General features: G+C 39.3%; 4 protein-coding genes across 6 annotated transcripts; all 4 read left to right on the top strand.

Annotated features, from left to right (window-relative positions):
- The first annotated feature begins 24,327 nt into the window (after nucleotides 1–24,327).
- Nucleotides 24,328–39,846, top strand: LOC107803009 (F-box protein FBW2). Its single transcript, XM_016626605.2, has 2 exons — nucleotides 24,328–24,756; nucleotides 38,999–39,846. The coding sequence occupies exons 1-2, from the start codon at nucleotides 24,401–24,403 to the stop codon at nucleotides 39,552–39,554; spliced, it is 912 nt and encodes a 303-aa protein (XP_016482091.1). The 5' UTR covers nucleotides 24,328–24,400; the 3' UTR covers nucleotides 39,555–39,846.
- Nucleotides 26,525–38,886, top strand: LOC107803010 (uncharacterized). Of its 3 annotated transcripts, none has more exons than XM_075237966.1 (4): nucleotides 26,525–28,781; nucleotides 28,863–28,992; nucleotides 29,071–29,741; nucleotides 29,816–38,886. In XM_075237966.1, exon 4 carries the CDS (start codon nucleotides 30,012–30,014, stop codon nucleotides 30,681–30,683), a length of 672 nt encoding a protein of 223 aa, XP_075094067.1. In that variant the 5' UTR covers nucleotides 26,525–28,781; nucleotides 28,863–28,992; nucleotides 29,071–29,741; nucleotides 29,816–30,011; the 3' UTR covers nucleotides 30,684–38,886. The 3 variants fall into 2 exon arrangements, with proteins under 3 accessions (XP_075094067.1, XP_016482092.1, XP_075094066.1); XM_075237965.1 differs by having other exon boundaries at nucleotides 29,071–38,886.
- A 12,175-nt stretch (nucleotides 39,847–52,021) lies between the features above and the next one.
- On the top strand, nucleotides 52,022–54,942 carry LOC107803011 (protein IQ-DOMAIN 11). The gene is made up of 5 exons (XM_016626608.2): nucleotides 52,022–52,768; nucleotides 53,134–53,496; nucleotides 53,610–53,825; nucleotides 54,044–54,175; nucleotides 54,267–54,942. The coding sequence occupies exons 1-5, from the start codon at nucleotides 52,694–52,696 to the stop codon at nucleotides 54,864–54,866; spliced, it is 1,386 nt and encodes a 461-aa protein (XP_016482094.2). The 5' UTR covers nucleotides 52,022–52,693; the 3' UTR covers nucleotides 54,867–54,942.
- Nucleotides 54,943–57,311: 2,369 nt separating this feature from the next.
- Nucleotides 57,312–59,081, top strand: LOC107803012 (geranylgeranyl diphosphate reductase, chloroplastic-like). Its single transcript, XM_016626609.2, has one exon. It carries the CDS (start codon nucleotides 57,598–57,600, stop codon nucleotides 58,957–58,959), a length of 1,362 nt encoding a protein of 453 aa, XP_016482095.1. The 5' UTR covers nucleotides 57,312–57,597; the 3' UTR covers nucleotides 58,960–59,081.
- Nucleotides 59,082–72,089: the final 13,008 nt, after the last annotated feature.

The following is a 72,089-nucleotide window of genomic DNA, read 5'->3' as shown; positions in this document are numbered from 1 at the left end:
CCAAATTTCAACCTCAAAGTACTAATCAGATGATGAAATCATTGATATATTCATGTATATTAACCAAATTCGAGTAAGAATCACTTACCCCGATGAATTGCTTGAAAATCCCACGAAACATCGCCACAAACCGAGCTCCCTAGGTCCAAAATGTAAAATAATGCCCCAAACCTCATTTATATAGTGCACCCTCTAAACTCCCACTATGTGGTCCGCAAAATTCGAAGCGCGGCCGCGCCTCTCAGGTCCTGCGGTCGCGAAAAAAAATGGTGCGGCCGCACTTTTTGGTGGCTTCACTGCCAGGCTTTAGTATTTTGACCATAACTTTCTGTACATATGTCCAAATGATGAATTCTTTATCTTTCTGGAAACTAGACATTAAGGGCTACAACATTCATTTTTGAATCATCTCAAAATTTCTTGTAGATCAAAAGATATAGGCTTCCAAAGTCGGACCAGCGGATCTGCAGAACTTTTCCCCGGAGTGCGGTCGCGGCAGAATTATGCGGTCCGCGAAATTTTGCTGAGGTCCGCGAAATTCTAAGCACCAGAACCATACCTGAGTCCCGAAAATGCCCGGACTCGCTCAAAACTCACCCCGAAACACACTTGAGGCCTCCGGAACCTCAACCAAAGGTACCATCAAGTCCTAAAATACCATACAAACTCAATCGAGCTCTCGAATCACATCAAACAATTAAAAAAAAAAGATAAATCGCACACTAATTCAAGATTAATGGACTTGAAACCTCAAACTTCCACAACCGATGTCGAAACCTATCAAACCTCATCCGAATAAACTCGAATTTTGCACATACGTCACAAATGACACTACGAATCTAATCCAACTCCCGCAATTCCATTCCGACTCCGATGTCAAATTTTTCACTGCCGACCGGAAATCACCAAATTTTCAATTTCGCCAATTCAAGCCTAATTATACCACGGACCTTCAAATTACATTTCGGACACGCTCCTAAATCCAAAATCACCTAACGGAGCTCGAACCATAAAAATCCCAATATGAGATCGTTTACTCAGAAGTCAATATCCGGTTGTCTTTTCTAACTTCACCTTCTAAATAAGAGACTAAGTGTCTCATTCTACTCTGAAACTACTATGAACCCGAACCTACCAACCCGATACAACACAACACAGCTGAAAAACACATAAAGAAGCAAAAATGGGGGAATTGGGGCTATAACTCTCGGAACGACCGGCCAGGTCATTACAGAGTGCTAGAATCTAATGGAATTTCACCATTTACCGAAACTGCAAGAAGTCGAACCGGGCAGAAAACCTTTTCAACAGATGCCCATAGAATCCCATATTTACGATTCTCACCCAAACTTGACTGAATTTTCTCATTGTAAAGTTCATATGGCTTTGCTTGTACTAAAGGATCTACTTTGTAAATATCAGTTACTCCCCTAAAACGATAAAGACATAACAAATATGAAAAATACAATAACAAAATAATTATTAATAACATCTAAATCTTATAAAAATACAATAAACAAATAGCAAAACTTATTTTGGAAGATGACCTTTTCTCTTGTTTTCTTTTAAATATGTTTCAAATTTTTTCTCCACCTTTCTGATTACTTTTCAATAATGCCAGCAACATTTACGAACATATTTCAAACTCCAATTAACACCTTTACTTGTATCCTTATATGCAGATTTTAAATGACAACTGACATTACGGATTCTTTTTCCTCTACCAAGAAGTTCTTCTACTACATATGCATTTTGTCCAAACTGTGGTACTTGTCCTCCTACAACTTCTTTTCCTTTATAGGAGCCAAAATTTACTTTTTCATTTTCAGCTTCTACCTCCTTTGTATTTTTTATTTCAGATTTCAAAGTGGGCTGCAGATCAGAATGATCATCCAAGTGAGCAACAGGCTTAACAATTTTAAGAGGAGAAACATAAACTCCCTCATCCACACTTGAATATAAAACAATCTTTTTATCAGAATCATTTTTCTCCATATCAGCAGCAACAGAGTGTTCAGCAGGGTCATGATCAACAGAAGCACTGATATTGGTAGTAGCATGATTCGCTGCATTATCACTTGATTGACTTGACTGAGTTAAAAGATTAAAATTAGGGCACGAATCCACAGATTTCCTCTTTCTTTTTCTATTATACGACAATGTTTGCTTCTGCAAAAAAACGAAAAAGAAATGCAGAGATTAAGGTCCATTATAACATTTTACAACTGTTAAATAAAACAATAAAACTGCTCACACTAACCTGATGAATCTTTTCAATAATTTGATGAACAGTAAGAGGTGTTTTTTCTATCAAAACCCTTTCATTTCCTTGCAACTTACCTTCACTTTCTTGCATGCATATATCAGAAATAGTTGCTAGACCAGTAGAATCAGGTTGCCTTTCCTTTGGTGTGGATGGTGTGTTCAAGTTTGATATAGAAATATGTTATTCCTCTTCAGGTGAATCCAAAATTATATTCCCATGTTTAATATCGCGCAAAATAGCATCAACATATATACCTCCTGTTACAACATCTGTTCCACTTCCTGAGAGAGTGTAAGTACGTTATTTTGCAAAATATTTGACTGGACTGAGGTGTAAAAAGTGCATATGTCCCATCATTTATTTTTCTAATAATAACATCAATATTTGTACCAGTTATAAGATCGGTTTCATCTGGACTACAGTCTGCTCTTTCTTCATCACAAAAAGGATCTTTCACTATATCCGCACCAGTTGGTGCAGCTTGATCAGTACATTTGATATTTTGTCCATCGTGGACTGATTCAATATACATGGCTGATAGCATTGATGACGCAGCTCCGCTATTTCGCTTATTATCTTGACTGCACTGTGGTGTTAAAATTGGATATGTCCCATCAGCTATTTTTTCCATGATAGCAGCAACATCCGTACCAGTTGACCGAACTTGATCAGGTGCACTACATTCTACTCTTTCTTCATTACAAGGACTTTTCACTGAATTTCCATCACCTACTGCATGTTCATTAGTAGTTTCTTCATCACAAGAACCTTTCACTAAACGTCCAACAACTACTGCAGCTTCATCAGTACCTTTATTATTTTGTCCTCCATGGACTGATTCAATATCCATGACTGATGGAATTAACGATGCAGCTGCGGTATTTTGTAAAATATCTTCATTGCACTGTGGTGAAACATCATATGTCCCGTCAGCTATTTTTTCAATGATAGCATCAACATCGGTACCAGTTGAAAGAACTGGTTCAACTGCAGTACAGTCTGCTCTTTCTTCATCACAAGAAGGACTTCTCAGTAAATCTCCACCAGTTGTTGCACCTTCATCGCCACCTTCTTTATTTTGTCCTCCATGAACTGAATCAATATCCATGATTGATGCCATTAAGGATGCAGGTGTGCTGTATTGAAAAACATCTTGACTGCACTATGGTGTAAAAAGTAGATATGTGTCACGACCCTAAATCCACTAGTCGTGATGGCACCTAACCCAACACGCTAGGTAAGCCAACTAATAACCATCCAATTTCAATAATATTAATAAGACAATTGAACAAAAGGAATTATCTTAATCTTATACATTTTTCCCAAGAACTGGTAGTACAAATCATGAGCTTCTAAGAATAAAATTTACAAAGCGGAAATGAAATAAATACATAGTCTGTTTGAATAGTACATAAATAGAGTTTTACAGATCTAAAGCTACCACGAACAAGAGGCAGCTATAGCTGGGACGCAAGTACATCTTTAATCCATCTCCCATCGAACACAGCAACATCAGCAGCCAACATCTGCACGTAAGGTGCAGAAGTATAGTATGAGTACAACCGACCCCATGTACTCAATAAGTAACAAACCTAGCCTTAGGTTGAAAGTAGTAACGAGCTTGTACCAAGGTCGGGTCCCAACTTCAACAACCAACAATAGTTTATAACAACACAAAACAAGTAATACCAGAAGTAACTCAACAATCAAATACTCAACAAAAACATGATTTCTGAAAATAGTTCTGCCTTTCAAGTACTTCAATGAAAACCCAAATTGTTTACCAAAGTTACCAGAAATATGAATAAGTTTGAAAACAATAATTTTCCCAACTTTCCATAATAAATAAGATGTTTCATTTTCTTTTCAGATAACTAGTGTAAAATAAATGCATCACTATGCCCATCTGTCAATATGTGTGAGAAATCATGAATGACGTGATACCGTACAGTATGAGAAAAAATATATCTCTATGCTTGTATGTCATGTATGCATGTCAATGCAATGTATCTTAGAGATAAACTCATGTACTCACACTCTCAGAGTACTCAATCTCACTGTCTCGCATTCTCTCTCACTATGCTCAAGGCTCAGCACACTCGATCACTCAGTGTTATACAATATCTGTTGCGGCGTGCATCCCAATCCATATATGACCATAAGGCCTATTGCGGCGTGCAACCCGATCCACATATATATAGTCGACTGCGCTCACTGGGGGTGTGCAGACTCCGGAGTGGATCCTTCAGCCCAAGCGCTATATTGTTATGGGGTGCAGCCCGATCCAATATTGTTGCACCGTGCAACCCGATTCAATATTATTGCGGCGTGCAACCCGATCCAATAATATATATATATATATATATATATATATATATATATATATATATATATATATATATATAGCCCAAGGGCTCGTTGCGGTGTGCAACCCGATCTATATAAAATATAATCAATATAATATGCTGCGACGTGCAGCCCGATCCCAAAATGTCACTCTCACTCAGGCCCTCGGCCTCACTCAGTCATCAATCTCTCCAGTCTCACTCACGGGCTCACAATGTCATGAAACTAGCCCGACAACAATAATAAGATGTGTCAATAAATAATATTTGAGACTGAGATATGGTATGAATGCATGAATATGACTAAGTATGAAATATCAATGAAATCAGAGAGATGACAGTAAGAAACGACCACTATGGGTCCAAATAATATCGGCATAAAGCCTAAACATGATATCTATCATGATTGACAGCTCAATTACTTTATCACATGGTGAAAACACGGATATCAATAAAATAGGGCCACTATTCAGTGCCATGGAAACAACAGAGTCCCAATTCACATGGTGCACGCCCACACGTCCATCATCTAACATGTGTGTCACCTCAACACAAATCACATAACACGTATTTCGGGATTTCATACCCTCAGCACTAAGATTAGAAGAGTTACTTACCTCGAACAAGCCAATTCCAACATCGAGCAAGCCAAGTGATGCTCCAAAATGCCATCCTACGTGTTCTGACCTCCGAATGGCTCAAAAACTAACCAAAAACAATTCAAATACATCAAACAATGCTAAAGGAACCAATCCCGATCGAAAGGATAAATCTTGAATCAAAAGCCCAAAATCGGCCAAAAGCCCATCTCGGGCCCGCACCTCGGAACCCGACAAAATTTATAAAATCTAACCAACCCATTCAATTATGAGTCCAACCATACTAGTTTCACTCAAATCCGACTCCAATTCGATGTTCAAATCTCAAAAATTCATATTATGAAACTTTAGGCCAAAACCCCCAATTTCCCCTATAAAATTTACAATCCAATTACCAAAAATGAAGGTAGATTCATGATATAAGATCAAAAATGAGTAGAGAACACTTACCCCAATCCACAAGATGAAAATTGCTCCAAGAATCGCCTCAATCCGAGCTTGGAAATGTTAAAATGAAGCCAAAATCGCGAACCCTTGTATTTATCATTCTTCCCAGCACTTTCGCACCTGCGACACATTAGTCGCTTCTGCGGCGTCGCATTTGCGACCAAAAACATGCTTCTGTGGAGAAGCCCTAGAGGTCTGCCTTCATACCTGCGGTAAAATACCCACATCTGCGCACTCACAAGTGCGCGCCTACTTGTCGCTTCTGCGCTTCCAATCTGCTTCTGCGCTCAATTCACCGCATATGCGCCTTCACAGATGCGAAGAAATCTCCACTTCTGCGGAACTCTGCTCCCGGCAATATTTACACTCTTGCAACCCCTTCGTCGCTTCTCCGACCCTCGCACCTGCGCAAACCAGCTGCAGGTGCGGTTACACCAGAACCAACAATAGCAACATTGAAGAAAATGATCTGAAATCAATCTGAAACACGCCTGAGCCCCTCGGTACCCCACCCGAATATACCAACAAGTCTAATAACATAACACGAACCTACTCGAGGCCTCAAATCATGCATAACAACATTGAAATAATGAATCACACCTCAAATCGAAATCTATGAACTTTGAAAATCTGGAACAATCTCCTAATTCATTCCTTTCACCTTCATCATTCAACAAGCCATGATGATATTTCTGTTTACTTCCTTCATTGAAATTTAGAATGAATTTTAAAACTATATCAAGCTTCTCATTAATAACCTGTAACAATGAATAAATAATATTAACATACAATATTTTATTATACCAACAAAATCAACACTAAAAAAAAGCACCAAACTAGTTAATTACCTTAACAGACTTATCAACATGTGCCTTCATATTTTTTCTGTAACGACCCGGCTGGTCGTTTTGAGAATTTAAGTCTCGTTCGGCAGCATAAGGCCCTGAGCAGCTTCGTATTATGTGTATTGACTTGCGCGCATGGTTGAATTCAATTTATCGGGTGATTCGGAGTGATTTGGGACACGTAGCCCCTAAAACGGAAGCTTAAGTCTTAGGATTTTTATCGTAGTCGAAACTGTATGAAGAGGACTCTGGAATGGAGTTCTGTCGGTTTCGTTAGCTCCGTTGGGTGATTTTGGACTCAATAGCGTGTCCGGACTGTGAATTTGAGGTCTGTAGCTGATTTAGGCTTGAAATGGCGAAAATTAAATTTTTTGAGATTTTTTTACCAGAAGTGGACTTTTTTATATCGGGGTCGAAATGTGATTCCGATAGTTGAAACAGCTCAGTTATGTTATTTGGGACTTGCCTGCAAAATTTAACGTCATTCCGGGTTGATTTGATAGGTTTCGGCGCGAGTTTTAGAAGTTGGAAGTTTTGAAAGTTCATAAGTTCGATTCGTGGTGCGATTTGTATTTTTGGCATTGTTTGATGTGATTTGAGACCCCGAGCGAGTTCTTGTTAGATTATGAAACTTGTTGGTATGTTTAGACGGGGTCCCTAGGGCCTCGGGTGAGTTTCAGATGGGCTACAGGATATTTCCTTCTATTTCTAAACTATTGTTTTCTATCATCTAGATTCCTTAATCGCGTTGCGTCCCTTACTTCGTGTTCGCGAAGAGTAATTTTGTAGGAGGGAATATTTCTTTTTCGCATTCGCGAGCTTCTGTTCACGATCGCGTAAGTCTGCCCTTCTCTTCTTCGCGTTCGCAGCTCCACCTTTGCGTTCGCGTAGTAGAAACTAGGAGGTGGGAGCTGGTGATCATTTCCTCTACACATTGGCACTATTCTCTCCGCGAACGCGTAAGTGTGCTTCCCCTCCTTCGCGTTCGTGTGTCGTTTCACACGCTCGCGTATACCAGTTCCTAGGCCATTATTTTCTTTCTTCGCGATCGCACATGCTTGTTCGTGATCACACAGCACCAATTCCGTGCAGTAGCCATTTCCTCTTCGCGATCACAGCTCCTCTTCCGCGATTGCGATGCATAAACACCTGGGCAGAATAAATAGTACTCTATTCCGAGGGTTTTGCCATTTTCACCATTTTGGAGTTATAGAGCTCGGTTTTGAGCGATTCCTTATGGGATTTGAGTCTTCTATGCTAATTGTAGTCCGTGTATGTAAGGTGACGAGTACGTGCCCAGACTTATTTGTGGAAAATTGGCCTTTTAGGGTTCTTAGGTCCTTGTATTCACTGATTATGTATTTGTGATGTTATGAATACGTCTCTTAATTATTAGTTTCACCTCTACCTGCTTTAATTAAAATTAATTGCTTCATGATCCGCCTTTGATGCGTATTTGAGTCATTTGTGCCTTAACTGAAATTGTTATCTCTTCTACTGCCATGTTATTTTTTCCTAATTGCTTATCTTTATTTGAAGTTATAATTATCTCTTTTATAATTGTTCATCCTTAATTGAGGCTATGTTGAAATTGTTGTATCTCTTTCTTAATTGCCAAACTTAAAAGAAGTTAGATATCCTATATTTTAGTTGACTTGTCCTTATTTGGAATTATTCGTCTTGTGTTAGCTCCCTCGTTGTCGAACTGTACATTGTGGACCGTTGTTACATAATATTTTCTTTCTTGTTGAGTTGTTCTTATTAGGACTAGCATTCTCTATTGTTGCTACTCATTGTGAATTAGTTCCTCCGTTTTCTTGAGTTCTAGAATTTCTGAGTTGACTTATCTGTCGTACCATTGTATTATTGTCATTGTTGTTGTTTTATCTATTGTGGTGATGCACGAGTTTCTGTCGTGCGGTTATTACTATTGTGATGCATGAGTAAGTAAGGCAAGTCCATGCCCTGGGAAGTCCATCCCGAATATCGATGATCATCTACGCTCACTGGGGGTGTGTACAGACTCCGGAGGGGCTCCTTCAGCCCAAGCGTAATACAAAGCCAATATGGCCTACTACAGGCGGGCAGTCCCGATACTTATAATATCAAAGAATATAAGGCCTGCTGGAGGCAGGCAACCCTGATCCATAAAATAGTAAAGCCAATAAGGCCTGCTGCAGGTGAGCAGCCCCGATCTATAAAATAGTAAAGCCAATAAGGCCTGCTGCAGGCGGGCAGCCCCGATCCATAAAATAGTAAAGTCAATAAGGCTTGTTGCAGGCGGGTAGCCCCGATCCAGAATAATAATAATGTATAAACCTATTTTGTCCTGCTGCGTTACGCAGCTTAATCCCATAAATATCCTCACAATGGACAATTATTACTGAGTGTGAAACGTATATTTTTGAAAAATTAATTCAACAACAACACGACCCCATGGGTCTCAAAATATTGGCACGTAGCCAAAACATGATCTTTAATAGGAGCCTCGGCTCAATTTCTCAAACACGTGCGGCATATTCAGATAATAACACGATTCCTTAACTTACAACTGCACAGGATTTATTCAAGACACAATTTATATAGTGCACGTCCACATGTTCGTCACCTATCATGAGTGTCACCTCCAAACAATTTATATCGTACCAAATTCGGGAATTCATACCCTCAGAACCAAGTTTAGAAGTGTTACTTATCTCAAACCGTATAAATTCTTTACTCTGGTATGCCTTTGCCTCGTGAATTGGCCTCCATACGCCTCGAATCTAGCAACAAATAATTCGTTTCAGTCAATAAAAATGATAGGAATTAATTCCATAAGAAAATATAAATTTTCCATCAAAATTCGAAATTTCACCAAAAAATCGCCCCGTAGGGCCCATGTCTCGGAACCCGACAAAAGTTACAAAATCTGGAAGCCCATTCAACCACGAGTCTAACCATACTAACTTTACCAAAATCCGACCTCAACTCGACCTCCAAATCTTCAAATCTTATTTTCAAATCCCTAAGTTCAAACCCCCGATTTACACCTCAAAAACATGTAATATAGTCAGATTATTCGATGATAATTCAATATTATGGAATAGAAATGATCACAAGTGACTTACCTCAAGTTTACCTTGAATTCTCTCTCAAAATCGCCCCAAAAACCGTGTTTGAAGGTCCAAAAATGGCAAAACTCGGAACCCCTCTGTTTTTAACATTCTGTCCAGGATTTTCGCACCCGCGGTGATTTATTCGCGCCTACGGTCTTTGCATCCGTGATAATTTCTTCGCGCCTGCGGTCTACGCACCCGCGATGATTTCTTCGCGCATGTGGTCTTCGCACCCGCGATGATTTCTTCGCGCCTACGGTCTTCGCACCCGCGGCAAAACTTTTTGCACCCGCGGTGCATGGCCAGCCCATGCATTTTCCGCTTCCGCGACTAATTCCTCGCATCCGTGAGCTCGCACCTGCGGCCCTTTTTTGCGCAGGTGCAATCACACCAGCAGCCCAACTGCTTCAGCTCCTCCTCCAAATCAAAATTCGATCCGTTAAGCATCCGAAACTCACCCGAGGCCCTCGGGACCCCGTCCAAACATACCAACAAGTTCCATAACATAACACGGACCTACTCAAGGCTTCAAATCATATCAAACAACATCAAAACAATGAGTCGCACCTCAAATCAAAATCTATGAACTTTGAACTTTCAAATTCTATATCTTATGCCGAAACATCTCAAATCAATCCGGAATGACTTCAAATTTTGCACACAAGTCATAAATGATATAACAAAGCTATTCAAATTTCCAGAATCAGATTTCGACCTCGATATCAAAAAGTCAACTCCCGGGTCAAACTTTCCAAAATTAAATTTTCGGCATTTCAAGCCTAATTCCACTACAGACCTCCAAATAATTTTCCGAACATGCTCCTAAGTTCGAAATCACCATACGGAGCTATTTGAATTATCAAAATTAAATTCCGAAGTCGTTTACTCATAAGTCAATATCCGATCAACTATTTCAAATTAAGCTTCCAACATGAAAATTCATCCTTCCAAGATAACTCTGAAATACCTTAAAACCAAAACCGATAATTCACACAAGTCATAATCCTCCTAGGAAGTTATTCAAGACTTCAAATAGTTGAAAGGAGCGTAAATGCTCAAAACGACCGGTCGGGTCGTTACAATCTCCCCTACTTAAACATATGTTCGTCCTTGAACGTGCCAGGAGTTATTTCCAAGCCACCACATCACTATTCCATCTTACCACGCACGTACCCGGGGGTGATCTCAAGTCACCCTATTCTATATAGGCCTGACCACACAACATAACTTAAAATCATTAATTAACCCTTAGCCCAAAAACCATGGAGCCAAATTTCTAACATCCAAAATTCTTTTCAATACCCGAATCTCACATCTACACACTGTATAAGTATGAACAAGCTGTATTCAGCCATAACCATAGTCCCAGATATAATCACTTTCTATGCCTACCTTCAATATTATCCTCCCAATATACCGGAATCCAACCTGATAGTATCCATTCTAGGTCCAATGACCTTATATTATTAAACACAACTATCCTATTGACATGCCACACCAATACAACTCAATCCACAACTACACAAACTTAGTACCCAAAAATGGAAAATGTCTCAAAGTAGAGAACCGTATTGTAAGTTCAATAAACACTACCACAACTGTAATGATATAATCTCATTATATATTGTACAACCGATATACACAAGTTTAATAACAGTAACCAGCTCTTTTAGAGCTCACATTAACATCACTCGCACAGACAACTCACGTGCTATCATATCAATATCGGAACCTGCACGGATAACTCACGTGCCAAAAATATCAGTATATGGATCCGCATTGACAACTCACGTGCCAATAACGTAATCCGTTAGGCATGGTCACAGGCCTCCAGTCCAAGCATATCATAGAGGAGCAATCAAATAAGTACACATGTATGTGATAAATGAAATAAGATTCACATGCTCCTGAACTGGTATAAATAACACGCCATAGCGTAAGCATGTGCAAAGTCGGGTGTCACACTTCAAATTGGCAAGTTAACGCAAAAATAGTAACTACCCCATCTATTCAGGGGAATTACCCTCTTTGAAACCTCAAATGTAGCCCAGATAGTTCTCAACAAAAGTACGAACACGAGAAACGTTATAACTTTATGCCTAGGCATATCATAGCCTAAGCATTCTTTCGAGTATGAGTACTAGCCCCGATGCCCGCACATTGGCTCAAACCTCACATATATGCACACTTATAGCGCGTAGCTATCATAAATAATTACCGCAACTAGTGCCTCCAATGAGTTAAAATAAAATACTCACCTCAAACAAGCCGCAACCTGAAATAATATACTTTTGAGAACTCCCAGTCTCTAAATTCATCAAACACATGAATCACCGTAACAAATCCCAACTCCAGCACTATAATGACTAACATGTCTTCCTTTCACGATCTTCCCATGAGGAATACTTTCATAATTCTTTCGTGCCACATAGAAATAATTTAAATATTAGCAGTCTATAACCCGGGTGGGTACTGCAATATCGATGAACATCCATAAGTCAAAATACAATGCGCCTTCTGAAATGCGCACCCTTCTCAGGGATCCTAGGGCAGTTATAACATTCCTCTAAATATTTGAAACTGACCATTATGTCCAAAATTCGTGATCTTTCTTTCAAGAATGAACTGGCACCTTATGAGTGTGAATCTAAATCCCGCACAATACACCATGTCTAAAGGCACAAGAATTTCATTATCAACTCTGAGTCACCGGCAAATTACATACCCGGTTAGTTAGAAACCTTTCTCTCGCATCCTTCCATGAGGAAATCACAATATACAACATGTTTCCCACACCAGTAGAAAATATCTGATTCAAACCATCAAGAACACTTTGAAATCCATCTGCACATAACTAAGCTATTAGAACTAAATTCCTCTAACTCGACCAAACAATGTAGGTCACCAAAACCCAAGAATATTGCCACCAAAACATCTGTAGAGTCTCACCACATCATAATTACCCTTATAAATACCACAACCGAAACACCCACTCTGAAAATACCTTATTTGAATCTAAGGCCGTTTTGTTCACCTTCCTGATACCGAAATATAAAATCTCTAATGATATACAAAAATGGCACAAGTCTCGACACCATCCAACTTAAATCTCATATTTTAGCCATAAACAAATCCTCCAAAAATTCTCAATTATTACATATTAATCTTGAATCCATTGGATCTTTCTCAGGAGTCATCCACTCTCCTCAAATATCAATTGCACCGCCCAAAAGGGCAAAGACACATGCCTCATTAGCACAACAACACCTAAAGAAGTACCCCAGTCTTAACACCACCAATCAAATTCATACTCCGTGCGCACTACATCTTTCACAAATAACAACTCACTCATTCCATGATTTTCATATATTCATAAGTGCAATATAACTTATATCCAGGAATTTCCTTATTCGAGTCACTCTCTATCTCAACCTCTGTAAGTCATAACTAACCCATAAGTATGCCTCAGACTAAAACTAAATTTTAAACATATAACCATGAATTGAATTGTCAATAGCAGACTCTCACACTTGGCTCAAAGCCATAGAACAAAACACTTGATAATTCATAATACCCATACTTATTACTGCCATAATACTGCAGTCAGTTCAACGAAAATTCTTCTCAAGCTTATGCAACACCCACCATAAACTACCTCAATCATCCGCTAAGTTCACATTTATTCTCACGACAATCAAGTCAACTTTCTCAACTAGATTCAAATTCAACTCTCAACACATACGCCCCGCTGGCAGAAAACAAACTCTCTATTCACATCGTAAGGAACACACCTACATAGATTACTCTGCATGAGATAACCCACCTGCTTAGTCTCAAATTGGCATCTTGTTATACCCTTTCGCAACCACAATTACTACGCAATCACTTAATATTTCTGAGTACAAACTTCATTGACAAGACATGAGAATTTAATTTGTCCCACAATTTAACTGAAAGATCCTTCAGAACTCTGTACATCACATCAAAACAAAAATCAAGCACTTAATGGCCCTTTTTTACATTTTAAGGAAATACTTCTCGTGACATTCAAATCGTTTTAACATATTCCGAAGTCACATCATTCTCATCATAAAGTCATTCCACCGCTCATCGAGCCACAAATTCCACTCTTAGGGACATTATCGGACATATGAGTCCAAATGTACATGTTACAACTGAAGCTACCGAGCCTAAGCTGCGGTCTAAACCTGGCCTCAAGTCCTCCAGACTGGCCCATAACCAAAACACAGAATACACATCTTAAACCTCATTCATAGAATCACAAACCGGCGATGCACAACTTATACCGAGCGCACATATGCGCATACGAAATGCGTGGAAGGAATTCAAAGAGTTATGTTTCAAGTCGAATCAATTCCACACGATAGAATACAAGAAAGTGAAATTTCCTAAGGTTTCAGCAGCCTCTCGAAGATAAGTACAGAAGTCTCCGTACCGATCCGCAAGACTCTACAAAACCTGCTCATGACTCGTGAGACCTATGTAACCTAGGCTCTGATACTAACTTATCACGACCCAAAATCTCACATGTCATGATGGCACCTATCTCAATACTAGGCAAGCCAAATATCTCAATAAACCACCATATCTTTTAAATTTGAAAACATAATTAAATTCAGCGGAAGAAATCTCAAATTTCAAATCTAACACTCCCAAAATCCGGTGTCACTGAGTACATGAGCATCTAAATAAATACAAAGTCTGACTGATAAACATCACTATCTGAAGTATAGAACAGTACAATAACTAAACAGGAAGGGAATCAAGTCTGCGGTCATCAAGCAACTACCTTGATACTCTCCAACAGAAATAACTCAGAATTCTAGCCGTTGTCGTATCCGGAAGCACCTGGATCTGCACACGAGGTGCAGAGTATAGTATGAGTACAACTAACTCAATAAGTAACAAGACTAACTTCTGGGCTAAAAGAAATGATGAGCTCTGCAGGTACAATCCAGTAAAAAATAATGGTACAGAAATGTAGGCATGCTTTCAAGTTCAACATTTAAACTCAATACAAGTGAAATAGATCAATAATTCATGATATGAGGCATATGACATCTCAGTAAAAAGACCTCTTGTAAATACTGGTCATAAATTATTCGGTAACTTGGTACTATTTATGGACAATCCAGTCCAGGGGTGTTCCAACCCGTATATAAATACACATCGACTGACAGTCAGTCACTCAGTACCGTATAAGGCCAATCCAGCCCTGGGATAATTTATCCCCCAAATATGAATAATACGATCAAGATCCATGTCCAGGTAAACTCATTACAATACAAATAAGTAAGGCAAGTCCATGTCCTCGGAAAATCTATCCCATATATATAGTCCATGCCCTGGGAAAATCCATCCCATATATATATATATAAGCAGTAAGTAAGGCAAGTCCATGCCCTAGGAAGTCCATCCCGAATATCGATGATCATCTACGCTCACTGGGGGTGTGTACCTACTGCAGGCGGGCAGTCCCGATCCGTATAATAATAAAGCCTATATGGCTGGTGCAGGCGGACAGCCCCAATCCATAAAATAGTAAAGCCTATAAGTCCTGCTGCAGGCGGGCAACCCCGATCCATAAAATAGTAAAGCCTATAAGGCGTGCTACAGGTGAGCAGCCCCGATCCATAAAATAGTAAAGCCAATAAGGCCTGCTGCAGGCGGGCAGCCCCGATCCATAAAATAGTAAAGCCAATAAGTCCTGCTGCAGGAGGGCAGCCCCGACCCAGAACAATAATAATGTATAAAGCCATTCTGGCCTGCTGCGTTACGCAGCTTAATCCCATAAATATCCTCACAATGGCATATTATTACTGAGTGTGAAATGTATATTTTTGAAAAATTAATTCAACAACAACACGACCCCATGGGTCTCAAAATATTGGCACGTAGCCAAAACACGATCTTTAATAGGAGCCTCAGCTCAATTTCTCTAACACGTATGGCATATTTAGATAATAACATGATTCTTTAACTTACAACGGCACAGGATTTATTCAAGACACAATTTATATGGTGCACGTCCACATATTCGTCACCTATCGTGAGTGCCACCTCCAAACAATTTATATCGTACCAAATTCGGGGATTCATACCCTCAGAACCAAGTTTAGAAGTGTTACATACCTCAAACCGTGTAAATTCATTACTCTGGTATGCCTTTGCCTCATTAATTGGCCTCCAAACGCCTCGAATCTAGCCACAAATAATTCGTTTCAGTCAATATAAATGATAGGAATTAATTTCATAAGAAAATACAAATTTTCCATCAAAATCCAAAATTTCACCCAAATATTGCCCGTGGGGCCCATGTCTCGGAACCCGATAAAAGTTACAAAATCCGGAAGCCCATTCAACCACGAGTCTAACCATACTAATTTTACCAAAATCGGACCTCAACTCGACCTCCAAATCTTCAAATTTTATTTTCAAATCCCTAAGTTCAAACCACTGATTTACACCTCAAAAATATGTAATCTAGTCGGATTATTCGATGATAATTCAATATTATGGAGTAGAAATGATCACAAGTGACTTACCTCAAGTTTACCTTGAATTCTCTCTCAAAATCGCCCCAAAAACCGTGTTTGAAGGTCCAAAAATGGCAAAACTCCGAACCCCTCTGTTTTTAACATTCTGTCCAGGATTTTCGCACCCGCGGTGATTTATTCGCGCTTACGGTCTTTGCATCCGCGATAATTTCTTCGCGCCTACGGTCTACGCACCCGCGATATTTCTTCGCGCATGTGGTCTTCGCACCCGCGATGATTTCTTCGCGCCTGCAGTCTTCGCACCCGCGGCAAAAGTTTTTGCACCCGCGGTGCCTGGCCAGCCCATATATTTTTCGCTTCCGCGACTAATTCCTCGCATTCGAGAGCTCGCACCTACGGCCCTTTTTCGCGCAGATGCGATCACACCAGCAGCCCAACTGCTTCAGCTCCTCCTCCAAATCCAAATTCGATCTGTTAAGCATCTGAAACTCACGTGAGGCCCTCGGGACCCTGTCCGAACATACCAACAAGTTCCATAACATAACACGGACCTACTCAAGGCCTCAAATCATATCAAACAACATCAAAATAATGAGTCACACCTCAAATCAAAATCTATGAATTTTGAACTTTCAAATTCTATATCTTGTGCCGAAACATCTCAAATAAATCCGGAATGACTTCAAATTTTGCACACAAGTCATAAATGATATAACGAAGCTATTCAAATTTCCAGAATCAGATTTCGACCTCGATATCAAAAAGTCAACCCCCTAGTCAAACTTTCCAAAATTAAATTTTCGGCATTTCAAGCCTAATTCCACTACGGACCTCTAAATAATTTTTCGGACACGCTCCTAAGTTTGAAATCACCATACGGAGCTATTGGAATCATCAAAATTAAATTCCGAGGTCGTTTACTCATAAGTAAATATCCGGTCAACTATTTCAACTTAAGCTTCCAACATGAAAATTCATCCTTCCAAGATAACTCTGAAATACCTTAAAACCAAAACTGATAATTCACACAAGTCATAATACCTCGTAGGAGGTTATTCAATACTTCAAATACTTGAAAGGAGCATAAATGCTCAAAACGACCGGTCGGGTCATTACAGTTATGGAACTTATTGGTATATTGAGACGGGGTCCCGGGGGCCTCGGGTGAGTTTCGGATGGGCTACGGGCCATTCCCTTCTATTTATGAATTGTTGTTTTTTGTCATCTGGTTTCCTTAATAGCGTTCGTGTCCCTTCCTTCGCGTTCGCGAAGAGTAATTTTGGAGGAGGGAATATTTCTTCTTCGCGTTCGCGAGCTTGTATCCGCGATCGCGTAAGTCTTCCTTTCTCTTCTTCACATTCGCAGCTCCACCTTTGCGTTTGCGTAGTAGAAACTAGGAGCTGGGAGCTGGTGATCATTTCCTCTACACGTTCGCAGTGTTCTATCCGCGAACGCGTAAGTGTGCTTTCCCCTCCTTCGCGTTCGCGTGCCGTTTCACGCATTCGCGTAGACCAGTTTCTGGGCCATTATTTTCCTTCTTCGCGATCGCACATGCTTGTTCGTGATCGCACAATACCAATTCCGGGTAGTTGCCATTTCCTCTTCACGATCACAGCTCCTCTTCCGCGATCGCGATGCATAAACACTTGGGCAGAATAAATAGTACTCTATTCCGAGGGTTTTGCCATTTTCACCATTTTGGAGTTCTAGAGCTCGGTTTTGAGCGATTCCTTGTGGGTTTTTCAAGCAAATCGATTGGGTAAGTGTTCTTCACCTAGAATTTATTATATTCCATGATTTTCTCTTTATTTTGTATTTTGTGTAAGGGAAAATGGTGATTTTTGAAGAAAATTTTCAAAATGAAAAATCATGATTTGAGGGACGAATTGGCATCGGAAATTGATAATTTTAGTATGGTTGAACTCGTACCAGAATGGGTGTTTGGGTTTTGTAAAATTTGTCGGGTTCCGAGGTGCGGGCTCGGGGGTCGACTTTTTGACCGATTTTTAGATTTTGATAAAGATTGAGGCTTTATGGTCCGGAATAATTTCTTATGAGTTTTATTTTTGCTTTGAAGTTATTTTTGTTAGATTTGGGCCGTCCGGAGGTCATTTCGCCCGAGAAGTTCCTTTTTGAGTATCGGTCTGTCTTCTTTGAGGTAACTATCTTGCCTAACTTCGTGTGGGGGAACTACCCCTTAGTATTTGAGTCTTCTATGCTAATTGTAGTCCGTGTATGCGAGGTGACAAGTACGTGCCCGAACTTATTTGTGGAAAATTGGCCTTTTGGTTCTTAGGTCCTTGTATTCACTGATTATGCAGTTGTGATGTTATGAATACGTCTCTTAATTACCAGTTTCACCTCTACCTGCTTTAATTAAAATTAATTGCTTCATGATCCGCCCTTGATGCTTATTTGAGTCATCTGTACCTTAACTGAAATTGTTATCTCTCCTACTGTCATGTTATTTTTTTTCCTAACTGCTTATCTTTATTTGAAGTTATAATTATCTTTTTTATAATTATTCATCCTTAATTTAGGCTATGATTATCTTTCTGCTGCTTATCCCTAGTTGAAATTATTGTATCTCTTTCTTAATTGCCAACCTTAAAAGAAGTTAGATATCCTATATTTTAGTTGATTTGTCCTTATTTGGAATTATTCGTCTTGTGATAGCTCCCTCATTGTCGAACTATACATTGTGGACCGTTGTTACATAATATTTCCTTTCTTGTTGAGTTGTTCTTATTATGACTAACATTCTCTATTGTTGCTACTCATTGTGAATTAGTTCCTCCGTTTCCTCGAGTTCTGGAATTTCTGAGCTGACTTATCTGTTACCATTGTATTATTGTCATTGTTGATGTTGTATTTATTGTGGTGATGTACGTGGTTTCTGCCGTGCGATTGTTGTTATTGTGATGCACGAAGTTTCTGCCGTGCGGTTGTGGTTATTGTGATGCATGAGGTTTCTGCCGTGCGGTTGTTGTTATGGGGTTGCACGAGGTTTCTGACGTGCTATTGATACTATTGATATTTGCACATGCAGTGTAACAAGGTGGGATATATATATATTTGTGAGTTGCGCATGTGGCGAGATAAGGTGGAAACATTGTTATACACGTGTCGCGAAAGACAAGGCGGGCACTTAATTTATTATTACACACGTGGCGAGACAAGTTGGGCTGTGTCAGGGATTGATTTATGATAATTTGTGGCCTGGGGGCATTCTTGTTATTGATATTTATGAAGTGGTACACCTACCTGTGTGAGCTTTATCTTATAAAAGTTGTGAGAAAAATATTCTACGTGTTGTCCGTTCTTTTTTTTCCTTATGCTTATTTGCTGGTATGGACTATGTTAGGACACTTGCACAAACATACAAGAAGTTAAGCACTCTTATCGGATAAGAGGTGTTCTTGATATTGTTGAGCATATATGCTCACCCTTGTTTACTTGCCTTCTATGTAAGAATGAATATATTGGCACGTGAGTCGCCAGTGCGGTTTTGAGGTGTTATGAGGGCACAGGATGCCAAGTGTTAGGGTTCTGGTATTGAAACCCGTGAGTTATGATTTTTGTCCGAGGTTCGGCACCTCGTGGAGTTTGTTGACTAAAACCTGATGTAAATGTGGTTGTAGTTGCTGAGTTATTACTTGTCTTTGCTGTATTTGTGATTCCGGATTTATGTTGTGTTCCATTCACTTTTCTGTGTCATTTTTATGGTATTTCACTGATACTTGTTGTTTCCTTTCTTATTGCCATTACTGTATTGAGAGCCATATTGCATAGTCTTTATGTAGATATCATATTTTTGTTGTTTATATACTTATACTTATTCAGTTTATTAAACCAGTGGGTGTCTTGACTCTTCCTCGTCACTACTCCACCGAGGTCAGGCTTGATACTTACTGGGCACCGCGGTGGTGTGCTCATTCTATACTTCTGTGCATTTTTGTGCAGACCTAGGTATTTGTTCGATAGTAGTTGTGCGGGTCGTTGCTGTGGAGACTCAAGGTAAACCTGCTACTGCGTTCGCAGGTTTCAGAGTCACCCTTCAAGTTTATTTGCACTGTTTATTCTTATTTCTGGACAGTTGTATTTAGAAGTTTTCTAGCAAATACTTTATAGAGCTTATGACTTGTACTACCGGTTTTGGGAATTATAAATTTTAAGACATTTCTATTTCAAATTGTTAGATGTTATTTAAATAATGTTGTTGTTTCAATTAATGTTAGGCTTACCTAGTCCCTAAGACTAGGTGCCATCACGATACCCAACGGAGGAAAAATTGGGTCGTGACATTTTCGAGTAGCTTTAATATTTTTCTTCATCTTTTTCTAAAAATTAACCTAATCTGCACGTATAATGTCTTTAACTTTGGCTAATACTCTTTGAAAAGAAAAAAAAATAAAAGTTTTAGTTTCTCTGCTAAGAATTTCGGCATCATAACACACGAACATTCTTATCGAGTGTAAAAACAATTCAAGAAGGCTAGTATATAATTTTGTATTGTAAGTTATTAAAATTGAAAAATATGGCGAAATGAAATATATTATACTTTTCCAGTATCATATACTAGTAGAGTATATTATGGTTATCCAGTATATTATACTAATCTAGTATATTATACTGATCGAGTATATTATGTTGATACTCATCCAGTATAATATACTGATAGAGTATATTATACTAATCCAGTATATTATACAGATTGAGTATATTATAGTAATCCATTATATTATACTAATGAGGTATATTGTATGAATATATTAAACTCATAAAGTATATTAAAATGATTGAGTATTATAATCATCCAATATACTAGTCTAGTATAATATATACTAATCGAGTATATTGTACTTACACAGTATATTATACTAATCCAGTATATTATACTGATCGAGTATATTATACTCATCCAGTATATTATACTTATGCAGTATACATATTATACTAATCGAGTATATTATGCTCATCCAGTATACTATACTAATCTAGTATATTATACTCATATAGTATATCTCTCATAGAGTATAATACTGATCTAATAAATTAAACTGATCGAGTATATTTCACTTTTCAGTAGAAAAAACTGAAAAATAATGCTTCCGAGAACAGACTACCAGAATAATATACAACAATCAAAATTTGAAATGCAAGTTATCAGAACCAAAATTTAGTATACGATAGTAGAAATTAATTAAAAGCAAGACTAAATAAAATCAAAGAAACAATAACTTACATTCACAATGTCGCTAACATTAACTTTTAATGAATGTTGGAGAAGATATGATGAATTCACCTTGAAAACCTTAAACTTCTATTAAATAAATAAAAAGATAAATAATTAGATTAAAACAAAATATATGAGCAAAGAAATATGATAAAAAGTCAAATACTATTAACTTATATTTGCATTTGTAAAGAAATCATTATAAAGTGTATCATATTTTGGACATACAATGCTTGAGTAAGACAACATCCTAATTGGCCCCCGATCCTCATATTTTGAAAATTAACAAAAATCATTAAACACTTCCATTATCCATACATTGAATAAAAATGGGAATCCAAGCGCCGTATAAGATGGGATCCTACCAATTGGTTTCTTTTTTACTGACTCAGTTGTTAGAAGATGAGACAAATTATCAATAAACTCATCAAAACAGAAACTGCCCCCTGGAAAAGAAACATAAAGCTCTTCGTCGTCTATGATTTTCATAGAACGATCACTTATATTTTGACCTTCAAATTTACTCAATAGAACGGCTTCTAATAGATAAATTTGAGCAAGCTTTACTGCATCTTCATCGCAGACCTCGACATCAACACATACATCATCTGTTGTACCATCACGCAATCAAGACCGCTTTTGCATAAATTTATACAAAGTCTCTACCTTTAAACCCTTTTTCACTTTAGAGAAAATTCGTTCTTTCAAACGGTTCACTCTAGCGTCAACGAAACTATAATCGGATGCCTCAATCTTAAGTCCGGTAATAGTGTGGAAATTATCTTCTGTAAATGCTACATCATGCCCAAAAACTTTAAAAACCATTTTGCTTTTATCTTTGTAGAAAAGTTGAGATAGCAACATACAATGAGTCAACTTCCCAGAGTGACTCACTTCATTCAACTCTAAAAACTTCCCAAATATTCTTCAACACATCCATTTGAGTTTCGGACAAAAAGGATGAAATAATTTATTTAAAATTTCGATCGCATTTCCAATAACAATCAGCAGGAAACCACTTCTTAAAGTCATAAAATCTTCTCCTAAAATTAAAATGCAACACATATAAGCAATATTTCATATAATTTTTAAGATAAAAACTTGAACATTTCAGGAATACGTACCTTTAATATACTACTTGAAGATTCCATTTCTATAAAATCATGAAAACAAAGAATATTACAAATTAGATTAGTAAACACGATCAGAATCCAGTATATAAAACAGAACTAAAGTATAAACAGAACTCATTATATATAAAGTACTGGACAACAAAGCCTACAGATGGCAGTCTTCCAGTATAATATACTGGATCAAATTAATTAGAAGCAATGAAACTCCAGAAACAAATACTGGGGTATAAAGAAGAAACATAATCAAAGAACATAATAAAAAAAAAAAGACAAATAATCATTCAAAAAAAGTGATCACAAATAAAACAAAACTCTAGTCTAAACAGAATTCATCCAGTATAACATACTGGACAACAAGCTTACAGACGATAGACTTCCCGTAAAATATACTGGAATCAAACAAAACTCAAGTATATTATAATAATCATCCGGTATAACATATTAGAGGACAGATATTCAGATGACAGATTTCACGTATAATATACTGGACAAAATTTATTACAAAACTCCATAAACAAAAAACATAATCAAAAACCATCCAATATAAAATACTGGGAAACAAGCCTTCAGAAGACAGATTTCCCGTATAATATACTACACCAAATTTATTACAAAAATAAAACTCCATAAATAAATACTGGTCTAGCATTAAAAAATATAATATACCAGAACTAAATTTATTACAAAAAAATCAAATTTTTAAATATGAAGTCCAGCACATTGTTCTGGATTTCAAGTTTTAACAAGAACTCGAGAAATCTATAATGCAATTGAAGCAAAAAAATACTTGAAAATTAACCCTAATATACAGAGACTAGAAAAATATTTGAACAACTTATCAAAATAAATTACGCAACGATTCAACATTACAATATAAAACTAATAACAGAGTGACAAAATTATCAGAAATAAGACGAACTATTGAACAGAGAAAAAAATCGTAAATGTTAAAATACCACAAATATTTAAACGCTAACAGTACGGAAATCAAACTTAAAACTAATGAAACAACAATAACAACAAAAATTCAAACATATTGTTGTAAAAACAACACTCACCCAGATAATTTTGAAGAAAAATGGACCTAACCCAGACTAAATTCGAAGAAAATACTCTCACGAACGCGAAATCCGTACACTGCTGTAAAAAGAAAGAGAAGAGCGATAAAAAATAAAAAGTAACTAAACAGGATGTTAAAAAGTTCAAGGGCAATTATGTCATTTACTAATATTTTAAGTTAAAATGGCTAGAAATCGATTACATTAGCGATGGTGGCTATTTTTAGATAGCGAGCCGTAAAAATGGCTAGGCCATGCCATTTTGACCCATATATAACTTCAATTTGTAAAATAATACAAAATCATATAGAATCTATACAAATATCTGTTATGCAGAAGTTTACACTGGAATCACAACTGTATTAATTAGTAACACAAAATTGTATTTGTAACTCAAAAATTTATATTAAAAACCAAACCATGTTGAAAAATACATGATTTTACGTGATTAAAAAGTATGATATAGTATATAACTATGATAACATTGATAAGACTTACTTGCGTCTGGTTATATGTGTCTTTCATACATATATTTACCATTTAACAATAGTTGTGTAATATGTATTCTTTTCATTTTAATTTTTAACTGTCAATTACATTATTTAATTTGATATAAATACAGCTTTTACCATTATAACTACTATGTACTTGAGTACTGAAATTCTAGACGAAGCAGCAATTTAGTACTACAAAATTACACATGTTTATCAGCCGTAAGATTAGTTACTATCTAAGGTTGTCTTGACACGTGTCACTCATCTAAACCCTCTCTCTGTCGTCCAGCAAAACACAAAGCCCCCGAAAACGGAAAACGGAAAACGCAAAGAGCTTACGTTTCTTCGCTTCTCACATCACATGGAAGGTGAGAGCAGCAAAAGGGCATGCGTTAAAGTCGAAAACGACGTCGTTGGAGGGAGGTGGGATGAGTTAAACCCCGAGATATTAGCTTCGATATTCGTAAGGATTGTTCCGGCGGAGGTGATGGTGAGGACGGTAGCATTAGTTTGCCGGAGTTGGATGGAGGCGGTGGCAGGGCCGTACTGCTGGGCGGAGATTGACTTGGAAAACTGGTGCCGGAAATGCTGCATTGCTAACAATTTCCACCTCATTGACCCTCTCGTACGGAAAATTATTCGCCGGAGCAGATTCACTTTCCGGCGACTCTCCACTTACCGTCTCGGCAATGTTGGCTTCTCCTTCGCTGCTAACTGGTATTGTTCTTCTTGCTGTTTTGTCTAGAGATTCTTTAAGGTATGGTTCATGGGTTTTGGGAAAAGGTCCAAATTTACCCCTTAATTTTAAGCTCCGTTTTACTTTGGGGTATTCATGCAATTTCCGTTAGCAATTTTTTCCCTTAAATTTAACGACCTCCAGTATAGAAATGGCCCCATATATAACAGAGAACATATAAAGATTCCTCCTTTTTTGTGGTTTAGCTCGAAAGCTTTCTAGTCCAGCTGTGCCGTTAGATTATTCCAACAATATGTGTTCTAGATGAAACATTGTGCTTTTATTTCCAATTTCATTTTAAAGGATAAAGAAAACAAAACATGAAAATGACATTTTTTTTTTGATATTTCAACTGTCAAGAATGAGATAAAATAGCTCAACACCGATAGAACTACTATAAAACTCTCTTGTGAAGATTTTCATAGGTTAGGGTAACTATAAGCCATCCAATCATGTTATAAGTGTTGTTTAGTCAATTTGGACTCACAAGAGAGTTTGGTTCAAGAAAAGTATGGGGAGATGGCACTCTGGTGCACAAATTCAGGTGTTGGAGTCTGGAAGTGCATAAGGCATCATTGGACAGACCTTTCTAAAATGGTAGGGGGGGGGGGAAATTAAATTTTGGCATGAATATTGGACACACTCTAAAGAGTAGATATATCTATGTTGTGCTCCAAAATGGACACACTCTAAAGAGTAGATATATCTATGTTGTGCTCCAAAATGTTGCCGCACCTTTTCGGATCCTCCAAAAATACACTACTTTTGGAGGATCCGACACGTTCCCAGAGATATTTTTGGAGAGTCGAGCAACATAGCTATAAATAAAGAAGCCGTTATTCTGCGATGTAAATCTGGTAATGGATGGAATTTAAGCTTTAATTGCTTTGATTTGGAAATTGGAAGCGTTGCGAAACTGTTGAAGGAAGTGGAACAGGGTTAAAAAGCTCACACCCGATGGGGAGGACTCTTTTGCTTGGTAGTACGCTGGGAAAGGTGTCTTTTTTGTCGGGTCACCCAGAGGCGGCCCAACACTTCCTTTAGGCCCCAAATATTTAAGGGCCCCAAAATTACTAGTATTTCTCTATATATAGTAGTATATTATTTATATAATTATCTTTTATTATTGATAAATTTATTTTTTTATTGTCATATTAATTTTTAATAACTCGATTTCTTCCTCTAATTAATATAACTAAAATAGTTTTCTGTCAATCTTATTTTACTTTTTTACTTAATTATATTTCTCTATTCATTAGTTGGTCATGTAACTATATCTAATAATCTAACTTATTATTTATTTTCCTTATATAAATTATACTTTCTCTGTCCCAATTTATATGAAAGTGTTTGCCTGGACATGGATTTTATGAAATAAAGGAAGGCTTTTGAAACTTGTAATCTTAAATAAATCATAGAAGTTTTTGGGCTAGAAATCATCTCATTAATGGTAAAAAGAAAAATCTAAAGTTGAATTGTTACCAAATATAGAAAGGGACTTACTAAAAAAAGGAATCATTTATGTTTTCTGGTTCTCCTATTTCACCTGTGATGCAATCAACGTTAAATTCATTTCATTTTCTGTATTTTATAAAACTAAGTTCTCATTTTTTTAATTCCACATCCTCACTTGTCTAACTTTTTTAAAAACGAATTTTGCTTTAGGTCTCCGATGAGGTTAGACCGCCCCTGATAGATAGTAAACCATATTTTAAGGCCTCTTATTAAGATTTTGCTTTAGGCCTCCGATGAGGTTGGGCCGCCCCTGGGGTCATGCTTTCAAAAAGTATCTAAAGGGGTTTCCGGCTTTCAACAGTGTCCATGGAAGATTATATGGGGCTCAAAAGCTCCATGCAAGGCGTCATTGTTTTTGCTGGGTCATAGCTCATGATGCTTGTTAATGCATTCGAATCTGCAAAGAAGAGGTTTTCAAATTTGCAGCATCTGTTTTTTCTTCGAACAGGAAGCTGAAGACTCCATGCATTTATTTTACGTTGCTCAATTACAGGGAAGCTTTGGGATATATTTTTGCTGTTTCTTTTGAGTGAAATGGGTAATGCCTGGCACTGTTAGAGCTGTTCTTTATGTAATAACTGAGGAATCTAGGAAAACGATCCTTGCTTTTGCATATGCTGGGTCAGTTGGACAGAAAGGAATCGAAAATGTTGAGGGGAAAGCCGCCAATGTACATATGATGAAATATAGAATCCCTGTTAGTTGTGAAGATGATATGCTAGACTTGACAAATGTTTACCCGAAAAACGGATAGAGTTGAATTTGTACGTAGTTCTGAGGATACGTGGTGCAACTCAATATAAATCGCAAGGATAAATGAAAATATCAAGTATGGGTTGCGAAAAATGCAAAAATAGACAAGGTTGTTAAGAAGATGAATTTTAGGACTAAACAAGTGGAATCAAATTAAAAAGCTTGAAAGAACAACTCTTCACTATAGGAGAATATGATGCTTGAATTACAATGTTAGCAAAAACTTGCCTCTACAGAAATGATAACCATCCCATTTATAGTAGAGGGACCTTACTTTAGATATAAAAAAAATACGTAGTGGGAAACTCATGATAAATCAGTTTTCCCACAATTCCTGACAAGATTCTCTCCTCTAGTGGGATTGCAACGGCTCTTGTCTATGAGCTCGATATTGACTCGAGTTTTTCGGTCTTGACTCGAGCTTTCGATCATGGCTTGAGCTCGATTCTGACTCGGACCCTTGAATTGATTCGGGATCAATGTTGGTCGGTCTCTGGATCATAAGCTCGACAACTTTACTTTGCATCATAGTTCGATTTGGATTCGAGCTTGATAATAATATCGAGCTCAACATTGATCGGCCCCGCGGACTCGAAGCTTGTTCGTACCATCTTCGGAACCCATCTCGAAGTCTTACTTCGATCGATTATGTTTCGAACTCGATCAATCATACGAAGGCCGAAATCTATTTCGACCGTATACAGATAGTCCCCTCGTTTCTCAGGAAGAATGTGGTGAGAAACGATATGATTTTTCAACGGCTCGATCGGATAATAAGCTGACATTTACATTGGGCTCGACCATGACGCACGTGACAGCTGTTCCGTCGATTTAGTCTTTCAAGGTATTTAATGCATGTCAGACGGTGGTCGGCCACCGCTGATACTGAACCGCTATTGCTTAAACCTATAAATAACCCTTCCTTTAATCATTTATCACTTTTACATCTTCAACCTTCCAAATTTCCCAATTTCTTTTTTGTATTCTCTGAGTTTATGCGGAAATCTATGATTCCTCTTTGCAAAATTCTTCTTCCAAATTACCAAATTTTTGTCACCTCTTTAAATCCAAAATGGTGAAGACGTCCAAAACCGTCCCCCAAAAAGAAAAAGCTTCTTCTTCCCAATTCGCCGCCGATAAAACACCGGTGGATCCTCGTCCTGAGGAGTGCGTTCTGGCGGTGTGTGTTCTTACCTCCGATTTCAAACTTGATAAAGGTTCGCCGGTTCCTGGCCGATGTGAGCCCGTATCGAGATATATTTGTTCGATAAACCGGGAGCACATCGAGCGGATAAAAAGATATTGTAACTGGGAGAACAAAGAGGTGGTAGTGCCGTCTTCTGAAGAGGATATTACTACTCACGTGAGATTTTAAGCGTGTATACTTACCCTTTCACGTTAGGCCTCCTCGACCCTGCTATCATAGATTTTTGTCATAAATACTTAATAACCCTAGGTTAGATACATCCTTCCTTTTGGCGAATCGTTATTTTGATTCGATATTTTGTGAGTAAAATCGAGGGAATGCCTTTCACCCTCGATCATCTTGTCCGATTATACCGTCTTCGCCTTTTTCGAGGAGGGTTAGTAAAACTCCAACGTCGAGCTACCAAGGCTTTGTTCTCGAGTATAGATGAGGATAAGGATCGAGGCTGGATGGGCCGGTTCGTTTGAGTGAGGACTTCGGACCTGATTCCGACCGAAAAGATGCCTTTTCCCGAGGAGTGGAACATGAAGCGTAAGTGTAATTCTGCTGTTATCTCCTATTATTTTGTTCTTTCATTTATTTTCTCACCAATATTCCCCTTTTGTGATGCAGCGGTTCCCTGGATGCCCGGCGCAGTGCCCGATCTCAAGAACTTGGTACGTGATCTGGTTTCCGACCTCCTCATATGCCGAGCGCTCATGGCGCGACTTGTCAAAGGGCCGATGGGAGGCCAAAAATTACGGTGAGCACCTCTCTCGTATCTTTTGGTAATTCGAATAAGATGTTTTTCACATACTGCAATAAAATTTTCCGTATGCAGGTGTGGGCAAGGATGCAGTTTTGAGGCCTTCGTCTGTCGAGGAAGAGGCTTTGGCCTCTGTCCCAAAGCCGGTGAAAGATAATAAGAGGAAAAGAGCCCCTGTCCTCGAAGATCAAAAACCAAAGAAGAGGACGGCTCGTAAGCCGAACAAGAATACCATTCCTTTGACCGTAGAATCAGTTATGCGTCTGAGGGATGAAGAAGAGGAAGAAGAAGAGAACGATGGGTCTGCTCTTGCGGCCCGAACATAGAAGACCACCGATGCTCCACAGGCTGCTGGATCGATGGTGGTTCATAAGGCTCTGCCTCGAACTGAGGATATATCGGAGAGAGATTCGGGTAGAGTCCCCGAGTTGTTGGAGATTGAAGATGTTCCCCATCGAAGCCGACAGATGGGGGATATGTCTGAAGGGGCTCTTCCCGAATCTTTTCGAACCGAAGAGAATGCCCCATATAACTCATTTGGGGTAGTAGCAATCGAAGGCTCGCCCACCTTCCCTGTTTTTTCCGCAGGGGCGATTCGGGAAGCCCAAGCTTTGGGGGCTCTCGAATTAGATAGGCCTCATGATGGAGAGGATCCTTTTCGTGACCTGTTCATCGGCGTCGAAGACACTGCCGGTACAAGTGACGCTTCAGATCTTTTTCACGGAGTGCAGCAGGCTTTGAATCAGGTAGGCCTTAAATCATATGGCATTACCTTTCAGTTTGCTTTTCTTTTCTGACTTCGTTTCTTGTTTCTTTGCAGGCCGCGACAGTTCATCGAGAATCATGTTCTCGGTCTAACCGAGCTGCGTCGATACGAGGCCGAGCTTCAATGGGTTACGGAGGAGAGGAACTCCTTAAAGTTCCTTTTGGGCCAAAGGGGAGAGGAAATAAAAGACCTCCAAGCTGAGTTGGCCAGGGCTCACCAAGATCAGATCGATCTATCCGAGCAAGTAATAATGCTTTTAAAAGCCTATGGGCTTGATACCGGAACGATGGCTAATCTTTCGGTCTCACAGCTGCAGCAAAAAATCGAGATGATCGGAAAACTCTGTGAAGAAGTTGATGCGATAAGAGCGGAGTCTTTGAAGTGGAAAGAAGGAATGGACCGTTTTGCTGCAGAGAAAGAAACTGCTCGAGCCCAATTGTCATCGGCCGAAAACCAACTTCAAAAAATGAAGGAGAAAAACTCGGTCCAAGCAAGAGGAATAGAGGAGCTCGAGGCTCGGTTGGCCTTTGTACTTGCCAACGCCGAATCTGACGCCGAAAAGGCAAAGGCCGATGCGGATGCACTCGTAGCCGTCTATCGGGCCAATGCTGAAGCTGCCCAGGTCCAAGCAAGAGAGGCAGCCGAGACCGCCGATACTCGAGCACATTGGGTCGCTAAACTGGCTAAGTGCCGATCTCGAAGGGAGACCCTCGAGGAGATCCATGCTCGAGGTTTCGACTTCGCTGAAGAGATAAAAAGGGCCAAAGAACTCGAAGCTGATGCTGAAGCCTTGGTTTCCGATGACGATGATGATGACAATGATGATGACGATGGGAGTAAGAGCGGATCCGAGAACGGGGGGAGGGGGAAGGGGGAGCCCGATAGAGAAGAGACCGCTCCTGGGGATGACCGGGAAGCTTAGTCCTTAATTTTTACGTTGTAATCAATCATGTAAACAACTTTGTATATAAAAATATCCCTTTTTTTTTGCCGACTTGCTTCTGTTTTGTTTCATGTCTTGTGAAGACTTTATTCACGCCTTATGAATATTTTCACAAGGATTTAAACAACTTAATCAAATTTGGACTTCGTAGCCTCCATAACCGAGCGAGCGCTTACTCAAACTTGAAGCGATGTAGCCCTTAGGCTTATTAGTTGAGTCAGTGATTCGAGCTCGAAGAAATATAGCCCGTAGGCGTAATGGTCGAGAGAGTGCTTGCTCGAACTCGAAATAAAAATAACCCGTAGGCTTAGTAGTCGAGTGAATAATTCGAACTCGAAATAATATAGCCCGTAGGCGTAATAGTCGAGTGAGTGCTTGCTCGAACTCGAAATAAAAGTAGCCAGTAGGCTTAGTAGTCGAGTGAATGATTCGAACTTGAAATAATGTAGCCCTTAGGCGTAATGGTCGAGTGAGTGCTTGCTCGAACTCGAAATAAAAGTAGCCCGTAGGCTTAGTAGTCGAGTGAATGATTCGAACTCGAAATAATGTATCCTGTAGGTGTAATGGTCGAGTGAGTGCTTGCTCGAACTCGAAATAAAAGTAGCCCGTAAGCTTAGTAGTCGAGTGAATGATTCGAACTCGAAATAATGTAGCCCGTAGGTATAATAGTCGAGTGAGTGCTTGCTCGAACTCGGAGTAATGTAGCACGTAGGCTTAATAGTCGAGTGAGTGATTTCGAACTCGAAGTAATGTAGCCCGTAGGCTAAATGGTAGAGTGAGTGCTTGCTCGAACTCGAAATAAAAGTAGCCCGTAAGCTTAGTAGTCGAGTGAATGATTCGAACTCGAAATAATGTAGCCCGTAGGTATAATAGTCGAGTGAATGCTTGCTCGAACTCGAAGTAATGTAGCCCATAGGCTTAATGGTCGAGTGAGTGATTTCGAACTCGAAGTAATGTAGCCCGTAAGCTAAATGGTAGAGTGAGTGATTTCTCGAACTTAAGATAAGAGTAGCCCGTAGGCTTAGTAGTCGAGCGAGGGCTTGCTCGAACTCGAGTCAGTGTAGCCCTTGGGCTTCGTTGATTTTCGGTTGGCAGTCCCCGATTCAAGGGGTAGTGGTCGGCCCTCAAGCCTGTTTGCATAATAAATCTCGAAATAGAGGAAATTTTTCTTGGATATAAGATGTGGGTAAAGAAGAAAGTTTTCTTTGTAAGTCATTATACATGTGTTCATGTTTTGTGTCAGAGCTCGGGCCAACTACATGAGCATGGTTCGTTTTGACCATTTGGCTCTTACAATTTTTCCTATCGGAACCATGTTGTTTATGAAGTAACTTTCTTGCATCGAGCTTGATATGTTTGAGGGGTAATGCCCCCCAGTATTCGAGGTCGATTGTAAAGAGGCCTCGGATACTGTTGAATTGTTCTAAGTTAGCACAATCAATAGTTGCCTCATTAAAAACCTTGCCGAAAAACCCATTTGGGATAAAACCGGTCTAAGGGAAAAGGAGTGCAACGCATGCTTTCCGACCTAAGGCTTCGTATTGAAGGATCCATCTTAGCTCCTGATCGGACTTCTGCAGGGGTTAGTTTTGAAATGTAAACGAATATGGGAGGGTCGTACCTTAGCAGTAGTATCGTTTTAGATGTGACACATTCCAATTGCTTGATAGTTGTTTGCCATTTATAATGCCGGGCTTGTATGATCCCTTTCCGACGTTTTCGAGAACCTGATATGGTCCTTCCCAGTTCGGTCCTAGTTTTTCTTCGTTTGGATTTGGGGTATTGAGGGTGACTTTCCTTAGCACTAAGTCCCTGGGCTTAAAATGGCGGAGCTTGGTTCTTAGATTATAGTATCTTTCGATTCGTTGCTTTTGGGCGGCCAATTGGACGAGAGCAACTTCTCGTTTTTCGTCCGATAATTCGAGGCTAGTGTTCATAGCCTCGTTATTTGATTCTTCTGTTGCATATCGAAATCTGGCACTGGGTTCGCCGACTTCGACTGGTATCAAGGCTTCGGAGCCATATACTAAGGAGAACGGGGTTGCCCCCGTACTAGATTTTGATGTTGTTCGATATGCCCAAAGGACTTCGGGTAGGATTTCTCTCCATTTTCCTTTAGCGTCGTTCAACCTTTTCTTTAGGTTTTGAATGATAGTTTTGTTCGTTGATTCAGCCTGTCTGTTCCCACTGGGGTGATATGGTGTTGATAATATCCTTCTTATTTTGTGGTCTTCGAAGAATTTCGTCACTTTGCTGCCGATAAATTGTTTCCCATTGTCACACACTATTTCGGCGGGTATCCCGAATCGACATACGATATGATCCCAGATAAAGTCTATAACCTCTTTCTTTCTTACTTTCTCGAACGCCTGTGCTTCAACCCATTTAGAGAAATAATCAGTCATAAATAAAATGAATTTAGCTTTATCTGGGGTCGATAGTAAAGGGCCGACGATATCCATTCCCCATTTCATGAATGGCTATGGGGATAAGACTGAGTGAAGTTGCTCTCCGGGTCGATGGATCATTGGTGCAAACCTTTGACATTTGTCACATTTTCGAACAAACTCCTTTACATCTTTGCCTATATCGATCCAATAATACCCTGCCCTGATTATTTTTCGGACTAATGAATCGGCACCGGAGTGATTCCCACAAGTGCCCTCGTGCACCTCACGTAGGATGTAATCGGTATCTCCTGAACCTAAGCATACTGTCAATGGTCCATCGAATGTCCTTCGGTATAGCGTTCCATCTGAAGCTAACGTGAATCGAGCAGCTTTGGTTCATAGGGCCCTTGAATCTTTAGGGTCCGATGGGAGCTTTACGTTCTTTAAGTATTCAATATACTTATTCCTCCAATCCCAGGTTAAGCTTGTAGAATTTATTTCGGCATGACCTTCTTCGATCACGGATCTCGAGAGTTGAACAACAGTCCCCGAGCTTATCTCGCCTTCCTCGACCGATGACCCCAAATTTGCAAGTATATCGGCCTCATTGTTTTGCTCTCGTGGAACATGCTGTAAAGTCCATTCTTTGAAATGGTGCAAAGTGACCTGCAGTTTGTCCAAATACCTTTGCATTCTATCATCTCGAACTTTGAAGGTTTTGTTTACTTGATTTACCACCAGCAAAGAGTCACACTTGGCTTCAATGACTTCTGCCCCCAAGCTTTTAGCTAGCTCGAGACCTGCAATCATGGCCTCATACTTGGCCTCGTTGTTAGTCAACCTGGTAGTTTTGATAAATTGCCTAATAGTGTCACCCGTGGGTGGCTTTAAAACTATGCCTAGCCCGGACCCCTTCATGTTCGAAGCCCCGTCCGTAAAAAGGGTTCGTACCCCCAATGACGTACCCGATTTCAACGAGAGTTCTTTTTCGACTTCGGGTACGAGGGTTGGCGTGAAATCGGCCACGAAGTCTGCTAAAATTTGAGACTTGATGGTCGTACGGGGTTGATATTTGATATCGTGCCCACTGAGTTCGACGGCCCATTTGGCCAATCGGCCTGATAGTTCGGGCTTGTGCAAAATATTACGGAGCGGGTAAGTGGTTAATACGCATTTGGGGTGACATTGAAAGTACGGTCTTAACTTTCTAGAGGCGCTTATCAGTGCAAGTGCCAATTTTTCTAGGTGCAGATATCTAGTTTCTGCTTCTCCTAAGGTCCGACTTATATAATAAACGAAAAATTGCGTACTTTGATCTTCTTGAACTAGGACACCGCTTACTGCGATTTTTGATACTGCCAAGTACAAGCAGAGTTTTTTGTCTGTTTTTGGAGTATGAAGTAGTGGTGGGCTCGATAGATATCGTTTTAGTTCCTCTAGTGCCTGTTGGCATTCCGGGATCCAAGTGAAATTGTTCTTTTTTTTAGTAGAGAGAAATTTGTGACTTCGATCTGATGATCTCGAAATGAATCGGCCTAAGGCTGCAATCCGTCCCGTTAGCCTCTGTACAACCTTCGCGCTGTCCACGATGGTGATGTCTTCGATGGCCTTGATTTTATCGGGGTTAATCTCGATTCCCCGATTTGACACCATGAAGCCAAGAAATTTGCCCGAACCGACCCCGAAAGCACATTTCTCGGGGTTGAGCTTCATGTTGTATTTCCTCAAAATCTCGAACGTTTCCTGCAAATGGGTCAAATGGTCCTCTACGCACAAGGACTTAACTAGCATGTCATCAATATAAACTTACATTGATTTACCTATTTGTTCTTCGAACATTTTATTTACTAGGCGTTGGTAGGTAGCTCCTGCATTTTTTAGCCCGAAGGGCATCACATTATAACAATATGTTCCATATTTGGTGACAAACGAAGTATTTTCCTGGTCTTCCGGGTTCATCTGGATTTGATTATACCCGGAATAGGCATCGAGAAAAGTGAGTATCTCGTGGTCGGCCGTGGCATCGATCATGCGATCGATGTTGGGCAGCGGAAAGGAATCTTTGGGGCTTGTTTTGTTCAAATCTTTATAATCCACACACATTCTAAGTTTGTTCTCTTTTTTAGGCACTACAACTACATTGGCTAACCATTCGGGATATTTTACCTCCCGAATGGACCCTATCTTGAGAAGTTTGGTTACCTCGTCCTTTATGAATGCGTGCTTTACCTTGGACTAGGGTCTTCTCTTTTGCTTCACCGGTCTGACCTTAGGGTCCAAGCTTAGCCGATGCGTCGTTATGTCCGGTGGGATCCCTGTTATGTCTAAATGGGACCAGGCAAAGCAATCAATATTATCGATAAGAAATTTAACAAGTTTCTTCCCGAGTTCGGAGCTCAACCCCGTTCCCAGGTATACCTTCCGTTCGGGCCAGTGTTCGATTAGTGTGACTTGCTCCAATTCCTCAATCGTTGATTTGGTAGCGTCGGAATCATCGGGAATCACGAAGTATCGAGGGATCCTCTGATCATCATCTTCTTCGATCTTCTGGTTATCTGGTAGGGTCAAAGCCGATGTCTGTGATTGCTATTTGGTATCTCGTTCCTCTTCTGAGCCCGATCCCTTTACTGGCGAAGGCGAGGATATTGGTTTCGCTTCCTCGACGGCGAACATTTCTCTTGCGGCTGGTTGTTCTCCGTACACTGTTTTGACTCCTCCCGATGTTGGAAATTTAAGGACCTGGTGTAGGGTCGAAGGTACAGCTCTTATGTTGTGGATCCATGGTCTTCCGAAAAGGGCGTTGTATCTCATGTCGCCTTCGATCACGTGGAACTTCGTTTCTAGGATGGTTCCGGCCACGTTTATCGGTAGAACTATCTCGCCTTTGTGGTTTCACATCCCATATTAAATCCGTTTAGAACCAGGGTTGCGGGTACGATCTGGTCCTGCAGGCCGAGCTATTCTACGACCTTCAATCTGATGATGTTGGCCGAACTACCTGGATCAATCAACACACGCTTAACTTTAGTTTTATTCATGAGTACGGATATTTATCAATGCATCGTTATGAGGTTGTATGACTCCTTCTGCATCTTCATCATCGAAGGACAAAGTTCCTATGGGTGTGTAATCTTGAGTTCGAGATCGCTTTTCCCTCACAATCGATGTCTTAGTGCGTTTAAGCACCGGTCCCTGAGGGGTATCGGCGCCGTCGATGATCATGTGAATGACGTGATGTGGTTCTTCTTATTCGTTTTGCTTGCCGAAATCCCTGTTTTTAAAATGGTTCTTCGCCCTATCGCTTAAAAATTCTCGAAGGTGCCCTTTGTTGAATAACCGGGCTACTTCCTCTCTTAGTTGCCTGCAATCTTCCGTTCCGTGGCCATGGGTGCCATGATATTCGCACATTTGATTGGGATTCTTCTGGGCAGGATCGGTCTGCATGGGTCGAGGCCATTTAGTGTCTTTGATGCGTCCGATAGCCGACACGATGGCGGATGCATCAATGCTGAAGTTATATTCCGATTACCGAGGCGCTTCCTTAGATCCGGCAGGCCTATCGAACCTACTTCTGTTCATCAGCCCCCGGGACATTTGACCTCGATCACTTCTGTTGTTATTTTGCCCGGGGTTATGTCTCGATTCACTGACTCTGCGGTTTTCGTTGTACGGTCGGTATCGATCCCCGATCGGACCTTGTTCTCGATTAATATCCCTTCTAACAGCGGGTTCAGACCCCAATTGATCATCTTTGACCCTAATTTTTGATTGGTACCGATTGTGCACGTCGGCCTACGTGATGGCTGGGTATTCGATCAGGTTATGCTTTAACCGCCGTGAAACCGTCGAACTTCGTTCGTTCAAACCTTGAGTGAAAGCCTGAACAGCCCAATCGTTTGTGACTGGCGGCAGATCCATTCGTTCCATTTGAAAACGAGATACGAACTCCCTCAGCATCTCGTTATCTTTTTGTTTTACCTTGAAGAGGTCCGATTTCCTTGTTGCGACTTTTATGGCGCTGGCATGTGCTTTCACAAAAGAATCTGCTAACATGGCGAACGAGTCGATGGAATTTGGTGGTAGGTTGTGGTACCAAATCATCGCTCCCTTCGAGAGGGTCTCTCCGAATTTTTTTAACAACACAGATTCGATTTCATCGTCTTGTAAATCATTGCCCTTGATGGCACTTGAGTAAGAAGTGACGTGCTCGTTGGGATCGGTTTTGGGACTGCGCTCGAGGAAAAAGGTTTTTGCACGAATTTTTTTGAATCCAACCATTTTATCATTGGTGGAGCTCCCGGGATCTGATCGACCCTGGAGTTATATGTTTCTACTTTTTTATCGTTAGCTTCGACTCGCTTTGTGAGTTCCTCGAGCAATTTAGCAATTTCGGGAGTAGTCCCCGATTCTTGCTCATTTGACTTCACTATGGCTGGCTCCGTTCTGTGGGTGATTTCTTGAGGTGGATTGGGCTCCGGCCTGCTTTGTAGTTGGGTTTGGCTCTGCAACTGAGCTATTGCTGCCTGTTGAGCTTGCAACATTTCGAAAATCATACGCAAGCTGACGCTGTTTTCCTCGACGTTGTGGGTATCTCGAGCTGCAGACCGAGTGCCACCATGAATGCTATTTTCGGGTTCAGAATGTAAGTTCGCCTCAATGGCCACATGCGAATTGATATCTATCGGTGTTCCGATTCGGGCTCCAACGGCATTGACAAGTGGTCTTTCGGTACTGGGTGTCAAGTTATTGTTCTCATCTTGGAGACCGGCTTCGTTGTCAATCGGTGTGGCCATTTGACTGGTAGTTAGTCGTTGCTAATCCGAAATCCAAGATATTTTCGGAAACAAGTGCAAAACACAACGGTGTGTTTTTGCAGATTCGTATCAAATAACCACTGTTATCCTTAGCCCTACGGTGGGCGCCAAACTGTTTACCCGAAAAACGGATAGAGTTGAATTTGTACGCAGTTCTAAGGATACGTGGTGCAACTTAATACAAATCGCAAGGATAAATGGAAATATCAAGTATGGGTTGCGAAAAATGCAAAAATAGACAAGGTTGTAAAGAAGATGAATTTTAGGACTAAACAAGTGGAATTAAATTAAGAAGCTTGAAAGAACAACTCTTCACTATAGTAGAATATGGTGCTTGAATTACAATGTTAGCAAAAATTTGCCTCTACAGAAATGATAATCATCCCCTTTATAGTAGAGGGACATGATAAATCAGCTTTCCCATAATTCCTGACAAGATTCTCTCCTCTAGTGGGATTGCAACGGCTCTTGTCTATGAGCTCGATATTGACTCGAGTTTTTCGGTCTTGACTCGAGCTTTCAATCATGGCTTGAGCTCGATTTTGACTCGGACCCTTGAATTGATTCGGGGTCAATGTTGGCCGGTCTCTGGATCATAAGCTCGACAACTTTACTTTGCATCATAGTTCGATTTGGATTCGAGCTTGATAATAATATCGAGCTCGACATTGATCGGCCCCGCGGACTCGAAGCTTGTTTGTACCATCTTCGGAACCCATCTCGAAGTCTTAATTCGAACGATTATGTTTCGAACTCGATCAATCATACGAAGGCCGAAATCTATTTCAACCGTATGCAATAAAGTTTTTGGCTGATTGAGTTCTTTTGCACAGGGAACTATTGTACTGATCTGCACCATCTTAGTGCTGATCAAGTTTGCTTATATTAATAATGAATTACTTACCTTACAAAAAAAAAAGTTCTACCCTTCATTATCATCTGCACTTCACTCAGTTATGTAATTGGATGGCCTACAAGTTCACAGTGTGATTTTCCGGTGAAACTCGAAGGCGGAAGTTTTTATCTTCAGATTGAAGGTTATTGTCTTCCAATTTCACTTTATAGAGAATATACCAATATGTTTTTGCAGTGGAAGATGTCTCAAGATACTGCAAATCCCTATGAGTGAAATCACTGACCAGGTGGTGGAAAAGCATGCAGGGTCCTTGGTTAATCTAACCTTCTTAGACATTAGCTACTGTTTAAATATCACTGAGAAGGGTCTCAAAGCTTTTGGATTACAATGCAAGTCCTTGACTCATCTCAGAAGAAACATGCCTCCGTGGGAGCTGCCCACTAAATTTGAAGCTTCCCATGTCAACGATCACAAGGCGCTGATTATAGCAGAAAACATGAGTGGTCTCCAGCGCCTTGACCTCGCATTCAACCGATTGAGTGACAATGGCCTTGATGCTATTCTCACCCAGTGTAAAGCACTAACTCACCTTGAAATCCAAGGGTGTTGGAATGTGGAGCTGAAGGGTAATCTTGAGGAAAGATGTGAAAAGCTTGTAGATTTTCGGAGCCCTTGGATCCATGAATATGAGGATGGGCATGCTGAATCTTCTGATATTGATAGTAGAGGAGATGAATATGATGAAGAATCAATCTACTCAGAATCACCCTCTTCATCAGATTTGGATTAGATGGTTGCATTTCACTTTCTTTTAAGTGTATTTGTGCTATTTTTAGGAGCTTTTGGATGTGTATTAATGCATATCATCACCATGTACAAACATTTCAAAATGGAGTTTGGTTTGTTTTTGAGACATGTTAGTGGTAAGAATTGTGAAAAAGATACATAGAAAGTGATGGGAATTGATGGTAGTACTGGTGGTGAAAGTACATTATTAGTACTTGAAGCTTTTGTATGCTGTTTGATGAGATATATGTATGCTGCTTGAACATGTTGTACTTAACTATGAATTTATGGCTTCTTTATAATCTTGTATCGCTGTGTGCCTGTGTTCTTGTTTGATAAGCATCCTGCTTGAATTGTCATTTTCTTCAAAAGAAATTAGTTTGAAAGAATTAGCAGGTAAATAAAGGAGAAGGGGAAAGAAAAAGAGAAAATATATAGAGTAAATTTGTTACGTCATGCCTCGTTTATCGCCATATCGTTCTAACCATTTTTTACCCGTTTGTTCGTAAATTTTTTTTCTTTTTTCCGAAAATCTTTTTCAAAAACGTGTTTGTCCATAAAATTTTTTATGTTTTTTTATGATTTTTAGAAACTGAGTTTTTCAGAAAAAATTCAAGTTTTCCGAATTTTATTTTTCCTTCACTCACAATACTGCAATATCTTTTCAGTAAAGTACATGTCCAAACATACTTATAATTATCTTTGTTTTTGGTCTGATGCTACTCCCTCCGTCCTCAAAATCTCTGTCCAACTTTTTGTTTTTAAAGCTCAAATATATTTTAGGTCGAGACATTTCTGACCATATTTTCAAAACTGCTTCTTATTGGATAAAGGTGATAACCGGGGGGCAAACCTAGTGAGAAAATATGTGTCACGATCCGAAATTCTCACCTTCGAGATCGTGATGGTGCCTAACATTTCACTTGCTAAGCAAGCCAACATTAGAATAATTTTAACCATTCTTAACAATTCATCTTAATTAAATAAATTATTAAGATGAATAATATCTGAATTTAAATGAACAAATCAAAATAATAACGATGTCTAAATACCATCCGAGAACTGGAGTCACAAGTGCACAAGCTTCTAGAATAATATAAATAAGGGTCTGAATAAAATAAAAATGTCCGAAAGAAAGCACACCTAAGATAAAGTAGAAAGGGCGCTTCAGAGCTGCGAATGTCGTGCAGCTATACCTCAAGTCTCCTCTGATAGCTAAATCCGAGCAAATCTACAGTATGCCGCTAGGACCAACTCTGGTATCTGCAAAAGAAGTACAGAGTGTAGTATGAGTACAACCGACCACATGTACTTTGTAAGTGCCGAGCCTAACCTCGATGAAGTAGTGACGAGACTAAGGCAAGTCGCTTACATTAACCTGTACGCAATAATAATAATAATAATAATAATAATAATATGACAACCCGTTCCCACAATATAATCCTTCAATTAATTTCTATTGCGGCGTGCAACCCGCTCCAACAATATCAACTTAGAATAAAATCTGTTGCGGCGTGCGACCCGATCCAACAATATAATCTTTTAATTAAATTCCGTTGTGGCGTGCAACCCGCTCCAACTATATAAACTTAAAATAAAATCCGTTGCGGCATGCAACCCGATCCAACAATATAATTTAACAACTCTTAAATGTAAAAATACTCCAATAAATATCACATTTAATAAGAAATTATTAGGCAGCAAAGCATACAATATATGATTTATTTATGAAATATTAAATGACAAGTAGCAACTAATTGTGGAAATCAAGGAGAAAATAGGATATTTAATATTTAATATACTAAATGTCAAGTAGCAATTAAGACATATAAGTCAAAGAAGCATGTAGCAATTATAGCATGAATTCAAGACATAATATTGGACAAGGAATATGAGAGAAATAATTAATTCATGATTTAAAATAATTTATGATTTTCAGATAAATATCAAACAATCAATTTGACGATGTATAGGCACTCGTCACCTCACATATACGTCATTACACATGAAATTCACGTAACAAATAATTCAAGGTTCTATTCTCTCAAGTCAAGGCTAACCACGATACTTACCTCGTTTCGCAATTTCAAGTGATCACTCGACCACAACTTTTCCTTTCGAATTAGTCTCCAAATCAATCAAACCTATCAAATTATGGGCCAATAATTCGACTGGAGCTTTAGAAATTATTCATAATTCGAAAGTGACTTAATTTAAGTCATTTTTGAAAAAGTCAACGTGGGCCTACTTTTCGGAACCCGATAAAAAATTACGGAATCCGGACACCTATTCTGATACGAGTTCAACCATACTAAAATTATCGAATTCCGACATCGGATTGTCTTTCAAATCCTAAATTTTCGCTTTGAAAAGTTTTACAAAAATTCTAATTGCTTCTATCTAAATCTGAAATAAACGATGAATATAAGCATGGATTTATAAAATATAATCACTTTCGGATATAGAACACTTACTCAAGTCGAAGTCGTGAAAACCCCCCTTTTGAATCGTCCAAATCCGAGACTCAAAATTCAAAAATGAGTAAAAATAGCTAACACCTAATTTTATGTATTCTGTCCAGCATTTTCGCATCTGCGGACTAAATTTTCGCATTTGCGGAACAGGGCAGCCAAGCAGAGGACCGCATCTGCGGACTTTCACGTCGCAGAAGCGGCTGCGTAGAAGCGCGAAAGATCGCATTTGCGATCATGGCACCGTAGAAGCGGGCATCGCATATGCGTCCCAAGCTTCGCCTCAAAGTCGCAGAAGCGACACTGCCTCCGCAGAAGCGATTACTCACCTGTAGCAAAAATTGCACAGGTTCGACACACCAGAAACTCACCCGAAACTTACCTAAGCCTCTCGGAACCTCGTCTGAATATTCCAACAAGTCCTGTAACATAATACGGACTTACTCGGGGTCTCAAATAATGTCAAAATTACAATTCACACCTCGATTCGAACTTATGAGTTTTAAACTTTTCACTTTACAAAAACCGTGCCGAAACATATTAAATGAATCCGGAATGATTTTAAATTTGGCGCACAAGTCATAAATTATATAACGGAGTTATTCCAACTCTCGGAATCTCAATCCGAGTCGGATATCGATAAAGTCAAATTCACGGTCAAACTTTGAAATCTTTAAGCTTTTAGATTTCTAGTTTCCGTTAAATGGCGATAATTCGAGTTAGGGATCTCTGAATTTGATTCCGGGCATACGTACGAGTCCCAAATCACGATACGGACCTACCGGAACTGTCAAAATACTGATCTGGTTCCGTTTGCTCAAAACGTTGAACGAAATCAACTCAAATGAGTTTTGAAGCTCTATTTCACATTTTAATCAAAGTTTCACATAAAAACTTTCCGTAAAAATTTACGGACTGCGCGCACAAGTCGAAGAATGCTGAAAGGTGCTATTTCAGGTCTCAGAACACATAAATGGATGTTTAAAATTAAAGATGACATATTGGATCATCACAATATGGGTAATCCAAACCCAATAACTTTGGTATAAATCTTTTATGTGTTAAAGAAACTTACTCTTTTCGTCCCAATTTATGTGGCACTGTGAGAATTTCAAGAGTCAAACTTCTTAATTTTGACGATAAATTTGGACATAAAATCTTTAAGTTTTTAAATAATATTTACATATTTAAAAATTATATAAAAAGTATTGTAAGTAATAGTAACTAATAATTTAAAATATTTAAAAAATATATTAAAAAATAACGATTAAAATAAAATCGTTTGACTCTCAACATCTCAACGGTGCCACATGAATAGAGAAGAAGGGAGTACCAAATAAGTACAAATAGTAATTTTAAACTCAATAAATTAGATGGAACGTGGTACATACCGAATCCAAACTAATAAAATCCAAATCTTGAATTCGCATCTAGAAAGAGGGTCTTGGAGTAACGATAAAAGTTATCTTCGTGTGATCTATAACGGGTTCAAGCCGTGGAATCAGTCAATAATGCTTGCATCATGTTAAGCTGTGTATATTACACTCTTGGGTGGAACCCTTCCCTGGACCCTGCGTGAATACGTGACGCTTTGTGCACCAGACTTTTTTTTTTTCCTTTTTCCTGAATTCGCATATGATGATAATTTACATGAAAATTAAATACAGTGCTACTTTTGCTTCATATTTATCAAGTACATCATATTTCTAATGTATATTATTCCAAAATTGTGTCCATTTTGTTTTTGTGTACATTCATTCCCCTCTTTCTCGTTAATCGCATAAGGGGCTTAAATTTCCTCTTTATCCTGTAATTTGCTCCAATCGAATGCCAATCCCTGCCTCGTTTGGGACTTCCAATACTGAAGCTCATATATAGAGGCGTGGATTTTAACGTCCAAGTGAAGAAATTTCACCAGGTTTTCTTTTCAAGAGCCGATGTTTAAAGTTTAAACCGACATAACTTGTAAACAATTTGTATAAGTTATGCTTGTAGTTATAACAAGTTTTGTCCGTCCGTCAAAACTTTATAAATATTATAAAATAAAGACCGTAAAGTAAAGACAAGTATAGAGAGAAACTGATATATTATTCAAACTTTAAATTTATGTACATAATGAACTGAAAACTCCTCTATTTATAGAAGAAAGGAAGCAGCTGCGAGGCTTTTCACGAAGCAGCTGCAAGGTTTTTCTTTAGCTGCTTATAAGTTGTCTGCATGAGCTGCTTGCAACCTGTCTGTTTAATAAGAAGCTGCTGCAAATCATTTCATTGAGCTGCTTGCAACCTGCCTGCATCAGCTGCTTGTAGATAAATTTCAACAGAGTACTAAATGGATAATCTTCTTCGGGAAGATTATCTATAGCGGAGTAATAAATGAACATCCACAATATAATTATTTTCATAACACTCCTCATTGGATGTTCATTAAAAGGTATTGTGCCTCGTTAAAACCTTACTAGGAAAAACCTAGTGGAAAAAATTCTAGTGAAGGAAAAAGAGTACACATATTTAGTAATACGCATTTCTAGCTGCCTCATTAAAAACCTTATAAGGAAAACCCTGTGGGAAAAAACCTTAGTAAGGAAAAAAGAGTACATCGCGTATTTTACTCCCCCTGATGAAAACCTTGTTTCAAATATTTGAGTCTCCGCATTCCAATCTTGTATACCATCTTCTCAAAAGTTGAAGTTGGCAAAGATTTAGTGAATAAATCTGCCGGATTGTCACTTGAACGGATTTGCTGCACATCAATGTCACCATTTTTCTGAAAATCGTGTGTGTAGAATAATTTTGGTGAAATGTGCTTCGTTCTATCTCCTTTTATAAATCCTCCCTTCAATTGGGCTATGCATGCAACATTGTCTTCGTATAAAATTGTGGATCTTTTATCACACTTCAATCCACATTTTTCTTGAATAAAATGAATCACTAATCTCAACCATACGCATTCCCTACTTGCTTCATGAATAGCTATTATCTCAGTATGATTTGAAGAAGTAGCAACAATTGACTGCTTTGTGGAGCGCCATGATATGACAGTACCTCCACATGTAAACACGTACCCTGTTTGAGATCGAGCTTTATGGGGATCAGATAAATAACCTGCATCTGCATAACCAACAAGATCTGCACTACCTTTGTTAGCATAAAACAAACCCATATCAAGAGTTCCCTTTAAATATCGCAAAATATGCTTAATCTCATTCCAATGTCTCCGAGTAGGAGAAGAGCTATATCTTGCTAGTAAATTAACAGAAAATGTTATGTCAGGCCTTGTGGCATTAGCAAGATACATAAGTGCACCAATTGCACTGAGATAGGGTGTTTCAGGACCAAGGAGTTCTTCATCCTCTTCTGGAGGTCGGAACGGGTCCTTATTCACTTCAAGTGATCGAACAACCATTGGTGTACTCAATGGGTGCGCTTTGTCCATGTAAAAGCGTTTGAAGACCCTTTCTGTATAGGCAAATTGATGCATAAAGATCCCGTTTGCTAAATGTTCAATTTGCAATCCAAGACAAAGTTTTATTTTTCTACGATCTTTCATCTCAAATTCTTTCTTAAGATATTCGATTGCCTTTTGGAGCTCTTCTAGAGTTCCAACAAGATTTATGTCATCAATATAAACAGCAAGTATAACAAATTTTGATGTCATTTTCTTTATAAAAATACATGGACAAATAACATCATTTATGTAACCCTCTTTCAGTAAATATTCACTAAGGCGATTATACCACATGCGCCCAGATTGCTTTAAACCGTACAAAGATCTTTGTAATCTGATTGAATACATTTCCCGAGATTTCGAATATGCTTCAGGCATTTTAAATCCTTCAGGGATTTTCATGTAAATCTCATTATCAAGTGACCTGTACAGATAAGCTGTAACCATATCCATCATATGTATTTCAAGTCTTTCACGTAAGGCTAAACTGATGAGATATCGAAACGTTATGGCATCCATAACTGGTGAATATGTTTCTTCATAATCGACTCCATGTCGTTGTGAGAATTCTTGTGCGACAAGGCGAGCCTTGTATCTTTCAACTTCATTTTGGTCATTCCTTTTTCGCACAAAAATCCATTTATGACCAACCGGTTTTACACCAGCAGGTGTTTGGACTACTAGTCCAAAGACCTCTCTTTTAGCAAGTGCGTTCAATTCTGATTGAATTGTCCTTTGCCATTTTGGCCAATCAGATCTTTGTTGACATTCTTCGACAGATCGGGATTCACAATCCTCACTATCTTGCATAATGTTAAGTGCAACATTATATGCAAAAATATTATCCACCACTATTTCATATCGATTTAAATTAATCACATCACCAGTAGAACTTATTAAAAGTTCCTCACTCACTTGAGTCTCGGGTTCATTGATTTCTTCAGGAATCTCAGAACTAATCAGATCTTGGGTCTCTTCAGGAGATCCCTTCATAATATCATTTTGATCATTTGTCGATTTTCTTTTTCTAGGATTTCGATCCTTAGAACCCAAAGGCCTACCACGCTTCAGGCGTGCTTTAGGTTCACTAGTTCTTATGCTAGTAGATGGTCCTGCTAGGACATCAATTCGTATAGGCACATTCTCTGCAGAGATATATGACTTAGTTATCCTTTTCAAATCAGTAAATGTGTCTGGCATTTGATTTGCTATATTTTGTAAATGGATGATCTTCTGGACCTCCTGATTACATATAGGGGTACGTGGATCAAAATGAGATAATGATGAAACTTTCCACACAATTTCTCTTTTGATTTTCTTTTTCTCTCCCCCTAATTATGGGAAATTTATTTTATCAAATCGACAATCTGCAAATCGAGCAGTAAATAAATCTCCCGTCAATGGTTCAAGATAGCGAATAATAGAGGGTGATTCAAACCCAATATATATTCCTAACCTTCTTTGGGGGCCCATCTTACTGCGCTGTGGTGGTGCTACTGGCACATATACAGCACATCCAAAAATTCGTAGATGGGCAATATTTGGTTCATGACCAAAAACTAATTGTGACGGAGAATATTTATTATAATGTGTTGGTCTGAGACGGATAAGTGATGCTGCGTGCAAGATAGCATGGCCCCAAACAGTAGTGGGCAATTTTGTTTTCATAAGTAGTGGTCTTGCTATCAATTGCAGTCGTTTAATAAATGACTCTGCAAGGCCATTTTGAGTATGAACATAAGCTACAAGATGTTCAACTTTTATTTCAACTGATAGACAGTAATTATCAAAAGCTTGAGATGAGAATTCTCCAGCATTATCAAGGCGAATAGCCTTGATAGGATAATCTGGGAATTGTGCCCTTAATCGAATTATTTGGGCTAATTACTTTGCACACGCCAGGTTACAAGATGATAGTAGGCAAACATGAGACCATCTTGAAGATGCATCTATTAGGACCATAAAATATCTAAACAGCCCACTTGGTGGGTGAATAGGTCCACATATATCCCTATGTATACGTTCTAAAAAGGTAGGGGACTCAATGCTAACCTTCATTGGTGATGGTCTAGTGATCATTTTGCCTTGATAACAAGTATCACATGAAAATTCATCATTTGTAAGAATCTTCAGGTTCTTTAATGGATGCTCACTCGAATTTTCAGTAATTCGTCTCATCATTATTGATCCAGGATAGCCCAAACGGCCATGCCAAAGCACAAAAGTATTTGAATCAGTAAACTTCTGGTTTACGATAGAATGTGCTTCAACTGTACTAATCTTTGAATAGTATAAGCCAGAAGATAAAGTTGGTAACTTTTCTACAATGCATTTCTGGCCAGAAATATTCTTTGTAATACAAAGATATTCCACGTTCATTTCATCTATTGTCTCAACATGATACCTATTTCGGCGGATATCTATAAAACTCGATAAGTTTCTTCGGGACTTGGAGGAGAATAATGCATTGTCTATAATAAGTTTTGTTCCCTTAGACAGAAATACAATAGCTCTTCCGGAGCCTTCAATCAAACTTATATTATCAGAAATTGTAGAAACATTTACTTTTTCCTTATGCAAATAAGAAAACTATTTCTGATCTTTGAATATAGCATGAGTTGTTCCACTATCAATTACACAAATATCTTCATGATTGGTCTTTGATCCAAACATAATTTGAGAATTATCCATATTCTTCAAAATGACATAAACAAAATAAATATGATAGTAAACATTATTATCAAAGCATAACTTTTATTTATGTACAATAATTACATAACCATACTATATACTACAAACAACAAAAATTAAAATATTTACATTTATACAGATTCACTACCGATCACATGACTTGTTTCTCATTCTGGGAGTGCAAAATAATCGGCTACATCCAAATGCATGAAGTCTAAATTATCTTCAGAAATAAAATTTGCTTCAACATTTTTCTCTATCTTCTTCAGGGAGGCTTGATACAACTCAACCAGGTGCTTTGGCGTACGACATGTACGTGACCAGTGCCCTTTTCCTCCACATCTATAGCATGCATTTTCTGGCTTTACTTCTTGCACCGCTTCATGCTTTTGTTCCTTCCTTTTCCACTGCTGGTGGTGAGGAGGGTTCTTTGGTGCATTGTTATTACTACGATTAGAGTTTCCTCCCCGACCACGGCCATGACCACGACTGGGGCCACGTCCTCTTCCACGCTTAGCTTGGTGGAAGTTTGTCTCATTTACTTCAGGGAATGGACAAGAACCAGTAGGTCGGCTTTCATGGTTTTTTATTAATAGCCCATTATGTTGCTCGGCTACAAGAAGATGTGAGATAAGTTCAGAATACTTTTTAAATCCCATCTCTCGATATTGCTGCTGCAGGAGCATATTCGAGGCATGAAAAATGGTGAAAGTTTTCTCCAACATATCATGATCAGTAATATTATCACCACATAGTTTCAATCGGGAAATAATTCTGAACATAGCAGAATTATACTCACTGATAAATTTAAAATCTTGTAGTCTTAGATGAGTCCAATCATAACGTGTCTGTGGAAGAACGACCATCTTCAGGTGGTCATATCTATCTTTCAAATTATTCCACAGTATGACTGGATCTTTAATAATAAGATATTCCATTTTCAGGCCCTCATCAAGGTGATGGCGTAGGAATATCATTGCTTTGGCACGGTCTTGGTTTGATGCCTGATTTTTATCTTTGATGGTGTCTGCCAGACCCATCGCATCAAGATGAATTTCGGCATCAAGCACCCAAGACATGTAACTTTTGCCCGATATATCTAGGGCTACAAACTCAAGTTTAGAAAGATTTGACATTATTTAGAAAAAGAAAGTTCGTACCTCTGATACTTTCAAAGTATTTTCTCGAGATGGCAGAGTCTCGTGCTGATAACGTGTTATAAAATAAAGACTGTAAAGTAAAGACAAGTATAGAGAGAAACTGATATATTATTCAAACTTCAAACTTATGTACATAATGAACTGAAAACTCCTCTATTTATAGAAGAAAGGAAGCAGTTGCGAGGCTTTTCACGAAGCAGCTGCAAGACTTTTCTTTAGCTGCTTGTAAGCTGTCTGCATGAGCTGCTTGCAACCTGTCTGTTTAATAAAAAACTGCTGCAAATCATTTCATTGAGCTGCTTGCAACCTGCCTGCATCAGTTGCTTGTAGATAAACTTCAACAGAGTACTAAATGGATAATTTTTTTCAGAAAGATTATCTATAGCGGAATAATGAATGAACATCCACAATATAATTATTTTCATAACAATAAACAATTTTTCTTAAAGTTATAACTCGCCGGACATTACTTTTGGACAAGACAAGTGTTGCCAATATGGGCAAAACTTGTATACCAAACTATTTTTGCACAAATTCCTTCATCAGCGAAAATAAAAGGTAAATAACACCATGAAATTATCCTATTTGTGCTAAACCACCCAGTCTGAGTAAGCTTAACTTGAGCCACTACCAAGCCCATGCCCACTAATACCTAATTCAGTATATTATCTCAAATCGACCTGCCCGGACACATATATTAGCACATGTTATCCCCTAAAATATAAACCTTAATGCCCTCATTTATTTATGATTTTTCTTTTTTAGAAGACATTAATTTACTGAATTGAGTAGAAGTTGGCATATGTTGGGCAAGACAATGGGGCCAATAACAGGCTGTGTATTCCTTATTACCACATAAGGCTGCTCTGTTTTCTTCTTCACATTCTCTATCTTGTTGCACATTACCACTACCCTACCACCTTCAGTAATGCCTCCAAAAACAAAAAGCGATTGTAATAATAGTTACATTGAATAAAGAAAGAATGCTTTGCATATTCATCAGCATTCTCTGCTCACTAGTACTATAGTAGGTCACATCCACATGTCAAACTTATGCAACTCACCGGACGAAACATTTAAAGTTTATGAATGCTCGTAGCAATCAAGTTAATATATAATAATAAATAGATTAACAAGCCTCGGCATTACCTATATATATATATATATATATATATATATATATATATATATATATATATATATATATATAGGCTTGAGGCAAAAAATCGTATATTTATGTGAATCCGTAACTTATAAGCTAGATCTGTCCTTTGATTTTGGATATCCTAGGAATAATCTTCTTTCAATTAAAATAAGTGTGCATTACTAGTGGTGTATCATATCTTAAGTAATTGTATTAAGGTAGCACATCAAAACTACTTTTGCATTAAGGATAGGCAGAACATCAGTGTCACTTATCAGATTCATCATAGTACATCAACAACAACTATGACTCTATTTCAGACTAATTGAGAAATGATCAGAATCATAGTAGTAATAATTCATTTCATTAAAAAGTTATCACAAGTCTACCGAGCAGGCCTTTACTGCAATTTACAATAAATAATATGAAAAAAGAACTCCAATTCACTCTTTCTCTAAAGAAGATTTTGAACATTTAATAAAATTTTATTGCAGATTTTGACATCATCCTTTGGATTAGCTAGCCATAGGAGCTAATCACAACATTGGAGGTATTAAAAGTGATTATGGACCAATTTTGTGAAAACATGGTATGGGCTTAAAAAAGAGTGCATATAATATTCTGCCAATACAATATTTTCCTTTGTTTGCTTTTGCCTTTTATGATGATAGTGTAAAATTGGCTAAAAAAATAATTAGCTGTGACCATTGAGTAAAGTTTCTTTAGCTTGGGGAAGGAAGAGAAAAATGACATTCTTCTAAGCAATAAAATGCCTTCTCATTAATATACCCACCGTTTTCTCTTCCATTCCTTTCCTCTGCCCACTTCTCAAACAAAGTGAAGAAAACGTAGCAATTAATTGTACAATTATTGTCTGATATTTTTTGAAAATAAGAACATGGTCCATAGTCCATACCACATGTTTTTCTTGATTCCTATATTAACCCCATAAGGTCGTCAAATTACTTTCAGTACCCTCATCCTATACTTCAAAAAAAAGGCAGTCCAATCAATGCACAAAATATTTTGTGTTTACTTAGGTTTCGAGAAAGGGCCGCACCCCAAGGGATCTAATGTAGGCAGTCTACCCCAATACAAGCATCACTAGTTGATTTCATGGCTCGAACTCATGACCCATAGATCAGATAGAGATAACTTTACCGTTGCTCCAAAGTTTCCCATCAATACAGAGAAATCCATATGAAAAATAAAACAGAAAAATAGCTTCTGTTTTAAAAAAAAAAAGCCCTAGATCTTCCATTTAATATTGTAATGAATGAAGAAACATTTGATCAGGTTTGGTATCTGTACTGTACCCCACTGGCCTAAGTGGTAGTGTCAGGAGGTCCAACAAACATTCGAACATGTCAATTGTAGTTGAAGAAAACAAAATAGCAGCTGGAAAAGAAACACATACCCCATAACCTCATAAAGATTCACATAATTCATACTCCATCAGTTTTCCCTCCATCAATGTGAAAGACACCTCCCCCTAACTCCTCTCCACAGTTGTATCACTTAAAAAGGCCCACATGTATTTTCTCTTTTTAGTTAAATCACCTGATATATGAAGTCTACTGGTCCGGTTAATTCATAAAAAGAAAAGCGATATTTTTTCTATTCTCACGATTCAAACTCGAGACTTTTTATTAGGATTAGGGGTCTCATCCAAACGCCCTTAGTGGTGGAACACCACATGTTGAAACAGAAGGAACTCATCATCAAGAAGAAGAAGAAGATGAGAAAAGAAATGTGAATTATTGAATAGAGAAAAATGATACCCATGTTGATTATATACACCTTATTCTAAAGTCTTTATTTCCACTGTTTCCATCTGAATCATTGATAACCAAAGCTTCACTTATTTATTTATTTTATTTTATTGGTGGGGTACTTATGACTGAGTTTCTAGTTCATTATAGTTGCTTACTTCAGAAGATTTTGGTTATTTTTAGAAATGAATGAGGAAATCTAGGATATCTTTTGTGTAGGCTACTTACTAATCATAGCAAATCCTCCTGAAAATATGCTTCAATTCCCCAGGGTACTGATACCAATAGATCGTCTATTCTAACAAGGCAACTCACTGAAACTTCCTTTTTTGTATTCTTATGTTTAAATTACTCCCAAAAAGATCTTCTTGCTGCACCCAAGTGTCATTCTTGGTTTTCCTTTGCTACCCCAAAAGTTCAAATGAGCTTTATGAGTTCCACTTGAGGTAATTGTAGCTATGGCAAAGAAGAAAAGCTGGTTCAACTTGCTGAAGAGGATTTTCGTTTCAGAGTCTGAATCAAGATTAGAGAAGGTAAATGATTCTACCTATGTGATCAACTTCGATACATTCAATCTCTAGCAGATTCTTAGCATATTCTGAAATTTGTATGAAGAACCCATACTAAACTATGCACCCCCTTATCACAGAGGCGGATTTAGGATTTAATGGTTATGAGTTCAAGGTTCTAACTTTGAAAATATGGGTTCAAAACATAATAGTCATACTACGTTTCAGTGTTTTCACATAGAGATATCTATGCTCTAAATTAAAAACTGTGCGTTCAATTGAACTCATCTCTTAAACTATACATTTGCCACTGAACATAGGTGATTTTTGTCAATGTTGTACCTGTGTATCCAAGTTTTATTGACATTGAACAGCTACTGTATCAATAGGCAAAGAGGAAGAGATGGGTATTTGCAAGGCTAAAGATCAGGAGACTGGCGGCGTCCTCGGCCTTATCACCACCAAGGGAAAGGAGACACCAGAAAGCAGAAGAGAAGCAGAGTAAGCCTACTATAAATGTTGATGTTGAAAGAATTGCTATAGCTAATGCAGCTGCTAAAACACCAGAGGTTGAAGCTGAAATGGCTTCCTTAAAAGAAGGCACTGAATCTATCCATGAGCCTAAAGATGAAACTCTTGGACTGTCAAAATTGGCTCTTCTGGACCAAGTACCACAGTTCTTTTACCTCTATGAGAGAAAGATTGAACATCTTGCTGCCATCAAAATTCAGACAGCTTTTCGTGGTTATCTGGTATGTTTTTTTCACAATCTTTTGTTTTCCTCAATCTACTAAACCTGACCGTTTCTTCTGAATCTCTGCATTCACAAGGAAATGTTTTAGTTAACCAATGAATTTAATTTCAGGCAAGAAAAGCTTTGAGAGCACTAAAGGCACTAGTCAGGCTTCAAGCTATTGTTCGCGGAAGGGCTGTTCGACGTCAGGCTATTGCTACCCTCAAGTCCTTGCAGTCAATTGTAAACATTCAGTCAGAAGTCTGTGCAAAGAGATGTGATCTGGTGAAAACCACAGTACATTGTCAAGAAAACACGTTGCTGGATGTGGGAGAGAAAGATATAAAGGTATGACAAATAACATGGTGACCTAAAATTTTACAAATATAACTATAATCTGATCACTTTCAGAAATTATGCACAAAACAACTGCAGTATGGAACATGCTTATGTTATTGATCCAATTGTAGAACCAAATCTTTATGGTGATGAGAGTAGTATTTACTAGATAATCACCTCTAGCTTAAGGTATAATAACAACTTAGTCAATTCTTTTAATTTTGCAGATTGATGTAAACAGCCAGAGAAGGTGGGACAATCGATTTTTATCCAAGGAAGAGACAAACAAGTTGTTCTCAAGCAAAAGGGAGGCTGCTATCAAGAGAGAACGAATAAGAGAATACTGGTTAAGCCATCGAGTAAGTATCTCATAGTTTGATTTCTCAAATCCTGATCATATTTATCACAGACTATGATTTATTTCGCAAGGGGTATTCTTTCTACTTGCAGAGGTCAACAGAGACAGAAATAAATGGAAGACGCCGATACTGGTTAGAACAATGGGTAGATGCTCAGCTGGCTAAAAGAGATGACCTTAAAAACTTGGATACACTTTTCTCAGCAAGAAACAAAGAGGAATGTGAGAGAAAAGAAATTAAACCAAGGACTTTACCAAAACAATACCATACAGATCAAGAATTGGTTTCTCCAATATATGTTCCAAGAAGATCATTTCACCACAGAAGACAGCACTCGAGCGGAGATGATAATTCTTTCATGGGCTCTCCTGTTCTTCCAACATACATGGCAGCCACTGAATCTGCAAGAGCAAAAGCAAGATCAATGAGCTCACCAAGGCTAAGACCTCTCAACACCGATGTTTACTCAGAGATTAATTCTCCCTATAAGTACAAACTATCTCCCATATCTTCTATCAACAGTGATGTCACAGTAACAGGTAGGATCGGAAGTGTTACAGGGTTCTCACAAAGATCACCATGCTTGAAAGGTACACCTGGTCCGATAAAATCAACCAGGAGCATTAAGGACCACAACTTTGAGTCAGATGGCTCGTTTACAAATTGGGATCGCATTGGTGCCTGCAGATGATTGACTAGAGTGAAAATTATAGATTGTAATAGTTGGGATGCTTTAATTCCACAAGCTAATGTTATATCTATGCTAATAGTTTGTGTGAAATCAGTTTTGGTTAAACATTTTGTCATTGACAACGAAAAGGATCATTTCAATCAAATATCTAGAAAGGAAACTTCTATCAATTTGCAGAGGTTAACTCAAGTTTAACTAAAGAGAATCAATTAATTAGTTACGAGGCAATAACATCTATTTTAACAATCTGTCATGAGTAATCAATGACTGATGTAACTTTGTAACAATGGAAGTTGCAAATACTGATAGTAGGACCATACATGATACAACATGCAAGTTGACATAAGAACTGATATAGAATCCATCATAGTTTTAGGATGCTAAAGCATTGTTGGAAAATCACAATAATTGTTGAAGCTTGATCAGCATCTACTGATAGAGCTGGCTCGCTTCTGATTGATGTTTCTTTTTGATAAACTAGCCCGTCTACTGAGGAAAATTCTCACAGCAACTCTTCATATTGTGACCCGTTCTCCTACCCCCCCCCCCCCACCCCCCACCCCACCCACCCAAACCAAACCACGGAAAAAAGAAAGAAACAAGGTATAGTCTTTCTATGTGTTGTGCCCCACATTTTGAGAGGTACGACTACCAGCTACATTTCACTAATTAGTAATTTCAAGACATCAGTGACATAAGAAATGGTGTTTCCATTTCCTGAATTAAGGGGGTGCCACTTGTTAGATCACATAGGGATGAGAAAACATATATATTGTATATACAAAGGAACATCATCTGTTCAATGAATGAGTTTTCACGGTATACAATGGTGTGATATCCGTGTCCATTTGATATAGTATTGTGTAAAGACACCTATGACACAATTTCATTCATTGGATGTACTTGATAGTTGTAAACTTATGCCTAGTTGTTGATGGCTTGTATTACTTTTAACTAGCACAATTTTTTAAATTAGTGTATAAATTCCAATATAATTTAAAATAAAAGGCAGTAACAGTATCATATCCCCAATCACAAACCAAGGTTTTGCTAAATGGGATCACACATTCATTCATTTCAACCTAATTGTATTGGATATTTCTATAAATACAAATGAGAATCGATCCTTGTCCCATCTCATATGCGAGTTGAGTTCTGGATTCTCATTATAAGCAAGCTAGCAGAGCTTCATTGGTTGAATGCAAAATTCTTCTTAAAAAGGGAAGGGGAAAAAAAAGCACTAGTAAACAAAGTTAATTGCCCTATCGTCCAGTATATAGCATTTTATGTTTTCTATTGTGTTTAAGATAGGGCAAGAATCCTTCACTTGCTGCCTTAAACTTTATGGATACTGAATTTTCAAACGTGAGCAAATGGAAGCACCTTTTGTGTTTCATTGTGCTTGTAGGAAACTTCATATTGATCCTAGGAAAGTCCAAATTAACCTCAACATTAAAATCCACTGGACTTGATCAATGCAAGGAAACTCTAAATTCTAAATCAAGAACCATTATACAGAATTTACAATCAAGAATTAGTAGCTTCTATTGACTAACAACTAATAAGTTATTATCATAGGTCCTGCAAACTCTAAATGGAAGTTCCTGCAATAGCGTGAAGCTCCACATATTTTTAGTATATCATATTTGTTATACCATATTGGTATTAGAATCAATTCTCAATCATTTGATAGCTTCAATTACTGCTAAAAAATCATATTTGCCACTTTCACTAGTGTAATCCACTCTGTTTTATTAAACAGTATGGCATGTAAAATAATCAAGTATGTGTCGACTGCTCATCAATGCATTTAGCAGAACAAGATTAAGAAGGGAAGCATGATAGACCATAAAGAACTTGAAGGCAACTTTCTTACCTCTTCGGATTTTTTGCAAAATTCAGCTTCTTCTGGCAGAAATTATATGCTTATACCAGACAGTGGTCTCCTTATTTCTCTCAAAGACCTGAATGTGCAGTTCTTTTGCAGAAAAAGAAAGTGGAAGGACCACCAAAATCAAAACAGATATTCAAGCAAATACATGTGCAATGATCAAGCTACAGAATAAGATTTCCCTTAAAAAGACTACTTATAACATCAATAACCTACTAAAGCCAAAACATCATACCCCAACAAGCCAGAACTCTACATCAATATCATTAACACATAAAGCAAAATAACATGTAAACAAAGCCTCTACAACCTATTTGGGAGGACAAAGCAAGAAAGAGAAATTTCATTCTGTAGTACCAAAGGCAGTAACTTTCTTTTAAGAATATCTCTACTTTTACAAATGAAGGCAGCATGACATTGAAATACTAAAAGAACTATGAGCAATCAATCCTCAATTAAAGAAGACAGCAACAAGAAGTCTTATTCTCACTCTCTTGAAACATCAGTCACTATCCAACTCTTAAGATTCTACCATTTTCTACTTCAAAAAACAACAAAAATATTGCAAACATCAAGTATAATTCTTCACTGAGTATAAATATAATAAGTACACATATACCAATCGATTTAAATTTCAAACAATCAAACTTGTTTGTATTTACAAAATTACCCAACCTTTCCACCAACTACAGCTGCTAAACTGATTTGAACAAAACCACAAACATTAAAATAAACCAAAGTTCAGAAATTTGCACTATCTTTAGCATCTTTAGCTTTATTATATATAATCTCATTATAACCTACCAAACCATTAATCCCTTAAAACCCTTTTATTAAAAAATGGCCGCCCAAACACACCTTCTTCACCCTCTTCACTGTCTTCCAGTTTCACTCAAAACCCAAAACCCACAAAAGCAATGCCATTACTTCAAACAAAAGCCCATAAATCCAGTTGTCTCCAAGCTTCGAGCAGCCGTTATAGGCGGAGGCCCAGCTGGATCTTCAGCTGCAGAAGCTTTAGCCACCGGCGGTATCGAAACTTTCCTCTTCGAACGCAGCCCAGCTACAGCCAAGCCATGCGGCGGCGCCATTCCACTTTGCATGCTCGACGAGTTCTCGATACCTTATCACCTCATCGATCGGCGCGTCACTCAGATGAGAATCATTTCTCCGTCGAATCTCGTCGTCGATTTCGGAAAAACCCTAAAACCGCACGAGTTCATCGCCATGCTCCGCCGTGAAGTCCTCGACTCGTTCCTCCGCCGCCGCGCCGAGTCTAGCGGCGCCACTCTCATGAAAGCGCTGGTCACTAACCTCGTGGTCCCCACATCCTTACACGAGCCGTATGTGATTCATTACACTATGGATAATTGCCAGCGTCAGCTCGCCGTCGATGTAATCGTCGGCGCCGACGGAGCCAATAGCCGGGTGGCTAAATCGATCAAAGCTGGAAATTACGCTACTGCCATTGCTTTCCAAGAGAGGATTAAATTGCCCGAGGACAAAATGGGGTATTACGAAAATTTGGCTGAGATGTACGTGGGGAATGACGTGTCACCCGATTTTTACGCGTGGGTGTTTCCTAAATGCGACCACGTGGCAGTGGGGACGGGCACGGTGTGCTCAAAGTCTAATATTAAGTTATTTCAGCACGGTATCAGAGCACGAGTCAGACCAAAGATCGACGGCGGGAGAGTGATTAAGGTGGAGGCACATCCAATACCGGAGCACCCGCGCCCGGTTCGAGTACGTGGACGGGTTGCTCTAGTAGGAGATGCGGCAGGATACGTGACAAAATGTTCGGGCGAAGGAATATATTTTGCAGCAAAAAGTGGAAGAATTTGTGGGGAAGCAATTGTGAAGGCCTCACAAGGTGGAGAAAAAATGATTAGTGAAGATGATTTGAAAAGGGTGTATTTAAGAAAGTGGGATGACAAGTATTTCACAACTTTCAAGTTTTTGGATATATTGCAAAAAGTGTTTTATGGTAGCAATGCAGCAAGGGAAGCATTAGTGGAGTTGTGTGGAGATGAATATGTGCAAAGGATGACATTTGATAGCTACTTGTATAAGAAATTAGCTACTGGCAATAGATTGAATGATGCTACAATGGTGATGAACACAATTTCAAGTTTGGTTAGGTGTAATATTATGGGACGAGAAGTTGATGCATCTGCCCAAAAAATACTCTCACGAGTATAAGTTACTAGTAGTATTAGAGCAAAATGATATGTTTATTAATGTCATTTGCTGTGTGTAACCAAGTCAATGTACTTGAACCAAATTTGTATCTTCCTTTTTGCTAGTTCTCTTTTTGTTTCTTATTTGGTGTTCCATACTCATACCGCTGTTAGGATCGGTAACTGATTTAGTGCGGAATTTAGCCAAATAATGTTATAATGACAATAACAAAGACAATGCTAGTTGATAATAACGGCAATTAAAGTAGATACTAATTTAACGTGGTTCGGTCAGTGTGACCTACGTTCACAAGCGGAGAGGAGCAATTTCACTATACCAATAAGAGTACAAAATTAGAGTAAATACTCTAATTAATCCCAAATACCCTAAGAGAATAACCTCACAAGATCACTCCAAAGAAAGGGATCACACAAGTGCTTTCCAACACTTAACTCTCATACAAAACACTTTTAATAAAGGAGGAAAGGAAGAAACAAGAAATGAAGACTCAAGACTTGTTGGTGTGTTTAAAATAAACTAATGTCCTTTCCTTTTATAGGCAAAAAAGTCTTGGTCTCTTAGTTGTAAAAGAAAATATACAACTTGTGCAAATGATATCCACCACACAATGTAATATTTTTGGGTCCCAAAGAATATTGCCAACAAAATCTACACTTTGCAAATATGTTTATACTTATGTGAGATAGACTCTATTAGCCAAAATATTGGCCATATTACACTGTCGTTAAAGTCTTATTTGTCATATTCATGATGCATAAGGCCTATTAAGGAGAAAATGTTTCCTATCAGAATTTTTTTTATTTTCAACTCTCTCTTTGATTAAGAGTGAAGGTATCATATTCATCCCACCACAACTCTTAATGGTGGCTTGTTCTAATTGTAGTCGTAAACTATGCGTGGTCTTACAACTAAATATCCATTTAAGCACAGTTCCTACATGTTTAAATTCTAATTTCTACCAACATGTTTAATTTCTAATTTCTTACATGCACGGTGTTTATCCCGAAAATCGGTAACAATTAAATTTGTACGCGGTTTTAAGGATATGTGGTTTAATTCAACACGAACAATTAAGAATATCAAATAAACGAATTAGAGATAAAATGAACGTTCAAACCAATTGCAATATTATGGCAAAGCCTGAGCTTCTATTGGCCAATGACCTCGTCCTCGGTTGGACCCTCGGTTTAAGCCCAACCGTGAATGAAAAATAGAACAAATGAGCAAAAACTTTAACAATAGCTAAAAGGCAGAAAGTAAACTTGTATTGCTTTGATTTGCGTGTTACAACGTGTGTTACAAAAGAAAACCTTCTCCTTTATATAGTAGGAGAGTTTCACTCCTAGTACAAGTCTAAAAAAGGTAAAAATCTTCCTTTTCCGATAATTACTGATCCATAATCGACATCAAGCGAGATTCGCACCGTGATACCCGGTTGAGTGCGAGTATCACGGCCCTCTATCCGTCATGCGTAACTATTCGCCGTGTCTCTCGAGGTCTTAGAACTCATTCTTGGCCCGGTGTACGTCGCTTTACCATACCCGATGACATGCACATCGTTCACCCTTCCTGGGTCTCGTGTATCCATGCTCTCCCTCCGTTTGTTCATCGGAAAATCGGGGTAGGCATTACCCCCGATTTTATCTTTACACAGATAGTTTCCTCGTTTTCTGAAGAGTAGGTTTACCGAAATGATGGGAAACGATAGATGAACCTTGTTCCTTCCTTCATACGTTACAACCAAGATAACAGGTTAACGAAACATCCCATCAGTCGCGCCGTTCTGACTTCGTACACGTGTCAGCTACCAGTTGACTGTCCTCGAATGTGAAACGGCGTGCATTGATTGTTCTTCCCCTATAAAAGCTCCGGCCCTTTTTCACTTCTTCCACTTTCTGATTCCAGAATTTACCCTCGAACTGTCTAATTGCTTTTAACTCCTCCAAATCTTCATACATTACTCCTTAAACCTCCATATCTTCATCTTCAACCCTTATACATTCTCTTTGGATCCTCAACCTAGACCTTCATACCTTCATACCATCTCTAAATCTTCATATTTTTCTTCAAACCTTCATATTTCCCAGATTACGATGGCAAAATCCTCCAAGTCAGTGCCTCAAAAAACTACTCCTTCATCTTCCAACCTGTCCACAGATGCCGAGGTGGCCGTTCCCGAGGTAGCTCAGGAACCCCCCTTGAAGAGCTTCGTATCAGGGGTCTACTCTACTGGGAACGATTTCAATGTTGAGAATGCCTCTAGTCAATAGGACCGAGGCGAGGAAGCATGGATATACATATACTCCATTACTGAAGAAACAGTACCCATAGTCCGGGGGGACTTTCACTGGGAGGATAAGGAAGTGGTCCTCCCCGGGTCCGATGATGACATCACTACTCACGTGGAGGGGTACTTAAGTGTTTACACTTACCCCTTCACGCTCGCACCAGTGGACCCCATAGTTATTGCCTTCTATAAAAGGTATGAGGTGTGCCTTGGGAAAATCCACTCATCATTTTGGAGGATCATAATCGCTTTACGACACTTCGTGAACAACATCGAAGTGCCTCGGTTCACCCTCGAACATATGCTTCGCCTATACAGTCTCTGAATCTTTCGAGGGGGCTGATCAAGCTCGTTCGCCAAGCAAGCAAGGCTTCGTTCTCGAGCATCGACGAGAACTGAGATCGAGGCTGGTAGGGAGGTTCGTTTGGGTGAAAACCGAAGACCTCATACCTTCCGAATTCCTGCCATTTCCCGAGAAGTGGAACGCATCCCATAAGCTTTTTCCTTCACAAGTATTTGTCATTTCCCTTTATTCTTTCTCTCATTGCCTATGTTTGGCGTCTTCATAATGTTGTTCCCCGCTTCAAGGAGTGGATCGAGGGGATCTACAAACAGATTCCATACTCCGAGCGCGCATGGCGCAAGCTCTCAAAGGTCAAATGGGAGGCCTGATCCCATGGTGAGGTTTTTTCCCAAATAATTTCTTTCGTACTTTTAGCTTACACATTGCCGAGTCTTCTTCTTTCTTACAGGTTTGCCCAAGACCACCGAACTCAGGCCATTGGATGAGGATGAGGATCCGTCCTCACTTGCCGGACCCTCCACTTCGTGACAGCCTGGGCTTCTGCAAAGGAGGAGAAAAAGAAAAAGAAAAGAAAGTCCTCGGATTCTCGTGATGTCGAGGCGAAGAAGAAGAAGATGATCATCCGGGTCCGAAAAGTCAAAAAGAGCACCTCGATCCAGGGTGCTGGACTCTGATTCCCTTTGCCAGCTCACGGATGAGCCCGAGGATGACGACGTTTTTATTTCTCATGGGTCGACCCTTCACGAGGAGGAGCAGGCAGCACTCGGGAAAGACGACCACAAGGTCGATCCCCTATAGCTTGGGAACTAGAGGGAGATACGGAGGTCGCGGCCTCTCGCGAAGCCGCTCATACTCCGAAAGAGGTAGCTGGTGTCATTGAATCGTGGAAAAACCCTCCTACACCGAGTCCATGCTCGAAGAGGCCCAAGCGGGAAAAGATAAATCAAGCGAGATAGCGCAGGGCCCAGACGATGCCCTCAACACGTTCTTCGGCGGCATGGATATTGCCGCACTGGAGGAATTTCCTAAGTTCTTTCAATCAATTGTAAAAATAATGTGCCATCGGGAGCGGGCGAGCCGAGTTCGAGCCCAAAACTAGTGAAGTAATTTCTTGCTCTGATTGTGGACCCCGAGCGCAAGAGAACGGTCGTTCTTACGATCCTAGTGGACGCCTGGGTCCTTTCTACTCCGATGGGCGTAGCCAGCTACCTTAGATGTCTGATGACCGAGTAAGACCAGGCAAAGATGAACGAAGTGGGCACGTCGAGGCTCTTCATCTAGGCGCAACATGCACTGAATCGGGTAAGGCGTCTGCCCTTTGTACACCTTTGTGAATCTTACTTGGTTTTTGATGTGCTCTAATAACTTTATTATTTTTTTAGGCTTTAGTGCTTCATCACGAAAGCTTCCTCCGGTCCTACTTGGAGATCGGTGTAACACCTCAGAAAATTTTGAAGTACTTAAGTGTAAAGCCCGGTAAATTTTTCAAAGAAAGTAATGTTTCATGGTGCCGGACTAGGCTTACGTGTTTGAGGATTTTACCAGAAAAGCACGTTTATGCGGTCCATTATGCGACCGTATAATCACTCTGTAAGCCGCATAATGGCCGCAGAAGTGAGCAGGAGAGGGCCAAATCTGGCAGTAATTATGCGATCGAATATGCGACCGCATAGTGGTTATGCGGACCGCATAGTGATCGCATACACAGACGGATTTTTGATCATTTTGTCAGCAATTATGCGACCGATATACGGTCCGCATAACCACTATACGGTTGCATATGCGACCGCAGAACCTGTTCCGGAGCTCTATTTTTTTGAATTTTAAAACCCGATCCTACTTCGTTAAATACACGTAAAGGGTCATTTTTGAGCAAATATTATGATGTTTTAGAAAGAAGGGGGAGTGTTTTAGAGAGAGAGAGAGAGAGAGAGAGAGAGAGAGAGAGAGAGAGAGAGAGAGAGAGAGAGAGAGAGAGAGAGAGAGAGAGAAAACCCTAGGCTAATTATTCATCAAGTTTTGCTCAAATCTTGGAAGATTAACAAGGAAAACCCACAAGTTCTTCATCTAAGAGGTAAGGTTCCATACCCTAGTTTTCAATTTCAAATTTGGGTAGAAGATGGTTGATTAAGAGTATGATTCTTGGGTATGAGAGTATTATCTATACATGCATGTACCAAAAAGATTTGTGGGAAGATTGTTGAGCTTAAATAAGTAAGGATTGGGTTGTGTAGTGAAGGAAATCTTGTAGAAGAACCATGTGGTTAAATTTGCACACCTAGTGTTTGATAAAATGCTCAAAAGAACTAAGACCATGAATATCTTCCTAATTGTTGTTAAAATTTGTTATGTCTCAAAATAGATTGGGATTGCTTGAATTTCCGGAACGTTGTAGTAATTTAAGGAAAGCTCAATTGAGGTATGTTGATTAAAATTTCTCTCTTGGAATTGAATTCCATAATGTTCCCGTGAGTTTCAAAGTATGGGTTACGTATTAAAATATTGTGGCTTTGAATCGTATTTCAAATGAAAGCTAGTATGCCAAATTGTATGAGAAAATCTCAATATTCTTAAGAGTCTTAATTGCTCATATGTGTACGTAAAGTCTTGATTGGGAATGTCTTATTGTTGATAACCTATAAAGATGGTTGGAAGTAAAGTCAGTGAATTGGGGATATAAAGTGTGGCCAACGTGCCAATAGTGAAAGTTATACTTGTGACCAACGGTGGCAATGAAATGAAATAATGTGAGAAAGATTATGAAATGAGCTTTGACTCAACTATTCCAAAATTGACTTCGACAATATAATCGGCTAAAAGTTATGAACTCAAGTGATGCCCATATGTGGCAGTTTTAGCTAATACTATGTTTTATAAGTAATTTTCAATGTATTTTGCGTTCTTACATATTCGTGAGTGGAAATTATGTATGATTTTAATTTGTGCTTTGATTTCCAATCATTTTACTCCATTTATTGGAAAGAAATCGATTGTGTTTAAAGCCTTCATTACTAATGAACTTAAAGTTGTGATTTTCGGAATATTCTACTTGTTGATAATTATGATGATGATCTATGAAAGGGAAGAAATGAAAGTGTGGAATATGAAATACGGCCATTGCGCCATGTATAAAGAATCATATGTATGTACAAAAGAGCCAATGAAATAATAATGTTGTAAGTAGTTGAAAGTATGGATTAGGTGATATGTGGTGTGAAGGGTTATGAGATGTACGTATTTGTATTTTTGTTTCCAATGTATTATGAAACCCTATGGACGGTCTATGAAACGCATAGGTATATTATATTATGAAATCCTGTGGACGGTCTATGAAACGCATAGGTACATTGTGATATGAAATCCTGTGGACGGTCTATGAAACACATAGGTACATTGTGTTATGAAATCCTGTGGACGGTCTATGAAACACATAGGTACATTGTGTTATGAAATCCTGTGGACGGTCTATGAACGCATAGGTACATTGTGATATGAAATCCTGTGGACGGTCTATGAAACGCATAGGTACATTGTGTCATGAAATCCTGTGGACGGTCTATAAACGCATAGGTACATTGTGATATGAAATCCTGTGAACGGTCTATGAAACGCATAGGTACATTGTGTTATGAAATCCATTGTGATATGAAATCCTGTGGACGGTCTATGAAACGTATAGGTGCATTATGATATGAAATTCTGTGGACGGTCTATGAACGCATAGATACATTGTGTTATGAAATCCATTGTGATATGAAATCTTGTGGACGGTCTATGAAACGCATATGTGCATTGTGTATAAGAGGTATAGGTGTACGGTATGAATATACACTATGAACGGTCTATGAAACGCATAAGTGTATAATATGATATGTGAACACTAAGGACGATCTAATGAGACACATTATAGGTTCCCCTTTTGTTGTCCTTGTTTGTACAGGTTGTTTCAATTACATTATATTATGTGTTCCACGTATAGATCATATGGGCATTCTATTTTGAAAGAGGATTTCTAGCTATACATACTAGTGTTATTCGACAGTACTAAAGTCCCTTTTGCCGGGGGCGCTGCATCTTTAATGGATGCAGGTGGTTCTACAGCAGATGTCTTTGATCAGTGATAGCAGTACACTCTTTTCAGCTGATTTGGTAAGCCCCACTTCATTTCGGGGACATGTATCTTTTGTTTCTCATGTACTTTGTGGTTGAGGTATAGCCGAGGCCTTGTTGCTGGCATTTTCATATTACTCTTCAGTTGTACGTAGAGGCTCCGTAGACAGGTTGTGGATGGTATTTGATGTTGGGAATTGGATTAGAATTGTTGGTATTTGGCAACATGTTTTTCATTAAATCTATAAACTCGTACTATTTTGGAAATATTAAATGATGTTGTTAATGGGAATGAAATGGAAGAGGTTAATGAAATCTCTTTAGTGTTTGATTAACGGAGTACATCTCCTCTTTATTCATAGATGAATTTGGATAGAATGAAATCTAACAGGCTTGCTCAGTCGGGTTTACTCGGTTGAGCACCGGTCGCGCTCCTCGGTTTTGGGGCGTGACAATCAGTCAGCTCGAGTTCGATCTCAAAGAGCAAGTCCGAAAGAAGGACATGTACAGGGCTCTTAGTGAGCAGCAAGACGAAGCCCTCAAGGACCTCCCGATTCTCCAAGCCGAGTTGGAAAAGGCTCAGAAGGAGCTTCGTCCTTGAAGCGGGAGCACGATGACCTGGTCGAGAAGGTAAGGATCTTTGAGGCTAAAAATGAGAAACTACTCGTGGTGACTAACAACACAACTTCTCAGGTCCAAGAAAAGGTAGACCTGATCGACCAGCTTCGGGCTTAGATGGATGATGTCAAGGCCACGACCGAGGTGTGGAAGGGCAGGATGGACCTGCTCGCTTTGAAAAAAGAGGTTGCAAAGGCGGAGCTGGCATCGACCGAGAATCAAACTACAGGTGGCAAAGGACAAGGGCGATTAGTAGTCTCGGCTAAATGATAATCTCCGGGCACAGCTGAGCTCGACCGTCACGGAGCGAGATGCCCTCGGACAAGAATATGCCGCACTGAGGTCTAAATTGGATGCAACCTCTTATGACGTTGAGGAAATATTAGCCCAGTATAAGGCTGAAGGTGGTAACCGAGGCCCACTTTAAAGACGAAGACTGAATACATAAAGCGACTATCCCGGAGAGAGACCCTCGAAGAGATCCATGCCCGAAGTTTTGACCTGTCAGTCGGGATTGAGGAAGCCAAGAGACTCGAGTTCGAGGCAAAGGAACTTTATGATCCATAGGGTCCAGAAGGCTCCGGGGATTCTAAGGGTTTCGAGGGTTCTGACAGCTCTGGTGATGAATTGAGCCCCGGTGAAGACTAGGCGTAAATGCCTTAGTTCTTTTTTAGTTATCCCTTATGTATTTTCTTTATTTATTTTGAGGTCGTTTTATCGTGCCTTTGTAAAAAAAATGGAATATATAAAATTTCCCCTTTTGGTGATATCGTATCTTTACTTTCCAGCATCTATTTGTGATTTTTTATTTATGTATTGTTTTTAATGACTTAGCATATAATCAAATGTAGACTCGAGTATCCACTATATCGGAGGCCCAAATGGTTTCGATGGTGACTCCGGGTTACTTATGGCTTCGAGTCTACTATAAAATCGGTGTTCTTTGAGATGCTTAAGTATTTTAGACGATGTCTTTGCCGGGGGTAATCTTTTAATAGGTTTCGATTTTTCGTAAAGGCCTTACTTTTTTATCACAAACTTTGGAAGTTTCCGAGCCATTTTTAGGGTGGCCGTAGCCTTTCATATTCGGGAACTGCCTAATAGGCTTGGTGCCTCAGGGATTCAGTAGCTCGGGTTGTCCGAATTTTAGTCGGACGACAGTCCCCGAGTAGGGATAGCACGTGGGCTTGACAGTCCCCGAGTAGGGGTATCTCGAAGAAAAAAAATGTGTAGTAATAAAGTGTAAGGGAAGTAGAAATTTCCTCCATTGCTTAATATGCAAGATACATGATCGAAGGCGCAAAAAACCTTGTGTTGTGGCTAAAGTGGACTATGTAGGTACGGTTCGCATGACCGTTTGACCCTTACAATGAATCCTAACCACCATGCCTTAGCTTTTTGCGCATAAAATTTTCTTTCCCCTTGCTAACGATCTTAATCTAGGGGTAATGGCCCACAGTATTCGAGGCCGAACTTGTAAGGGCTCGAATACTATTGATCTGATGCCAACAATCACTGACTCCGATTTAGAGCCGGTCTTCAAATATAAGGTAGCATGTTTTACTGTTGCCTCGTTAAAAACCTTTCCCAAAAATACACTTCGGGACAAAGCTGGTTCAAGGGAAAAAGAGTGCAACTCGTACTTTCAGACCTAATAGCCACATCCTCCCCTGGCCGAGTACCTGCATACGTTAGCCCGTAAGGTAGCAAAATATAAAAGGAATTAAGTCGGTACCTTAGTAGTAGTACCTCTTTAAGTGTGCCACATTCCAGTTATTTGGTAATTGTACACCGTTTCTCGCTTCGAGTTTGTATGAGCCTTTTCCTGTTATTCCGATAACTCGATATGGTCTTTCCCAATTCGGGCCCAATTTCCCTTCATTCGGGTTCTTAGTGTATAGTGTTACCTTTATCAATACCAAGTCCCCGACTTGAAAGTGGTGGAGTCTGGCTCTTCAGTTGTAATACATTTCTATTTGCTGCTTATAGGCGGCCAGTTCCAGGCTCGTGATCATGGCCTCGCTGTTTGACTATTTGGTAGCAATACTGGAACCTGAGGCTCGGTTCCCCCACCTCGACTGGCATCAAGGCTTCAGCTCCGTAGACCAAAAAAAATGAGGTGACCTCGGTGCTCGATTTCGAAGTCGTACGGTATGCCCACATGACTTCGGGCAAGATTTCCTTCCATTTTCCTTCCGAACCGGCCAACCTCTTTCTCAGGTTTTGGAGTATAGTTTTATTCATTGATTCAGCATGTCCATTCCCACTAGGGTGATAAGGCGTTGATAGTAACTTCTTGATCTTGTTATCTTCGAAAAACTTACTCACCTTGTTGCCGATGAATTGTTTCCTGTTGTCACAAACAATCTCAGCTGGTATCCCAAATCATCATATTATATGATCCTAGATGAAGTCAATGACTTCTTTATCTCGGACCTTCTCGAATGTCTGGGCCTCGACCTACTTGGAAAAATAATCAGTCTTAAATAGTATGAATTGAGCTTTACCGGATGCCCATGGCAGGGGACCGACGATGTCCATTCCCCACTCCATAAATGGCCACGGAGACAGGACCGAATGAAGAATTTCCCCCGGTTGATAGATCATCAAGGCGTGTATTTGGCACTCATCGCATTTCCATATGAAGTCTTTCGCATCCTTCTCCATTTCGGTCCAGTAGTAGTCGGCTTTGATTAGCTTCCGAACAAAGAATTCTGCCCCCGAATGGTTCCTGCAAGTGCCCTCGTGGACTTCTCTCATGGCCTATTCGGTCTCTCACAGTCCCAAGCATTTGGCTAGTGGGCCAAAGAAAGACCTCCTGAACAATGCCCCTTCGACCAAGCTAATTCTGGCCACTTTCGTGCACCATGCTCTTAATTCTTTGGGATCCGAAAGCAATTTTCTTATCTTCAAGTAGTCTATGTATTTGTTTCTCCAATCCCAATTTAAACTCGTTGAGTTCACTTCGGCATGACCTTCTTCTATCACCGAATTCATTAGTTGTACCACTGCTTCCGATCTGAATTCATCAGAATCGACCAACGACCCCAAGTTAGACAGTGCATCGGCCTCGTTGTTTTGATCTCGGGGTACATGCTACAGGGTCCACTCCCTGAATTGGTGTAGGGTTACCTGCAATTTGTCCAAGTACCTATGTATCCGTTCTTCTTTTACTTTGAACGTTCTGTTTACTTGATTTACCACGAGGAAGGAGTCGCACTTAGCTTCGATCACTTTGGACCCAGGCTCTTAGACAATTCTAGACCTGCAATCATGGCCTCATACTTGGCCTCGTTGTTAGTCAATTTCACAGTTCTAATAGACTGCCTAATTATACTTTCTGTATGTGGATTTAATATGATGCCGAGCCCGGACCCCTTCATATTGGAGGCACCGTCAGTGAAGAGGGTCCAGATTCCCGAAGTAGTCCCCGAGGTGAGCAGTAGTTCCCTTTCAACCTCAGGTATTAAGGCTAGCGTAAAGTCGGTCACAAAGTCTGCCAAAATCTGAGATTTTATGGCGGTTCGGAGTCGATACTTGATATCGTACCCGCTAATATCCACGGCCCATTTGGCCAACTGGTCTGAGAGATCGAGCTTATGCATGATATTCCTCAGTGGGTAAAAGGTTACGACGCATATAAAGTGGCATTGAAAGTACGGCTTTAGCTTCCTAGAAACGCTTAGCAAAGTGAGCGCTAGCTTTTCCAGGTGAGGATACCTTGATTCGGTCTTGCCTAGAGTTCTACTGACATAGTAAATAGGAAATTGCGTACCTTCTTCCTCCCGAACTAAGACACAACTTACCTCCACCTCAGAAACTGCCAAGTAGAGGTACATTTGTTCGTCTGCCTTCGGAGTATGCAGCAGGGGGGCTCGACAGGTATCGTTTGAGTTCTTCCAAAGCTTGCTAGCATTCCGGGGTCCAGGAAAAGTTTTTCTTCTTCTTTAATAGTGAAAAGAATCGATGGCTCTTGTTTGAGGACCTCGAGATGAACCGGCCCAATGCGGCTATACTCCCGGTCAGTCTTTGAACTACCTTGGCATTGTCTACCACGGTGATGTCCTTTATGGTCTTTATTTTGTCGTGGTTGATCTCAATCCCCCGATTGGATACCATGAACCTGAGGAATTTGCCCGATCCGACCCCGAACACGCACTTCTCCGGGGTTAGCTTCATGTTGTATTTCCTTAATATGTCGAAGGTTTCCTGCAAATGTTTCAAATGGTCCTCTGCTCGCACAGACTTAATCAATATATCATCAATATAAACCACACTTGATTTCCCTATTTATTCTTCGAACATCCGGTTTACTAGGCGTTGGTATGTGGCACCGACGTTCTTTAATCCAAGCGGCATTACGTTATAACAGTAGGTGCCGAATTTGGTAATGAAAGAAGTTTTTTCTTGATCGTTCGGGTCCATCCGTATTTGGTTATACCAGGAGTAGGCATCGAGAAAGCTGAGTATCTCGTGCCCGACCGTCACGTCGATCATTCGATCGATGTTAGGCAAAGGGAAAGAATCCTTACGGCATGATTTGTTTAGGTCTTTGTTATCCATACATATTCTTAGTTTATTTCCCTTTTTTAAGAACTACCACTACGTTAGCTAACAAGTCTGGATACTTAATCTCCCAAATGTATCCTATTTTTAGAAGTTTGGATACCTCATCCTTGATGAACTCAAGTTTGATCTCAGAATGTGGCCTCCTCTTTTGCTTAACAGGATGGAACTTTGGGTCCAAACTCAACTTGTGAGTGGTTACCTCGGGTGGAATTCCTGTCATTTCAAGATGGGACCAAGCGAAACAATCGACGTTAGCTTTAAGAAAACTAATAAGTTTTTTCCTGAGCTTCGGGGTTAATCCCGTGCCCAGGTATACCTTTCGATCTGGTAGGTGCTCGATTAATATGACTTGATACAACTCTTCAACCGTCAACTTTGTGGCATCGGTGTTATCAGGAGCTATGAAGGATATCGGGACACAGTAATCGTCCTCTTCGTCTGCTCATCGCTCCTCCTGTTTCTCCGGTTCGATCGAGGTCGGTATAAGTGATTGCTATTTAATCTCATCCTTTCTAGTCGGTTCCGCATTCCTCGATGTCAAAATTGCGGGCACCGGGACAACCTCGTCGACAACAAACATCTCCTTCACTGCAAGCTATTCTCCGTAGACCGTCTTGACTCCCCCCGATGTGGGAAATTTCAATGTTTGGTGCAAGGTCGAGGGTACCGCCTTTGATCTGATGACGTTGGCCAAGCTACCCAGATCAATCAGCACACGTTTAACTCGAGATTTATTGATATGTACGGATATTACCAGTGCATCATTATGAGGTTGTACGATACCTTCGGCTTCTTCATTACTGAACGAAATGGCTACCTCCTGGACAGAATCCCGGGTGCGTTTTTCCCTTGTGATAAATACTTTAGTGCGCTTTATCATTGGTCATTGGGGGACATCGACTCATCTGATGATCATGTTGATTACGTGATGAGGCTCCTCTTGTTCGACCTATTTGTTGGCGCCCCTGTTCCTGAAGTGGTTTTTGGCTCGATCACTTAGGAATTCTCGGAGGTGCCCGTTGTGTAATAACCGGGCAACTTCTTCTCTTAACTATTGGCAAGCTTCGGTCCTGTGGCCGTGAGTGCCGTGATACTTACACATCAAATTGGGATCTCTCTAGGTAGGATCGGAGTGCAAAAGGTCGGGGCCACTTGATCTCTTTAATGTGTCCGATGGCTGACACGATGTTGGCAGCGTCCACGTTGAAGTTGTATTTTGACAACCTCGGTGCTTCCGTGCTT

The sequence above is a fragment of the Nicotiana tabacum genome, chromosome 19 (assembly GCF_000715075.1).
Source record: "Nicotiana tabacum cultivar K326 chromosome 19, ASM71507v2, whole genome shotgun sequence".
Lineage (NCBI taxonomy): Eukaryota > Viridiplantae > Streptophyta > Magnoliopsida > Solanales > Solanaceae > Nicotiana > Nicotiana tabacum.
The sequence above is the reverse complement of the archived record's forward strand: the minus strand, read 5'-3'. Positions and strand labels throughout refer to the sequence as shown.

Excerpts from the sequence above, each read along its gene's own strand:
- LOC107803010 (XM_075237966.1), top strand. The coding sequence starts at position 30,012 with ATGCTTTTAAAAGCCTATGGGCTTGATACCGGAACGATGGCTAATCTT.
- LOC107803011 (XM_016626608.2), top strand. The coding sequence starts at position 52,694 with ATGGCAAAGAAGAAAAGCTGGTTCAACTTGCTGAAGAGGATTTTCGTT. Across the intron at positions 53,497-53,609 it reads CAGCTTTTCGTGGTTATCTG|GCAAGAAAAGCTTTGAGAGC; the intron begins GTATGTTTTTTT and ends ATTTAATTTCAG. Across the intron at positions 53,826-54,043 it reads TGGGAGAGAAAGATATAAAG|ATTGATGTAAACAGCCAGAG; the intron begins GTATGACAAATA and ends TTAATTTTGCAG.
- LOC107803012 (XM_016626609.2), top strand. The coding sequence starts at position 57,598 with ATGGCCGCCCAAACACACCTTCTTCACCCTCTTCACTGTCTTCCAGTT.
- LOC107803009 (XM_016626605.2), top strand. The coding sequence starts at position 24,401 with ATGGAAGGTGAGAGCAGCAAAAGGGCATGCGTTAAAGTCGAAAACGAC. Across the intron at positions 24,757-38,998 it reads TTCTCCTTCGCTGCTAACTG|TGGAAGATGTCTCAAGATAC; the intron begins GTATTGTTCTTC and ends ATGTTTTTGCAG.